Genomic DNA, 68959 nt, shown 5'->3' on the forward strand with positions numbered 1-68959 from the left:
CATCCATTCATGTAAATTAAATAGGTCAAAAAACTTAAGTCCTGCCTTGGTGGAGACTGGGGGTAGGATCAAGTGTATCTCTAATGACTCTAGCAGGAGCAAGAGGAATACTCAACCCTCCTTCTTCCTCATCTTGTCCCACACCTCCCCTGTAGGTATCAGAAAATTAAGCTTTGCTTGAATATTATATTGTCTGTACCATCAAAACACATAATTCAAACTTGGGGTGAGCCTCTTGTATGAGGCTTTAGGTTTAATTATAAGCAGAGAGAGAGAGAGAGAGAGAGAGAGAGAGAGAGAGAGAGAGAGAGAGAGGAGAAAGGGGGGGGCAAAGCAAGCATGTTCAGGCACATCCCACCAACAGCACAGGCAGCACTATGCCAAAGTGCAATTTAGTTTACCTCCAGAAGGTGGCGCTGCAGCCAGTCTTCCAGTAAGTGATGACATTCAACTGAGGTCTCAATTTCAGCACTACGAGACTTGAGAAGTGAGGGATCATGGGTAGTGAATGACAACACTGAAAAGGACACAGGCTTGCTTCTGTGTGAGGAAACCTGACCTGTCTCACCCAGTGGGAGTACTCAGCTGAGAGCAAACTCAGTCTTCCACAAACAGTGTTTTTGTTTTTGGTTTTTTTTCAAAGAATGAAAAAGGATAGCTGTGGCCATCTCTGTGCAGACTCCTAATGTATAGAGGTTCCAATACACAAGGCTAGAGCCTATGGAAGAGTCCAGGAGTCATCTCATGACAGGAACACAGGCTTATGCAGAACAGAGAGGTTGGTGTTTACCATTCTGGTCTCATATGCATCTTTATCCAAAGGCTAGTCTTGGCTACTTGAAAGTCAACAAAAGACAGAGCCAGAGCAAGGGGCTGTCCTGTGACCCTTCCACTGTTATTTGGCACAGTCCTTCAGCCACTTCTTCAGCTGCAAGGCTGAAGGGAAGCACAGGCCTCACTGGACATCTCTGAGTCTGGGGGAAGTGCTTTTGAGCCAGCATATGGAGAACTTACCTGGCTACTCTCTGTCAAAAGCAGGTGTGCACTGAAAGCTTGCTCATGATCTCAGTGGGAGGATGCAGGACACACACACACACAGACACACACACACAGACACACACACACGCACACACAGACACACACACACACATGCACACACACACGCACACACATACACGCACACACACGCACACACACACACACACACATGCACACGCACACACACACACACACATGCACACACACGCACTGCTGGCAACACTTTTTTGAGGGCCAGCTTCTGCATTTTCTTCCTAGGACACCTTCAGAGCCACCTCCGAGTGACACTTCTCAAGACCATTGAAAAGGGCAGAGAAATGTATTGGCAGCAACAGCAGAAATCTGCCAAGCTGGATGTTCCCAAAGCTCCCCAACTGAGGGAAGGAATATCACAGAAAAACAATAAGCATATAACCAAGATTGGAGGCAGGGGCTCCCTCGGAGTATGTGGTACTTCTGAACACTGGGGTACTAATACATCCTCCCAGAAGGCTGCATATGCAGGGTGCTATATATGCCACCCTCCATGGGACCAGGTCTCCCTATCAATAAAGACAAGAAGCAAGGGGTGTTGTGCTAATGGGGACCTGTGCCATCTTCCATGGAAGCAAGGTGGGACACCCTCAGGTGCTAATGTTTAGGAGACTTGCAGGGTGTTAGCTGGTCCAGAGAGTGGTGGACTTCCTCTCCTGTCAGACTCAGAAGCTGCAGTGACACCAGGACACTACTGAAGGAGAATGAAGGAGAAGACCCTACTCGCAGTTCCGTCCCCCCCCTCCCCCCGCCCCGTCAGCATCCAGGTCTGGTGAGCTGGCAGATCCACTTGGGATCACACTTCTGTAATTCATGAGTGGGGCTTTTCATGTCCCCCTAAGTGGTTGCCAGCTTGCTAGATGATGATAGGCTAGGCACGGTGGGCTAGCCTCATCTCCTGACTTCCTACATGTGCTGGGGAGGCAGACCCTCACTCACCCCAACTCCACACGTATTAGCAGATCTTTAAGTACCCTGCTCTCCTCAGAGAATGTGGCACACCCACTTGAAGTTACAAGTTGAGAGGGGCCCATTCCCCCCACCTCGGTGAGATGTTGTTTACATATTTCTGTGGCCTTTACAACAGCTTGCTATTCTAAGGAATGTTTGTATGAGTAAATCAAGCATATTCAAAAGGCGAATCTCATGTGTTAGCCTAATTACTGAGCGCATCACAGCTCTCTGGCTGCCCTCGCAGCACTTACTCACTGTCGCCTGGAGATGGAGCTAGAGAGGTTTATAGAGGAACTGGACCTCATGGGCCCAGGGACAAGTCCAATGGTCAGGGCTTGGGGGTGTCCTGAGAAAGTAGCTGGGATAACATTCCCACCCAGCCCCAGGTACACAGGCATCTGGACACTGGTAATGATTAGTGTTGTGCCTTTCTGTCCATTGTTTTCCTAAAAGCCTTAACAGGCAGCAAGTAGTCCAGGCTAGCACACACTGAGCCTGCACTGTCCACAGTCACTTTGACAATGTTTGTTGAACACTGTCTACCTGACACACACTGTTCCACACCTAGGACCTCCTGGGATTTATGTAGTGGACATAAATTCGTTTCTGCCCTCTTGAGAGGCACTCAGGTGGAGCAGAGGATAAAAAGGAAGTGGGTTATCCTCTAACCTGACTGCCCCAAGAGCAGCTGGAGAAAGTCTCTGACCCCAAGGGTCCCTTCTGGAGCCCCCACCCCCTCCACTCTTAGGGCCGGACCTATGGGCTCCCGCCCCTAAGGACTCCCTGCACAAGCCCCAGCGCCTTAGATCCCAATAGGACTTTGCCCTTCTCGTTAGTACAACAAATGTTACATCCCAAAGACCCTCAAAAGAGGAGGGCAGCACATTCTCGGGTCACTGCTGGGCTAGAGAATTGTGCAGGGAGTCTTTTCCTAGCCTTGAGGGGGCCCCCGCCCCTTTAGCCATCGTGCTAGCGGGGCATAGCTACTAACCCAGCTGAACTCAGTTCGGTTGAACTCAACCAAGTAGAAAGGATTGGGAGAAAAGGAGGTGAAACAACTGTGGTGCTGAGCGGGGCGGGGCCCGGAGGGTGCCGCCTCCAAGGGGCAATTAGGGGGTAGAGGAGGGCGGGAGAAAAGAGGCGGAGGAGGGAGGATGAATGGGAGGCCATCAAGGGAAATGAAGGGGTAAAGGGGAGGAGAAGGGAAGGGAGATGGAGTGGGGGAATAAGTAGGAGAGGCGGGGAGACTCGGCCGGCTGGCGCGTTCCTCTCGAATTGCAGTTTGTCCCTCAAGCACGCGCGTGAGGGGCGGGGCGGTGGCCATTGAGTGGCGCTGCCATTGTGCCAGCGCTGCAAGTGGTGACACGCTCGAAGTCCGCTCCCTGGTGACGCCTGAAAGCTCCTTTGACCGGCAGCTCACCTGCAGAGCCGGCTCTATAGAGCCTCTGAACGCGCAGCAGCTGCCAGGGGCCGCGGGCCGGGCACCTAGGGGGACAAAGAATGGGGGCCGGGCCCTTTGAATGAGAGGCCACTTGGAAGCAGCAGGCATGTGCCAAGCCGAAGACTAGGGAAGAAAAGTGCCCTCCGTGTGTCTCAGCAGTGAAGGGGACCCTTTCTCAGCCGCTGAGCCCTCATGTGCATGACAAAAGCGCCCGTGCGAGAGCCAGGCAATGGCGAGCCCACAGGGCTCTACTGCAGGCGTCCCGTATCCTAGGCGTTCCCTCCCCTTCACCTCGGGCTGCCCATGCCCTGGTGGAACCTGGAAGAACCTGATCCGCCTTGCTGAGCAGTCCTAGGTCTGGCCCTCCAAGCAGCGTTAAAGTACCAGGATTTTCAGATGCAAAGATTCCAGGTCGTCTTTTGGGCCAGACCAGGGGTCATAAAGTTACTATAAACCAACTCCACTAGGCTTCTGCCATAGCCATCCAACGCTTCATGCCTCCATCATCCACTTCTGGACAAATGCTTCCTTTCACTGTCCATTGCTCTCCGCTCACTGGCCTTACCTACCCCCAGGCACTCAGTGAGCACGTTGGAATCTCTCTACCCCAGGTAATCCTTGTCCACATCAAACATCTTGCCTGCTTTTACTATTGTTGCCAAACCCTGTTGTTTCTTCCTTCTGACACTGCCCTCATTTCGTACAGTCCTTGAAATAAGGGAACTTACCACGAGGCCTCTGTACAGAGCAGATTGGCCTTATCTGGCCACACAATCCCTTTTCCCTTTAGCCTGGCTTCATGGACCGGCCAGGCTGGCACAGGCGTCAGCGGGATGACCTTTTATTTAGCTCTCATCCAAATGCCTTTAAGTTCCTAGAAGTAAAAGCTAGGACCTTAGTCGTCATGTTTGTGTCTTATTTTTGTTTGTTTCCTCCTCTTCCGCTTCCTCCCCACTTTCTTCTTCCTCCTCCTCCTTCTCCTCCTCCTCCAAAGCAGAGACAGGGCTTCTCTTTGTAGCACTATCTGTCCTGGAACGCATTCTGCAAGCGCTGAGACTAAAGGAGTATGTCGCCATGCCCAGTGATGCCCTTGTCTCCAAGACTCTGGTTCAGTTTGGTCATCCTGTTGTTGCTGACTGCTCTGCTAAGGATCGCAGGAGAAACTGCTGCTTTGTTATTTGGGTTCAGTGTTGCCTTTTGTATTCCACTTTACTCCAGATAAAGTAGGCAAGGCCCCATGTCTGCCTGTCAGCACACACACTCTGCATCAAACCTGTGTGCTGGAGCCCCAGGGTCTCATGGGGCCTAGTGTCTGCAGGGATCAGAAGTCTGGTTCTGATCAGCTAAATCCACTGCGTGTGGCCTCCTAGTGCCTGCAGAGATGGGGATGGACTGCTGACAGGATTAAGCCGGATTACATGTCCCCAGTGGGCTGAGGCCTCTCTGTATTGCCTGTGGGACTGACTGTGGTAACCCAGCCGCTCTTGCTTTTCTACACACTATATACCCCTGCCCAGGTCCAAAAAGGGGAGAGTTGTGCAGGGCCTTAATGTCCGCAACAGACAAAGCTGCTTGTATGTTTTCTTTATCCTTTCCACGTAGGGTCTCACACCATGCAGCTTAAGTTGGCCTACAACTCATGATCCCCCTAAGTGCTAGAAGCATTGGCAAGGATTGCATACAGCCCTCTTTGTAAGCTCTCTACTTATCAAGTGCATTCCTGGTGTGCCTGGTAGTGCATACCTGAAATGCTAGTACTTAGAAGACTGAGACAGGAGGATAACCTCAAGGTTAAGGCCAGAGTGGGCTATAAAGCAATTATCAGACCAGCCAGAGCTATATACCAAGACTTTCTCAGAACAGCAAATAAACAAACCAAGACGTGTTCCTCTCCATTACTTAGCCTCCACGGGTGCTAGTCTCCATGACCTTCACCCTACTCCTTAAATCCTGCTATAACTGACATTTGAATTGGACTTCAGCTGGTTCTGGGTCTGGGCTTGCCTTGTGACCAAGTCAGTGCAGGGCTTGTGACACAAAGGTGCAGGGGTCCAAAATAGATACTTCTTCCAACTCCAATTACAAACATAGGCTGGTCTGAACCTGCCCTGCCCTGAGCCAGGGGGCTTGTTTAGATGGACAGGCCATTCTGTGCAGAGCTCCTGGACAGCACCAATTCCAGGTTTTGTTTCTTGGCATATAATATCCACTTGAGGTGGTCGATTGGGAAGAATGAGCTCTTTCCTCAGGATGGAGAAGGAAAGGAAGCCCACTCTGCAGAAAATGAAAATAGCCGGAGTGAGGGCTGTTTTTGTTTCAACTATGGGTCTGCAGCATCAGTGTACCAGTGTGAGAATACTGGCAGGAAGGAATAGCTCACCAACAAGGACCAGAGAGAAGGCTGACCAGCTTTCCCAAGGCCTCTAGCTTCTCCCTCCTGAGGCTCTTCCCTGGGTTTGCAGGCCTCTTCCTAAACTGATCCCAGTTTCTTCGGGCTGTGGGAAACTCCAGGAATGAGACTCTAGTGGTTTAGCTCTGAGTTCCAAGTCCTTGGTGAAAACAACCAGACACCCTGTTCTGTGTGGAAACACCTCCACCCTTTTGGAAGCTCCTCTGTACCAAAGCCCTAAAGAGCTGCTGAGCACAGGTTTCCAATCTTCAAACTTGGGCAGGGATGAGATAGTGGGTTGGGAAAGTGGAGGTGAGGGGGAGAGGAGGCAGATGCCTTATTTATGGACACGGTACCCTCTGGTCACTTCCTCAATGACTGTTTGGGATTGGTGCTGACTGCTCTGGCCTCTGCAGAGCATTATTAGCATCTGTAGCCCGATGGCTCAACCTGAAAAAAAAATGTGAGAAAAATGGACGCGAAAACGTTGGACACCTTTTCCCTAGCAATCTATTAATCTGCCGATTCCTCTAACCTGGACGTAGTGGTTTGGAGACTTGCTGTTCTGGGTCTGAAAGCTGTAGGGTGCTTGCTGTATTTGTGCACGTAGAGTTAGAGTAGCCAGTGTCCTCCAGGGCTTTTGGTTAGGGTTGATCACGCAGAAGCGCTGCCTCTGGGTGTCTACACCCAGGAGCTAAATAAAGTAAGGCCACATCGAATGGGGCAGACCGGAGAACTGCACCGCTGCCTAGTTTGAGTTGCGAGCTTGGAATCCTGGGTCCCCTCATACTTGTCTGCTTGAGGGTTTTCTGCAAGAGGCAAAGCCTGGTCGCCGTCCCAGCAAGGATATGCTGGGGCCCTGGGGACAAAGAAGATCAATTCCGGGGTCTCCCAGCAGCCAAGTGACGCCGCGGTCCTTGAAACGATTTTCACAGCCAGGGAAGCCAATTGTATTTTCCAGCTCATTAAGCGGCGCACAAAGCGCCTGGCGGCCGGCGGCGCGGATTCCCCAGGTCCCGCCCCGCCGGAGACTGCCGCGCTTTGTCCGCGCAGTGTACCGCCTGTTTATCCAGGCCCTTTGAACAGTGCCCTGCGCGGCGGGGCCGCCTGGGAGAATCCTGCCGAACCCGGAACAAAGCGCCCGCAGCCGCCGGGCTGTGATTAAAGGAGCCCGAGGCTCACAACATCTGGAGGCCGCTGGGGGCGCGGCCGTCAGCGCAACACGATGAAAACATGAAAACTCGGATACAGACGCCAGAGAGGTGGCAGGGTGCGGCGGCCACAGGGACTCTCCCTACGTGGCTGGAAAGGGAGCCAAGGATCTTAGGGAGTGCTGGCTGATGGAGCTGCCTGTGGGAGGGACAAGCACTGTCCACACCCTCCCCCCTTAACGCTCCATAGTGTGTGTGTGTGGGGGGGGGGGGGGAGGAGCTGGGGAAAAGGCTCCTGAGGATCGGATGAGCTGGGGAGCTCGACAGTGAGAAGGCTGAATCAAAAGGGTGGCTTCTGACCTCTCCTTACCCCTGTTCTGCGCTGACCTAAGAGCATCTCTCACCCGTACTTTGGCGAGGAAGGGAAGAGCCTACAGTACCTAGAAAACCAGGAGCCTGAGATATCTCCAACTCAAGAGTCCTGCTTTCATTCCCACTTCTAACCACAAAAGCACCCTTACACTTAACCCACAGGACTAACCAACCTCTTCCAGGATGCTACAGAAATTTCTATGAACAGCACCACCGCCCCTGGCCTACAGCCTGTGAGCTCTCATGCTCATGTGACTCCAGGTTTTGATGCCCAGCACATCTGCATACTCACTACTGTGTCATGCACTGGTGGACGGTTTGAGGGAGTCCTTTGTAGTCCCCATGACTATGCTCTTGAGATTCAAGGAGTATGGAGAAGGATAGAGTTAAAACCAACCTTGGGGGGGGGGGAGCTATTGGTTATGGGAACTTTGGGGGGAGGTCCAGGAATGGTAGGATCTGTGCTGTCCATCACACTAGGGTTGCATGTTCCTCCTCTCCATCACTGGAAGAGCCAACACTGCCTCTCTCCAGGAGAGGGATCTCCTCTTGGGACCGCTCTCCAGGAGTGTTCTAACCTGTTACCCTGGCCCTAGCCCCAAGACCTCCTATTCATCAGAGGTTAGGGGTGGGACTGCTGTCATCTATTATGACCACAAATATGTCCTTGTTTCCATTTTCCAATGCTGATCACAATTTATTTATTTTGCAATGCCTCAAAAAAAAAAAAAAACACAGACAAACAACTTCACTTTGGGCTTACAGATCCTCATAATTTGATGATACCTGGAGTAGATGCTGGAGCCCAGATGGTCTCACAGGCCTGACCGCACAGAAGTACGAGTCACGGGGCACAAGAAAGGTCGCCTGATCTGTAACCATTAGCTGGTTCCAAGGACTAGATATCTGGGGAGATCAGCTCTCCCATCCTAAAGTCTTTGGGGACTTGTCACACCTGCTGAGCTGACATTGTGCAATCCACTCCTACTCCAATTAAACAGATGCTAGGGAGATGGGAACAAATGCCTATTCGCACCAAAAGGGGCATGGGCGGGGGTGGCACAGACACACCAAAGGAACTATTGCAGTTTAGAGTTATTAACACGAGGAAGAGGTCACTTCCAAGAGTATGGATGACTCAAAGGAAGCTGTATAGCTGAAAAGCCTACCCAGTATAGAAGAGAACTCACAAAATGCATTTTTTGGAGCTCTCTGCACAACTTGCAGACAGCTCTGACCCTTGAAGACTTTCCTCTCCCCAACAATTATTACTGTTAATATGACGTGAAGAATGTGGTCACCCTGGATGAATCCCCTTTCTTTACTTCTCAGTATCACTTGTCTCTCTGCATGCTGGAGATGAATGGTCAAGTCCAGTTTGCTGGGGCCTCCAGAGCCTAGGTTTTGACCCTAAAACTTCCATCACACTAAGGGTCCATTTACCAATCCTATGGCACTATGAGAAGGTTGTACACTCTCTGTCGGGTATGGTCAAGATGGAGGTGTCTTGAAGGAAGTGTCTTGGCTCTGACCACCTCACCCCTCTCCCTCTTTGCTCACCACATACTGCCCACCACAATGTTCTGGCAGGCCCAGAAACAACAGGGACAAGTGGCTATGGTTTGAAACTTTGGAAGCCCTAGCTTGGGTATTTGTCCTAGTGACAGAAAATCGAGCTAGACTGTAGGAAAGAGGTCTTCCCACAATGCTTCCTAAATCTAACTGGGTTCTAAGGGCTATAGACATACAGAGGGCCTGGCCTCGGTTGGAGGACAACTGGCTCTGGTCAAGCACTGTTGCAGCTCTGTATGAGAAATCTTAAAAGGAAGATCTGAAAGGACCAATGTGCTTCCAAATGATGTGACTGCCCAAAGACAGAACTCAAGAATATGAGCTGGCTGTGGTGGCACACACATTTGATTGTAGCACACATAGAAGTGGGGGGCCAGTAAGTTCCAGGTCAGCTAAAGTAGTTTGAATAAAAATCCCCCCACCCATCCAATAGGCTTTTTATTTGAATGCTTAGTCGTCAAGAAGTGGCACTATTTGAAAAGGATCAGGAGGTGTGGCCTTGTTGGAGGAAATGGATCACTGAGGGTGGGCTTTGAGGTTTCCAAAGCTTAGGCCAGGCCCCCCCCCTCTGTGTGTGTGTGTGTGTGTGTGTGTGTTAACCTCTCTGCCTACAATTCAGGATGTAGCTCTTTACTATTTCTCCAGCACCATGCCCGCCTGCTGCCACGCTCCCTGCCACAATGATAATGGCCTGAGCCCCTGACATTGCAACTCACTGTTCTCCTTCATGCTCAACTCAATGAGTCCCCTTGACCGGGGAGTCTCTTCACAGCAACAGAACAGTGACTAAGACACCAGCCAAGGCCACACACAGAGCTCTGTTACAAACAAAAAGAATGGAGACCAGACCTGAGAATAGAATGTGAAGGCCCACACTGCCAACTGTAAAATATATACTTTTTCCCCTATAGAATGTGTTTAAACCACAAAAAAGCAAAAGATTTAAAAAAAAATTATAAAATAAATTGAAAAAATTTTTCAGAGAAAATGAATGGGGGTGGGGGTAGCCTAACTTGGCAAGAAAGCTCAGTGGGCAGAGGCACTGACAGTCAAAGGTTGATCCCTGGAATACATAGAGAGGTAAGAAAGAACTGATTCCACAAAATCCTCCTCTGAACTCTATCTCTATGCCCTGGAAAATGCTAATTCCTAATCATACATACAATAACCATAAGCTAAGATTTCAAAAGAGTAAATGAGGAACTTGCCACTGTAGTTCATGCCTTTAATCTAAGAACTCATGAGGCAAAGGCAGACTTAATACTATGAATTAAGGTCATCATGGTCTATGTAGAGAGAACTTGTCTCAAAAGACCAAATATGCAATAGTGGCACAATTGCTATGGGAATAATGAAACACTTTGATTGAATTTAAGGCTTATTCCATAAGATGAAACCCACATATGACACTGCTAATGTGACCAAGAACCCGAGGCTGGGTAGGACGTTTGCCTAGGGGGAGACCTACTATTAATATTCTGCAAAAGGAACATAACAACAAAATGTCTCCTAATGACATATTGCTATACCCATAGAAAAGAACATCACTCAGCCCTCACCGGAGAAGCATCTTCTTCCAGTAGTTGTTAATTAACAAAGAGATCCACAATTAGACACTGTACAGAGAGGGATTTTGGAACACTAGCCTTAAATAGAACCCTTTTATCAAATCCCTCTCTTCAGGGCTTAGGGATATATACAGAAGAGGAGACAGAAAGACTGTAAGAGTCAGAAGTAGTGGATGCCTCCAAGGAAACTGTCTTCCAGACACAACCAGACTGATGCACATATGAACTCACAGAGGCTCTGACAGCATGCACAAGACTGGTACAGGTTCACACCAGACGAAAACCCCAGCACTGAAAAGGGAAAGTAGACTTAAAGTACCAGGTCTAACCAAGGAGCTATTGGCAATTCATACCTTTTGGGGATAGGAGTTCTCCAATGGAGTATAACTGGATATGTCTACCACACGCCAGGGCAGACCACATGCCCCAGAGCAGTTGGCCAACACAAGTGTTTTTGTGCTATTTTTGTTTGGTTTTGGCATTTTTCTCTCTTACTGATTTTCTTTGTTTAAGTTTGTTTTGAGTTTTGGGTTTTGGTGCTTTGTTAGTTTTCCTGATTTTGTTTTGTTTTGTTGAGAGAGAGAAAGAACATGAAGTTAGTGGAGTAAGAAGTTGCGATCTGGGAGGAACTGACAGAGGGAAAAGAATATGATCAAATGCATTCTATGAACAAATTATATAATTAATTAATTAATTAATTAATAGATAACAAGTCAATATAACCAATAAATGAATTTGATAGCATATCCTGAGGGGCTTTTGAGATGCTTGCTGCTAACTGAAGTTCCTCAACTTGGAGTTTTGTATGAAAGTATTGCTTGTGTCTGATGCCTTTGCAGACATGTTGCCATAGATCATCCTAGAGAGTAAATACCTTCCAGAACTATTGATTTCAAAATATCTTCTGAGTTAATGCTTGAGATGTGTTACTTCGACTTCTATTTAGAATGCATAACTCCTCTGAGCTGCTACTCCCTATAAGGAGTCAGGACAACAATGGATTTCTCACCTCTAAAACAACACAAGCCTTAATAAGTGCGTTGAATTAAAAAAAAAAACACTTATAGATATACCAAAATTTCCAGTACCCAACAATGTGATTCACTCATCATAGAACATTAAACAACAACAAAAAATCACAAGGGCCAGGAGGCAGAAGCAGGGAAATTTCCAAGTCTCAGGCCAGTCTGATCTACATAGAAGTTTCAGGACAACCAGAGATATGTAAAGAGACTGTGTCTCAAAACCAAACCAAACCACAAACTGCAAGTATGCAGAAGCCAGAAAACATATCCTTTAATAAAATTTGAATGAAATGGACTCAAAACTAAAGGTGCATCCCCAGGTCCACTTCTAACCCTTCAGGATGCATCAAGCGGGCCCTACCCTGAAGACCCACAGCTGTTATCAGTCTTTGCCACAGTGTAGTGACTGGAATGGACAGAGGCCCAGTACCTCTGTCTTCATGCTCACTCCTCCATGGCCATCCTTTGGGCCAGGGAGGAAGCTGTGGCCACCAGTGGCTCCATTGTGCTTTGCTCCTCTTTCCCTATCTCACTCCCAAGAGCTGTCTCCAGCTCTGTGATTTCGTTTGTTTTCTAATCTGATCACGGAAATCAATTCTTTTTTTTTCACACCATGAAGCTTTATTCATCCTCAACGACTAGAGAAAGCAAGCTCACAGCCTCACTTGAGAATGCCGTCATCTTGAGCTTCTGCCAGTTCTTTCTCAGCCAGTTTCAACTCTTGTCTCTTCTTTTCCTCCACTGCTATTCTTTTCTCCTCTTCTGCCCCCGGGTTTTAGGTAACTGTAGTGCTTGGCGCCGCTGCCATATGCCATGCTGAGAATCAGAGCAGAGTACCAGCCGAACTTGATGAGCGGAAAAGACCTGAACCCGGGGCACCATTTTGTCCGTGACCTTCACGCCGGAAGCTCAACTGGGCAAATCAACTCTTAACTACAGAATCAACTCAAAGCTGGGCCATTCTGACTTCAAGAGAATGTCATTCAAGGATTTGCTACCTTCAGTTAACACCAGACCAGTAGGCTTAGGGTCTGGGGAAAGGCTTACTGATCTTTGTTACTCCTGATTCATAAATATCTTCACTTCCCCAAGATCTGAAACGGTGACTCAAGTCATCTGTCTGCTCTTTCCCAGGTTTTTGGCATCTTTAATAAATTCTTCGCTCCCTAACACTTATTTCTTAGAAATCCATTTTTTATGTGATGATCTCGCAAACCCGAGTTCTTTGTTAGGATTCATCTGTGCATTTCAGATCCTGCTAATGTGCCTCATTTTCCAGAGTTCCTAATCACCTGCTGGTTGCCAGAGCTCCTCTGAGCTGATCTCTGTCTTTCCAGAGTTCTGGGTAAAATACTCCTTTGTGTTTGGAGCAAAATTTCAACAAGCTGTAAAGGAAATCTCCACCAGGTCTTCCCCTAGGGACTGCATGACCCTTGCTATGAGGAGGTACTGTCCAGGCCACAACCAACGACAATGACTTATTAGGTATAGACTGGTGGCTTCCCACTTGGATTTCCTTAGAGATTTGCAGGATCTGGTAACCAAGGCTTTTGGAAGAAGATGGAACAAATGACTCCACCCTGTAATGAAGCATCAGAGTCAGCTGCCTGAACAAGGGCTGACCAGCAGTGGTCCCATTGTCCACAAACTGACGACTACATATGACTGGCTGCAAGGTAGTAGGAAGGAAAAAAATTCAGGGTTGATCCCATCAAGGACTGGACAAGGGCGAGTCACTGATGTCAGAGGAGGGCTCAGTCTTCAGTGGTGTGATGTCACTTACTGCATCATCTCAGGTGGACCTAATGTGGGTGCTGGATCACAGCGTCAAGCTGTTATTTCTGTCTGAGGCATGAGGAAGGAAAACTTCTATAATCCTGTCAAATGCTAAAGGTGGCTGTACAGCCCTGCAGCAAGCTCTTCCTCAGAAATCTCACATCAGTAGAAAGCCCTTCTGATCCATGCTATCTAGATGGATCACTCTTTCTCTCCAAAGTCAGCATCCAAAGGAACCCCAACACAGGAAGGACACTGCACCCCTGAAATGATTGGTGTTTACCAAGGAGAAAAGAGGGGAGCCTAGAGGGCATGCCAACACTCCTGGGCACAGCTGGGATATGGCTGTTCTCAGGCACCCTATTATAAGTGATTATGTGTGCATACAAAACATACTTGCTGGAAAGTGTGGTGCCTACAGGCATTTCGATCCTTTCCACTGGCCAATGATGCCTCCCTGTGTAAATGGGACTTTAGTTCCCACATGAACTGAAATAGATCGTCCAACACCCACCATACTGGCAGAAAAGATCCCTTCACATCCCACCACTCCTACCCTGTAGCCCAAACTCTTTTCTAGTCAGGTCACTTGTATAGGGGATGAGAGAGAGAGAACTGCAGATATCCTGTGGGGGGACTAAGAGATCCCTCCTTGCCTTCTCTCCTTCCTGCTTCTGCTCTGATTCTCTCTTTCTGCCTCCCTCCTGCCTCCCCGGTGCTTTTACCAGTTGGGAGCCAATCTGGCTGGCACTGGGCAAAGCTGCTCAGAACTGATATGAGCATCCCTCTAGGAAGTGCGGGAGAGTAAGAATTTAAGATCAGACTGCACACTGGTTGGCAGGAAGGACCCTGGCCCACAACCCTGCCCTGGACCTAAGTACAGATTCCTGCTTCCTCCCATCAGAGGCCACCTCTGGGGACACAGCTCAGGCCCAGGCAAGTTGTCCTTTATTCCTTTTGTTTTTGTATATTTTTTGTGCATTCCTGCCAGTGTTTTGATGATGCAATTATCGTCAACCAACGCAGAACATCTTTGCTACATTAAAGAGCGGCAGGCAAGTGCTGGCAACATAATGGTGAGTATAGCTGCCTTCCAAGGCAGCAGCAGCCTGCTCAGTCTGGGAATCTAGGAAGAATTAAACAGACGCTAGGCTAGCCAGCCAGGAACCTTCTACTAGCCCCTTTGAGCACCTTCAAAATTTACACGAAGAACAACTTTTTAATTAATTTCTCTGGCTGAGCTCAACAATTAGACTGAGCCCAAAAGCCGTACTCCATTTAAGTACTTCTGACTGTCTAAAACAAATTTATAGAGAGATTTAGACTGCTGATTTTGTGCTCTAGGATATTAATCAGGCATTATTTCCTAAATCAATCTTCCATGATGTATTCTAGAATCAAAGCCCTGGTTTCTTCTTATGGCACTATGGTCTGTTTTACTACATAGAAAAACGTTTTTGTTTGTTTGCTTGGTTGATGGTGTGTGTGTGGTGGGGGGGGGGGTTGTGCACGCGCGCGCACACGTGTTTTCTTTTGTTTTGTTTTAAAACCAAAAGAGCAGTGAGACTTGGGGAAAGCATCACCAGGAGTTAGGACCTCTATCTGGCCTTAGATGCGCCCTTTCGAACCTAAAGAATCCTTAGCTGGTGTTTTTGTTGTTGTTATTGTTGTTGATGTTTTAAAAAAGCTCCTTCAAGAGGTTCCCACGCTGCTTGCCTGGTCAGGGGAAGACTGCATCACCGGAGATACTCTCTGGCGGCCCTTTGTGAATCTGCATTTGCGATTGGCCGGGCAAATACCAGGCACCAGAAGACACCCAGTATCCAGTTGTTTGAGCAGCCTGAGGTACCTGTATCGTGACCTAGTATCCTAACTTCCTCTAAGGCTCGTAAGAGGTCTGCCTCCACCATCTTCCCACCCACAACACGTCTTTCTAGCGCGTTCCTGACCCAAGCAAGTTCAGCCCCTCGATATTGCTAAAGGTTCCAGGAGGCCAAAGAGAGACCAAAGCGAAACTAAAGATGCCACAACTCGACCTCAAGAGATCAGTAGAGGAGACATGTTGATCCCATTCGAACCCCCAGGGTGCAGACTAAAAAACGCACGAGCCGAAACGCAGCAAGAACAGCCGATGAGCCTAATTAAACATCGCTGTAGTAACCCATAGTTGCGCTCTGCCTAAGCACTGAGGCTCAAGGTGCCAGTAAGATCAAGAACTGATGCCTGGACGTGGCTACACCAAGAGCGCTCAGCGCTCACACTCTGTCCATTCCTCCAAGCCAGAAGGCTGGAGCCATCCATCTCTTTACCCAAGACTGAGAGCCCCCCACCTCAGCCTTTCCCTCTGGAGGAACTCGATAAGCGCTCCCATAGACGGCAGTAAGTCTCGAAAGCCTGACATGGGCATGACAATGCTACCCCAGGTCTGGGGCACTCAGTTCCCAGGCAGAGGCCCCGCCCCTCTTTGTCGGTCCCGCCCCCGAAAACACTGAATCCAACCCGCACTGAGACCCGCAAATCGGCTGAAACAACCATTGGGTAGCGGCTCATGAAAGCGGTGCCACCTTTTTATAGGGTGCGGAGGGGCCCCGAGAGCCACGGAGCCCAGAGTCCTGGCAAAATAAACTGCCGCTGGGTCCCACGAGTCCCAGTCGGGCGGCTAGCCCCGCACCCGCCATCCCATGCTTGGCTCGGGCGACATTCGATATGAACGCGGCGGGACTCGAAGCTCGAGGCGGGGGCCACATAGAGCACGGACCACTCCCCTTCAGCGTCGAGTCACTGCTGGAGGCTGAGAGCGTTCGGGGCTCCGAGTCTGAGCAGCTGGGGGAGGAGGGGCCTCCCAGCGCCTCGAAGCCTGGAGCCTGGCCCCCACCGGTCGCGCACACGTGTCCCCCACGTAAGTGCTCAGTCTCCCGGTTCTAGGCCCTGAAAAGCGACCCCGCCGTCAAGGCTCGGAAGTCCAAGGTGGGTGGGGGGTATGCGCGCTGTTGCTCCGAACTTAATTACTAGCCACTAACCCGCTCAGTCCAAGAGCAAAGATAACTGGCGGTGGGCGCCCAACATTGTGCACAAGCGCAACCACCAGATCCAGGTCTCTTCTTGAGCGAGGTCCGCAGCCCATAACAAACACCACTAATGCTTTTCCGCTCCCGGTCGCTCCCGCTCCTGCACCCCTTGCCCACTTTGCGTATGTACGCGACAGCTAACTGGTCTGTTTGGAGCCCTGACCGCTACTCATCTTCAGTTATTGCACCGCCTCCAGCCCCAGCTTAGCTCTTTTTACAAATAGCCAGTATCCACTTTAGTTGGGGTGCAAGATCACGGGCTGGGAGAGCAGACCTAAGTCTAGCCCCCCCCCCCCCCCCACACACACACACATACACTTCCCTGCCTTCTTGGTTTGCCTATCCACGTGGCTTTGGGGACCTCGTTACTCTGAGCAGAGCGCTCGCGGAGCCACGGAGCACCAACCTTCCTTTGTAAGGGTGGAAGAACATCGGTCGAAATAGTGATGTGCAGCTAGAGTTTGAGAGCTCGCCCTGTACTTCTCTTTCCTTTCAGGTGCCCCCAGCCCTCCACCCTGCACCCTCCGCAAACACAAAACCAATCGCAAACCACGGACGCCCTTCACCACCTCGCAGCTGCTGGCGCTCGAGCGCAAGTTTCACCAGAAGCAATACTTGTCCATTGCGGAGCGCGCCGAGTTCTCCAGCACCTTGAGCCTCACTGAGACTCAGGTCAAGATCTGGTTTCAGAACCGCCGAGCCAAGGCCAAGCGGCTGCAGGAGGCTGAGCTGGAGAAGCTGAAGCTGGCAGCCAAGCCGCTACTGCCGGCGGCGGCGGCGGCGTTTGCCCTGCCCTTCCCGCTGGGCACCCAGCTGCACAGTTCCGCGGCTACTTTCGGCGGCAACGCGGTTCCCGGGATCCTCGCCGGGCCGGTCGCGGCTTATGGCATGTACTACTTGTCTTAGACCACGGAATCAAGTCCTAACCTCTTGGTTAGGCTCAGGGCCGCGCCACAGTTCTGCCCGCCGCTGATGCTCCTGGTAACTTTTGACCTTTCATTTTAGTTTTTTTGTTTTGTTTTGGTTTTGTTTGTTTTGGTTTTCCTCCTGCTCATACGATGTTATACTTGATGACTGGAGTCTATTTATAGACAACTTACAAATATTTTAAACCTTCCTAAAACCATGTCCACACCAATCTGCTTTTCTGAAAGGAAACACGACTTCATACAGTCCTTGAAACGGACAAAAGCAGATCTTTCTATTTCATACAAAGCAGTGGACAAAATACTCCTGGGGTGGGTGTGTGCCCTGTATTCACTCTGCCCCTACACCGAGGACTTCAGAGAGGCTCCACTGAGCTGGCATAAGAGAACAATTCCATAAGAAGAAGTTACAATAAAAATGGACCGCTAGGACGACACTTAGAAATTACTATCTCTCCAACTAAATGTATGTTGTGACCAAACAGAAACTTCTACATGTTTTAGGTTTTGCCCCATTATTATTCTTTAGAGTACAAGTCGTTCAAGGAGCCAGAGGCAAATGCTGAATGGACATGGAAGTAGGGGAGATGAGGTACTGCTGGCGCCTCCCCTCAAAGGGGGTGGCTACTGGGCAGTAGTGTCTGAGCTTCGAAAAGAGCCTGCTGGGGAGACTAGAGGGCTGTAGGCAGCAGGCAGGGACCAAACTCTAGCCTCTTGCCAGCAGGTGTCCAATCAATAAAGAGAAGAAAGTGAGGCTTGAGAGTCTCAGAACTCCGCTGTGGATGCAGTAGGAGGCGAGGCCTGGGAAGGCCCCCAAAAGAGTTACTCTGAGTGCCAGCTGCTCCTGCAATCCTGATGCGCCTTAGAAAACGGGTGGACTCGTTTAGGAATCCGGACTTGTACCTTTATTCAACCTTTATCTGAAGAAAGAAAACAGACCATCTGAGCTGTTCTGTCCCATTGCCGCTGATGGATTCTCAATCCTGTCATGCAAGATTGAGGCCCTTCGGGTACCCAACAATGGGCACTGATAAAACCTGTGGCTGTTTCTACAGTAAGCTTTTGCTACAATCTGGAGACTTTAGATGGAATGTGTTGAGGGTTCACCAAGGTCCCCTGGAGTCACAGCCCAGTACTATTGACAAATCCCTTCCTCCAGCCTTCAAGCTGGGGAGGAGGAATCTGGCAGCAGAGAGCTGCTGGCTGTGTGTTCATGAGGACCGGGAATTTCACAGTGATGGATGGCCCTGGGTTAGGATGTTCTGGTTGGGAGGAGGGGAAAGACTGGGCTATGCTCAGCAGTCCAAGCCAGCTCCAGGAAAACTGCTGTCCCGTGACCTTCACTGGTCCAACAGCTCCAAATAAAACTGAAAAGATAAGATTGTATGGAATTGCCTATTGATACATATTGACATTCTTCTGCCCTGTGTCTCTTGGAAAGATGGAAACCAGATAGGTTTTGTTTTGTTTTGAGACAAAATCTTCACTATGTAGCTCTAACTGACCTAGGATATTCTCCAAGGCAGCCTTAGACTCACAAAGGTCCACTTGCCTTTGCCTCCCAAGTGCTGGGATTAAAGATACACCACAATGCCCAGCTATGTGTTTTTTTTTTTTTTAAGTTAAATGGCTCAATTTTAGGAGTGTCACATGCAGAGAGTGAAGGACAGCTGCAAGGGAGAGCAGCAGCTGTCTCTCTCAGGTGCTTGTACAGAATCACTCAGCCTAGGCTGTTTAAACTTTAGCCCATGCCTACTGCCACTCTCAAGAGGTCAGACCCCTCGCTTGGTGTGCAAATGCTGAAGGGCAGAGGACCCAGTACATGGGTCCTGAGATCTCAACCACCAAGTCTGCTTCTTGCAGGCGTCAGTTGACCTAGAACTACTTGTGTAGTCCAGGTTAGCTCCAGACTCAAAGCAATTCTCTGACCTCAGCCTGCTGAGTCCTGGGATTACAGACATGAGCCACCACACCCAGTCACGCTGCTGCCTCTTAAGTCACAGCATTGCTTCAGTTCTGCTCTCAATGCTGAGGTACCTGATGGTGTTGGCCAAGCCACAAGCATGTATAATAATGGCCAGTGCATTGACAATCCTGAAACCACAGGAAAATGCACATTTCAGGAAAGCCGGGTGTGTACCATTGCTTCACAGTGGATCTATATCTCTGTGATAGGTCTATATCTGATGACCAAGAGTATGCGACAGTATGGGCCACCAAAGTCTGACCAGAAACTGCTTGGTCAGGTTGCTAGTTTGTCTCTCTGACCCCAAATAAGCAGATAGAAATATTCTTCCATTGAGCTAGTCCAATTATACAATTTGTTCCTAGAGTCCTGCCCCCAGGGTGGGCATGGCTCTGGTAGTCTAGCATGTAGGATGTAGCCATGCCTTCAAGTCACACCAATAGATGCTCTTCCTGTCAACAGTGTTTGCTTTTGGGACAAGGCTGAGGCACAGCTGTGAAGACTAACACTTTTCTGAAGGGAGCTGCCTACAAACCTTATTGAAGGACTCAGGCCCCTGATGGTCCCAGCTAGGACCTAAAGCTATGCATACCCATTGATGGAATCCTGTATTCAGATAGTATCTCTGTGATGGGGGTCTTCAATGGCCACTAATGGGCTAGAGCCAGTTGTGAAAGGATTTAATCATTGGCCAATACAGACCCCCAGGTCTCCGCCATTTAGCATCTTACAGATGGTCTTCTGAATCCCAGAGTCCTGGCTCCCAGTCTAAATCCTTTCAGCTGCCAATTCTGGACCATTGAGGGTGGACTTGGAAACCCTGTCCTGTGCTTGGAAACTTGTATCAGGGAGGCCACTAGACTAAGTAGCTTAAAATCTATTCAGGGTAGATCATGCCTTTCTGGGCATGAAATGAGCAGGACAAGAAATAGGCAACTAGTGAGATGGTGTAGACCACAGGTGTCCTCTGCAGAGCCTAGGTACAGAGGAGTGGACTTCGACTTACCCATCAAGCATAAGTATCTCATATGTCCCATTATGGAGACCTGACGGATACGTTGGGAGGGTATGGGTGGCCAGAGTATTGCCTGAGTTCTGGGAAACAGCCTTGAGGTTCTTAAGACTATGATCACATCCAGGGAGGGAGCTAGGACTCATGTACTCACTAAATTCTGAGCAGAGCTAGGGCTGGCTGCCCCTATCAGCTTTGTCCCCTCTGGGTATGAGTCTGGGGACTGGACTAAAACCTCCAACATGGTGACCTGAGGGCATGGGTACTGTGCTATGGCCCGCTCAGAAGGTGGAGTCTGGTCAGCGCTGTTGGTGTTTCTTGAAGGGACTCTTCAGATCTGATTACAATCCTGAATGGTGTAGGAGATCTGGGGGCAGCACCTTCTCAGAGGGATTTCTGCATAGATGCTACACAATAGACAAAGGTCATAGGGCAGGCATTTAAGGACAATGCCATCTTTTCCTTACTTGAGGAATGGTGAGCACACTTCAGATGACTAACATATGTCAGGTTCTGGGGAAGAGCGGCGGTCTGCTGACTCTTTGTGCTCCCAGTCCCCTCCAGCTCTCACTCCAGAGGTGTTCAGGGGAAGTCTTGACTAAGTGGGCCACCGTTTTCCTGAAATATTGTGAATGATGTTATTCAGTTGGCTGTAGGGTCTGATAATCTCATTTTCACTTTGAGGAAGTACTGTCTACATATATACAAGTCTTGCTGTCACATTGCATTCTACATTGTATTTAATTGTGTTATTAAGAAAAAAAATCAAGCTGGGTGGTGGTGGCGGAGGCGGCGCACGCCTTTACCAGCACTTGGGAGGCAGAGGCAGGCGGATTTCTGAATTTGAGGCCAGCCTGGTCTTCAGAGTGAGTTCCAAGACAGCTGGGGCTACACAGAGAAACCCTGTCTCCAAAAACAAAAACAAAAACAAAATCATGCATTAAACAGAGATGGTTGATAATAGAAACTAAGTTTCAGAGAGGGCCAAATGAGGGGGAAGAAATGTCCTCACATTTATAATATGTGTGCCTTTAGAAAGCTAAACCACACAGCTAAAACATTCCCCATAAACATTCAAGGGGTGTAATCTTTGAAACTTTATGAGAAGAGCCATAGGCTCATCTCTGTTCTGAACATACCTGGTTTTGTACAATGACAGGGACACCTGCTCTGGGAAGTGACTCTGGGTTTTATCTCTTGTTTACCTTATTAGCATTTTTGGGGGGGACAGATAGGTAGAATTGCACAATAGTTTCCTTCATCTCCTAGTTTGCTGGGCTGCTGGAGACTTACATATGAACACCAAGTTGCCTTGGCCCATTTTTGGCTTTTGAAGGAGATGCTTCCAACCTAAGATGTATTGGCAGTAAGTTTTCAGCCACCTTTCCCAGATTGTTAGGGATCCTCTCTGGAGGTAGTAACGAAGAACTTTTATGAAAGAATGAATATTGCCCTTATCATGTTCACAATAATCAAATGGATAGAAAACCATAAGCTTTTGTTAACATGGTTGTACATGCTTTTAATCCCAGAGCTCCAGAGGTGGAGGCAGGTAGATCTCTGTGAGTTCATGCCCCGGCTGGTCTAGGAAGAGAGTTCTAGGTCGGTCAAGGCTACATAGTGAGACCCTATCTCAAAACAAACAAAAACTAAACAAGAATGAGGTTTTCCTTTGTTAAATCAATTGTGAATTTCTAGAATAAGCCTGATTTGGGGAATGGAATGATGATGGAGGACTGTTCATCGTCAGAAAGATGAGCAATGGTTTTAAGCTTCGGGACAGCAAAACACGTCGGCAGTAAATAAAGGTCAGCCGCAATTGTTGGGAGTGTGACTTCTGTTGATAGAAGAGGAGGCCCAACCAGGAGCTGTGCAGCTGTGAGCCCACCTCCTTCATGAAGTCCCCACGAGCTTGCTGGTAAGCTCCAAGTTTGCAGGAAGTGTCATAGTGAAGTAGGCTCTTAGGTCTACTTAGGGTTCAGTAAGCATTGGCCTGTTTCCTGTTGCTATAGAAAACATCTGGTGGCATTAGGTCTCCTGGGCCACTTCAAGGAGAAAGACAGTAATGGCCCCCTGCTGGATGTTGTATGCCTGAGTCACAAGAAATACTGTGATGATAGAGTGGTGTGTCACCTGCCTCTTCTGTGCAGCCAGAAGACAAATTTTGGTTGAAAGTGAGCTTCCTATCTGGCCATCCATTCCTGTGTTCAAAGCAAGCCTGAGAGCATGATATCTTTCTTGTCCCAGAGGAGTCTAGCTCCTGTTGCTGGTCCCAGCCACTACACTGGCATTCAAATAGCTTTTCCGTCTACTATGGAAAATTCACGCTCATACAGAAAGAATCCCGTGGGCATACATGTGTTCATACACACTTGATATGTGATTGGGAACAGAGGGAGAGAAGGAGAGAAGTAGAATGGGTTATGAACATCCACAGCCCCACCTCCCAGTCCCAGCAGTTACCAGTGCAAGGCCCTTATCTTAGTAAGGGTTTTATTGCTGTGTAAAGACACCATGACCCCAGCAACTCACTAAAAAAATCATTTAATTAGGCATAGCTTACCATTTCAGAGGTTTAGTCCATTATCATCATGGCAGAAAGCATGGTGGCTTGCAGGTAGACATGGTGCTGGAGAAGGAGCTGAGAGTGCTACATCTTGCTCTGCAGGCAACAGGTGACTATGGGTCACACTGGGTATAACTTGAGCATATGAAACCACAAAGCACACTTTCACAGTGACATACTTCCTCCAACAAGGCCACATCTCTTAAGAGTATCACTCCCGCTGGGCGGTGGTGGCACACACCTGGAACCCAGCACTCTGGGAGGCAGAAACAGGCGGATTTCTGAGTTTGAGGGCAGCCTGGTCTACATAGTGAGTTCCAGGAGTTCCAGAGCTATACAGAGAAACCCTGTCTCAAAAAAAAAAAAAAAAAAAAAAAAAAAAAAAAAAAAAAGAGTATCACTCCCTATGGTACAAGCATTCAAACACATCTCAGAAGGGCCCTCCATAAGAGACTATGTACTATGGTACATAGTCTAAAAGGCATAAGATTTCCAGAATGTACCTTTTGAAAGGCAGCTTTTAAAAAGCAAGACCTGGGGCTGAAGAGATGACTCAATGGTTAAGAGCACTTGCTGCTGATCCTGACCACCTGAGTTTGGTTCCCAGCACCCACACCAGGCATCTCACAACCCCACCCACCCAGCACCCACACCAGGCTCCGGGGGATCCAGTGCCTTTAATGTCTACAGGTACTTGCACTCATGTGCACATACCCAAATGCACACATACATTTAGATATAATTAAAAATGTGTCTGTTTAAAGCTGGACTTGGGGTCTAGAGAGATAGATCAGTGATTAAGAGCATTGTCTGTTCTTCCAGAGAACCTATGTTCAATTCTTATTTAACTCTGGTCCTAGGAGACCCAATACCTTCTTCTGGCCTCCTCCAGCACCAGGCATACTCGTGATGCATAGATATACATTCAGGCAATAAGCACATAAAATCATAATGTTTTAAAAATTAAAATAGGGCTGGAAATGCGACTCTAGTGGAGAGCACTGGCCGTTCTTCCAGAGGCCCTAAGGTTTAATTCCTAGCACCCACATGGTGGCTCACTAACACCCACAACTCAGTACCAGGGGATCGAACATCTTCTTCTAGCCTCCTCAGGCACCAGACATGCATGTGGTACACAGGCATACACACAGGCAAAATATCTACACTCATTAAACAAAACAAAACAAAAAAGACACTGGGCTGTGGTATATACATTTAATCCCAGCACTTGGGAGGCAAAAGCAGGGGCATTTCTGTGAGTTCCAGGAGAGCCAGGGCTGTTACATAGAGAAATTCTGTTTTGGGGGAAACAAAACAAAACAACAGAAACAACAACAACAAAAGTGTGAGGCGTATGACTGCACCCCCGGGCTCATACCCTCTGGGGCTTGCCAGGTACAGGCCTGCCTGTCCTTGGACCCAGATGTCATAGCACTGTAGACAGAGTGCCCAGCCAAGTGACGGCATGTACACAGTGGTGGTAGGTGTGGTGGTGGGCGTGCTGCCCACCCAGTACATATTCACTTTGGAGAGAAAGACAGACCTCAGGACCAAGATCATGGAGATGATGCCAGAATTTCTGAAAAGCTTATTCATATCAAGAATCCTACAAGAGTAGAAGAAATTATCTGTGATCTCACTAAAGGAGAAACTGCCAAACTTTAGATACTAACAGATGTTGAAATGACACCAAGTAGTCTTCCTACAATGGGAAAAGATGCCCAAAGTACATAATATCATTGACAACTGTAAACTTGTTAGATGAATGTAGGAGAAAGTTGCTACCATTAAAGGAGCAGTATCACCCTGTTGAAGCTGATCCTGTTCAGTGTGGAAGAGAAGGTCCCTTACATGGTAGAGTGGTCTACCCAATCTCATGGTTTGCCTGTTGGCAAGGACATAACTAAAAACCAAACTTAAAGTGGCAGACTCTGATCGTATGCTCAAGGAAGGATATGAGAATTTCTTCAAACAGCACCGTATCTCTGTGTTCCTATTTCTGGCTGGTATCAGCACTATGCTTGAGGAAGGTATCTGTCAGGCTGGAGTTTATTGCTCAGATGTCAAATAGCATCCAATTTCATGGAAGCTGATGAAAATGGAGTGCTGATAGGAGTCAAAGGAGAACTAACTTACATAATCAACAAACATGGTGGTGCCTTGAGGAATACAGGCTATTTCAGCCCAACAGAAAGGCAACAGTAACATCACTGTGCCAGGAGATCCCCCAAGGGGATCTAAGGATGGCAGGTGGTATAGACAAACATTGAACACATTCTGAAAATCAGATATCTGAATGACAGAGTGGATGAGCTTTTAGAAAACTACATGGGGGGCTGGAGAGATGTCTCAGGGGTTAAGAGCACCGACTGCTCTTCCAGAGATCCTGAGTTCAAGTCCCAGCAACCACATGGTGGTTCGCAACCATCTGTAATGGGTTCTAATGCCCTCTCCTGGTGTGTCTGAAGACAGTGACAGCGTACTCACATATATAAAATAAATGTTTTTTTTTAAAAAAGAAAACTACATGTGCTCTTATGATATTGTTTTAGTAAAAGAAGAGTCATCAGAGGTTGTCAACTCTATTTTACAAAAGACATTATAAACAAGACATTTAAGAGACGACTTCTCCAGCAGGTGCAATTGAAACAAGCACTGTCCATCTTGAGGAAAGAGCCTTAGTTAGAATACAGTCTTGCTCTTGGCATTTCCCCCTTTCTAGTTCTGCATACCTGAGGGATCTTCAGATGTGCTGAACATGTAACTGCAACCTCTTCACCTGCCTACCATCACACAGTGCAGCCCAGAGGAGAAAGACCTAGACTGGCCAAGCAGTACTAGCAGAGAAAGATAACCACAAATACACCCCCATCCCCAGACTGTAGACACGCAGAGCCCTGCCTGCTACCATGCAACATGTGCAGGAGGGGTATGTTCCTCAGGTAGGCTGTAGAAATCTAGAGACTCACCACCTGCCACACCACACAAATGGAGGAGATCACCCAGAGGCCTGCCAGCCAGATGGGAGAGAAAGAGAAGCGGAACAGTTTGAGCATTATGAAGAGAGATGGAATTGGATACAAAAGAATGGAAAGGAACAGCCAGCCCCACCAGCTGAGGCTATGGTGAAGTCCCAGCCTGTGCTACCTCTGAGGGCCGTGTCTGGGTCTGTGGCTATGGAGCAGCAGAGGTCAGTGTTGATGTCTGTGGCATTCCTGGGAGGTCCCTAGTCTGAGCAGCTGTTAGAGACCATGTATATGTCTAGGGGCTGAACAGAACTGGCCCTATCTCTCATTGGCTGTGATGCTCTGGAGAGCCTGCCCTACCTCTCACAGGAGGTAGCACTTGGGAGAAGTGACCCTATACCTTTCCTTGGACAGCACAGCAGATCTGGCCCTGGTGGTTGGGGTGTTGGTGAGCAGGCCTTGAGGGCAAGAGCACTAGGGTGCCAGCCCTGGCACTCCTCTGCCGTGAGCGATGCACCCACTTTCCCCCTTGCCACATGTGACTGTCTGGAGAGCTGACTACGAGGTCATGAGAGCAGGAGAGTTCGCTCGTTGGCTGCAGCATCCTGGAGAGTGGGCCCTGTACCTCCTCTGAGCAACACAGTAAAACTGGCCTCAGTGGCTGGGTGCTGGTGAGTAGCCCTGAAGGTATATACGGGGAAGAGCTGTCCTGGCCACTCATCTGCCACGAGGTAGAGAAGGTATGGGGGTAATGTCTCCCGCCCCCCTACGACCTCCTCAGTATCTGTGGTAGTTGGGAGAGCAGGCCCCAAACTCATGAGAGTTGGAGAACTAGTCCTGCCTCTCACCAGCTGTAGCACCAGAGAGAATGAGCCCTGTGCCTTGCCTAGGCAACACAGCGGAGCTGGTCCTGATGGTGGTACAGAGAGGTACGGGAGAGCCAGACTGACCAGCTCAGCTGCCACCCAGGCCCAGATCCAGGGTATTCAATTGGCCCACCCCAAAACCTACATCATCTGTGAACTGTTGGGGTACATGAAAGGCCCAGTGCTGCTGATCCAAAGCTGCAGGATCTCCATGACACAGGGTACCAGCAGGAAAACTGGGACAAGTCCTGGTGAAGACACAATATTGATAGTGTCACAGAAGTCAGAGACCTTGAACCAAACCACTCACGGCAATGAACATTTGCAAGTGAAAATGTGCAGACAGAGGGGTAGACTGTGGGACACACTGAGACACATTACAGCTTCCATGACAAGATGTTTTATTTTGGGGGTTGTTGGGCTTTTTGTTTGTTTGTTTGTTTTTTGTTTGTTTGTGTGTTTTTTATTTGATAGGGAGAGGTTGCAAGAGCATAGGGCAGATATAAGGGGAGATCTGTGGTACTGGGTTGCATGATGTGAAATACAAAGAATCAGTAAAAAGTTAAGAAAAAAAGGAAAAATTATCTTTTTTTTTGAGACAGGGCTTCTATCATTTCTGCTTTTTGTTTTGTTTTGTTTTGTTCTTTTTGTTTGTTTGTTTTTTCCAAGACAGGGTTAAAGGCGTGTGCCACCACTGCCCAGAAGGAAAAATTATCTTAAGGCCAAAATTAGCAGAAAGAGAGAGAGAGAGAGAGAGAGAGAGAGAGAGAGAGAGAGAGAGAGAGAGAGAAGAGAAGAGAAAAAAAAGAAAGGAAAAGGAAAAGAAGAGAAGAGAAGAGAAGAGAAGAGAAGAGAAGAGAAGAGAAGAGAAACGGGACCAGGTACAATTCTCCACTCTCATCCAGTATTCAAGGCCCATTCTTTGGTTAAAGACAGCGGCAGCCCAGGGATTCCAGACTCCCATGGTTTCAGTGTGTTTGTTCTTTGAAAGCTATGCTGAGAAATGACTCCCAAGCCTTCTGGTCCCCCATTCTGTCTGTTCTTCAATATCACCACAGTCAATGTTAAAGCATTTTTATCACCTCCAAAAGAAACTCACTCCTTTAGCCACCTTCCACAGCCCCCGCCCCCACTGCCCAGCCCCACCCTAACACAAACCAACATTCTTTCTGTGTTGCCTTTACTATTCAGGACTTTCACTAGAAACGGAATCGTTCGGTAAGGTGTGTGTCCATGTTCTCATTTATTTAGTTTCTGGTGTTCATTCTTAGCATGTCACTATCAGTTATTCATTTTTTTCTGGCTGAAAAATATTCCAGTTATATGCATATAACCCACTTGTCTACCCTTTTGGTAGTTGATGACTGTATGAATATCCATGTACATGGTTTTTTAGGTGAATGTGTCTTAATTTCTCATTGGGTATGGACATGAGGAGTTGCTGGGTCAGACAGTGACTGTGTCTAAGATACTGCAACATTGTTTCACAATCATCTGTCCCCTTCCTCACTCTGTGTGCCTCTGGGTCCTGAGGAGTGAGATGTAGCTTATGCTGTTAGTTTTTGAGTCACCACCATTTTGATTTCTGTACTATACTTTACCTTGCTCCAACAGTGTTGAAAGTTCCTTTTCCCCATATCTTCTCCAGACATTGCTTCCATTTTTTTGAGACTTTATTTTTCCCCATATCTTCTCCAGACATTGCTTCCATAATTTTTGAGACTTTATTTTTCTTTTACATGTAGGTATATTTTGTGTACTATGTAAGCATAGTATGGTCAGAAGAGGATGGTGGGATGCTTGTAACGTCACCATGTGGACAATGGGAACTGGATGGGGGACCAGAAGCCCCTGTGTAAGAACAGCCAGTGCTCTTAACCCCTGAGCTGTCTCACTTGACGATCATTTATTTTATTTTTAAGTTATTTTATTTCCAGGTATGATAATGCATGCCTTTAATCACACAACTCAGGAGGCAGAGCCAGGAAAATTTCTGTGAGCTCAAGGCTGGTTTGGCCTCCATAGCAAGCTCCAGTCAGATTACATAGTGAGACCCGGTTCAAAATATTACTTTTTAAATTTATGTGTGTGTGCCTATATGTGGTCATATGCATATGAGTGTGAGTGCATATGGAGACCAGAAGAATGCACTGGATATTCTGGAGCTAGAGTTACAGGCAGTATGAGCAGCCTGATATCTGCTGGGGACTAAATTCTGGTCCTCTCCAAGTGCAATACTTGATCTCGAGTACTAAGCCACCCCCTCAGCCTTTGCCCTCATTTTATTGATGAGTATAATCCTGACAGGTCAAGTGGAATCTCTCATTTTCATATATTTATTGGCCACTTCTAATAACTTCAATTCAGTTATATACTTATTGATAATTGTCTTAGGGTTTTATTGCTGTGAACAGACACCATGACCAAGGCAATCCTTATAAAAACATTTAGTTGGGGCTGGCTTATAGGTTCAAAGATTCAGTCTGGTGCAGGCTGATCTGAGAGTTCTCTATCTTCATCTGAAGGCTGCTAGCAGGAGACTGACTTTCAGGCAGCTAGGACTAGGGTATTAAAGCCCACACCCACAGTGACACACCTACTCCAACAAGGCCTTGGACTCTAATAGTGCCACTCCCTGAGGCAAGCACAAACAAACCATCACAATAGTATTATTATTCTTTTGGTGTTTAATGTTTGAGTTCTTTCTAGACTCTAGATCAGTGGCTCTCAACCTTCCTAACACTGCAGCCGTTTAATACAGTTCTTTATGTTGTGGTGACCTCTAACCATAAAATTACTTTTGTTGCTACTTCATGACTATATCTTTGCTACTGCTATGAGTTGTGATATAAACATCTGTCACTGCTCTAGCTAGCTAGTAATACCTTATTAGACAGCTGGCAAGGAGCTTCTTCCATTCTGCAGGCTGTTTTCTTCATGGTACAGTCTTTATTTATTGTAAAGCTTGCATGTCAGTTCTTGGATTTCCTGAGATTCTTAGGTTCTTAACTGAAAGCTCTTGCCCATGTCTTTATCTTGACATGTTTTTCCTAACAGTTTCAGAGTTCCAGGTCTTATATTAAGACCTTTGATTCAGCTTGAGTTTTGTGCAGATAAAGCCAAGGGCCTGGTTTCATTCTTCTGCAATGTTTGCCACTCACTCTTTCCCTGCACTGTACACGAAAGAGTTTATTTTTCTCTCATGTATTTAACCCCTTTTCCAGATTAGGTGACTCTAGCTGCATCAGCTTATTTCTGGTAATGTTACCCTCATTCCTCTCTATCTCATTTTTTTATCATCGTCGTTGTCATCATCATTTTATTTCTGGTTACTTTATCCCCATTAATCTACATACCTGTTTTTGTGCCTTTATCATGCTGGCTTTCTTTTGTGTTTAGATTTTTCAAGAAAAGGTTTCTCTGGGTAGCTACCGGGTTGTTTTCATTATAGCTCTGTATCCGAATTTGTAATCTGGTACGTTGATATCTCTAGCATTACTCTTTTGGGCATCCATATAAATTTTAAGATCATCTTGTCTAGTTTTGTAAAAAGTTTCTTTCTCTCTATTCCTTGTCCCTCATCCAATCTGGGATTTACTCTGTTGCCCTGGCTAGCCTTGAACTCTCAGCCTTCCCAGTGTTGGAATTCCAGATGACAGCCAGATAGCCTAGTCTTTTCCCTTTTCTCAGTTCCGTGCCTTGTATTATCCAATCTTTCCCTGGGAGTCCTTCAGTGAATCTTCAAAGTTTCAAGTACTGTACTTCCGCCTCCAGAATTCCCATGTGGCTCTTCTAACAGCGATCTCTCTTGGACTGGAGAGATGGCTAAGTGGTTAAGAGCATACACCACTCCTCTAGAAGATCCAAGTTTGATTCCCATCAACCACATCAGAAGTCTGTAACTCTAGCTCCAGGCCAGAGCCTCTGCAGGCACCTGCCCTCATGTGTGCCTACACATAATGAAACTAAATCTCAAAACAAACAACTACAAAAGAGAAATGAATGGCATCTCTCTTTGTTGAAGGTCTCTGTGAGATGCTGTGTTCCTGCCTTCCTTGGATTTGTGACCATGTGACAGCAATAGAAGCCTCCCCTCATGGCCCTGGCATTCTGCCACCGGAGAGGCAGTTTCTGCTGCCTTCGCTTTCAGGAGGTAGGCTGTACATTGTGTTTCTTCTCAGACTTCTCATTGGTGTTGTTTAGATTTGACTTTAATAACAACTAATTGATAGTAGAACAACCTCTGGTCTCGTGTATTTCTGGGTAGATGGGTCATGCTTTTGTGAAGATGGCTCTCCTGTTTGCCTTTCCCAAGCTTCTGGTATCTTAGGAAAGAAAGGGTTTCCTGGGAACACACCTGGGATGGTTGGGCTTATAGTAGAGCCTGCATCCCTGTGAGCTCTCTCAACATCTGCTCCACAGCTGCCCCAACATTCCTGTAATGTGTGTCCAATGTCCCTCCTGCACCTTTCCAGATACCACGTCCTAGTGGGGTTTAACTGGCTGGGTAGGGTACAGAGGCGACAAGAATGTCTTGTAGAGAATGAGGACCCTGTGGCTGTGCTCGAACCTTCCGTCGAGGCTCCTATGGGATGCAGAGACTGTACAAATCTCCCTAACACTTGGTGTGCAAAGCAAAATACTCATGGTTCACAATCCTTCCCTCTTCTGTCTGGTCCAAGAACACATGAAGAAGAACAGAGGCCATCAGTGAAAAAGAATTTATTACAGATGCTTAATCGTGACATTCTTACAGTAGCCACTGCAGAGCAGGTAGGTGGCCTCTCCATCTCTCGCCCTCAGTGTGTCCTGGTTGTTTCTGGAATCTGCAGATTCTGAGTTTCTACACACTGGTTGCTTCAAGTGACCAGAGATGGAAATAAGGAGGTGGCAAGGGCCCAGCTCAGGGCATTGATCCAGAAGCAAGAGAAAGGCCCTGGCACACCACTCCCCGAAAGTCTGTTGGGCTTTCCTAGCCAGAATCCATCAGTGGTGTTTGTTTTTTTTCTTGGTGCTTTTAAACCCTCTGGCTGCACCCTGGCCAAAACAGACAGTAGAAGGTATTCTGGAACAGAAAAGCGGTCATATTAGACCATGGCATTATTTTTGACAACAGGCAGCCCAATTTATAACAGCAGCTTGTCTGTACTTCCTTCACATTTGTATTCTGGAATGTTCTCCTTTTGCTCTGTGGAACACTCAGGAAGTAGAGTCAGCCCTCTTGGGTCCTAGGATCAGCTCCCGATCTCAGACCTGCTTCCTGTGGGATATCTTCCTGGTACCACAGTACTTTTGCTTAGAAGAACTTAGCCAGCAAGGCCCGCTCCTGCTGAGGCTCCTGTGGCTTTGGTTTCCTGTTATCTGCATTGCTGAAAGCTAATCACCACAGGCAGGCAGGATACTCACAGGCCACAGTCCAAAAAGACTGAGGGAAGACTGAGGGATGCTGGAAGGACCTGAGGGACATACATGTCCATCTTCTTGCCAGTTTGGATTCCTGGACCATCCCACCACACCCACTGCTCAAAAATTTCTCCAACATAATAGTTGATGTTAGGCTCGATCTAAGAAAGCCTGTTTGGCAGGCAAGTGCAGAAGAAGGAAGGTCTGTCCGTTTCACCCAGCGGAGAAATGACAGTTGTGTGTGTATGTGTGTGTGTGTGTGTGTGTGTGTCTACATGCTGAGCTCCAGGATCCAAAGCATAGGAAAGGAGGGAAACTAGAACATTCAGGGTGTCACCTGCAGTGAAGCCTCTCTTCTTGCCCAGTGCCACCCACTTTCAAGCCTGGGGTCATAGCACATACTAGAAGATGCACACACAGACCTGTGACTGTAGGTCCGCCGGCAGGGAGGTGGGGCAGCAGGCTCAGAGCAGATCTCCATGGCGTCACTGTCATCTCTCAGGGCTCTGGCTGCTGTGTCTGCTGCAGCAGGCCTGGCTGGGCTGTAGAGACAGAGCAGTGAGCAACACTTCTACCTGGCTCCCCAGTATGAAGCTTTCAAGGGAGACACTATTTTTTTCCCTGCAAAATATATATATATATATATATATATATATATATTTTTTTTTTTTTTTTTTTTTTTTTACTATTTTGTCACCATCTACTGTTAAAATGGAATATTCAGACTAGTGGAAGAGATGAATGCTTCATGGTTCATGACAATGGTTGTGTTTATATAACTAAGTCTGATAATTTTTAAATAAATATAACGATCCTCATTCCTCCTCTTTTTAAGACAGCTGGGGCCAGGTGCAGCAGAGCATGCCTTTATCCCAACCATTAGCAAGGGAGAGACAGGTGATCTCTGTGAGTTCTACAGGCTAGCCAGGTCTACAAAGTGAGTTCCGGGCGAGGCAGGACTACATAGTATTTACAGAGTGATACCCTCAACCCCCCTCCCCCAGCCAAAAGGAGAGGAACTTGGTATGTAGCCCAGGTTGGCCTCTAAACTGAGATCCCCCTGCCTCTGCTTTCTGAGTCCTGGGATTAAAGGCGTGCACCACCACACTGAGCCCCCCACTGGGATTTTTCTTTAAGATTTTTAAAATTTTTTTATTTATGCATATGTGTGTGTGCTTCTGGGTGCCACACGTGTGGATGCCTAGTAGTGAGAAAAAGGTGGATCCCTTGAAGGGATACAACTGAAATTACAAGCAGTTATAACCCACTTGAGGTAGATATTGGGAACCAAGCTCTACTACTGAGTTATATCCCAGCCCCGGATGTCTTTCCATGAGAGAGATTTACTAAAATAAATTAGATAACATCATTCCTGCCACAACTACCCATGAGTTATCCAGCTCTGTAGCAATTGAGAAGTACTGAAGATTCTGACTCTCCTGAAGCATTCCACAATGCAATGGGCCCTGCAATTATCTTATACAGAAAGGTACGTTGTTTGTTGAAAATAGACGCCAACTCATGCAAATTTTATTTATTTATTTTTTGTGTGTGCGTAGGTGTATAATCTTATGTTACGGTGTATGCTCATATGTATAGGACAGAAGCCAGCCTCGGGTGTCAATTCCTAGCAGCCATCTACCTTGTGCACACCATACTTGGCTTTTTCTTTCTGTTTTTTTTTTTTTTTTTTTTTTTTTTTTTTTAAGATTTATTTATTATTATATATAAGTACACTGTAGCTGTCTTCAGACACTCCAGAAGAGGGCGTCAGATCTCATTATGGATGGTTGTGAGCCACCATGTAGTTGCTGGGATTTGAACTTAGGACCTTTGGAAGAACAGTCTGTGCTCTTAACTGCTAAGCCATCTCTCCAGCCCCCATTCTTGGCTTTTTAAGGTAGGTGCTAGGGATTGAACCTCAAACTTTGCACTTCACAGAATGAGCTGTCACCCAACCCCAATCAATGCAATGTCTAACGATTATGGGAGTTCATGGAAAAGAATCACTTTTTAAAGGAAAGACGCGGGCTGGATTGATGGCTTAGTGGTAAAGACCACTGATTGCTCTTCCAGAGGTCCTGAGTTCAATTCCCAGCAACCACATGGTGGCTTACAGCCATCTGTAATGGGATCTGATGCCCTCTTCTGGAGTGTCTGAAGAGAGTGACAGTGTACTCACATAAAAAAAAAAAAAATCTTTTTAAAAAAAAAATTAAGAGAAGCAAAGAAGCATTACTCTAAAAGTTATTCCTGGAGTTATTTTCCTCAGGGAAGTCTAAACAATCATGCTAACAGACAGCTTTGTTGATAGGTTTACAAAAGTAAGCAGAGAGGAAAAAACACTCCTAGGGGGTTTCATGGGAGAAGTGTGAAGAGCACACACACTTGGGACAGTCCCAGTGCCCTGCTGGTAGCATCAGAGGGGCAGAAAGACAAGAGACCCACATAAGCACCTTCTAGCACCTCAGCCTCTGCTCTCAGTCAGTGTCCTCCTGAGTGTCCTCCTGACTCCACCAATGTACAACCCAAGCATACTAACTCACTGTCCTCAGAGTTTCAGCTACCTGTATATAAAAACTAAGGTTTGACTACAGTGTCTGTTCCCAGGCTTAAGACTGGGGACAGTCACAACTGGGTCCCTCACGTACCCTCTGTTTGTCTTGGGCTTATCAAATCGGAAATCCGCAGGGTACAGGTGTAGCCTCACCATGTGATCCTTCCGGTCTTGGCTGGTCTTGAACTTCTCTGGGCAGCTTTCAACCAAGCACTGGTACTACAAAGAATAAAGTGTCATCTCCATTCTCACCCTGCCCTAAGCCCTGATCCCAGTCACCACTGCAGATATGCCCACTGTAGTCAACACCCACCATGTCTTGCCTCTGGGCTAGGATCTGAAACAGAGAGTCATGCCATTCCAGGATGTGGACATCCAGCAAATGCCCAGAGGGGAAGGCACGGTTGCAGAAGGAGCAGGTGTTTCCATGCATCATGTGGTAGTGGTGCTGGTAGTCTTCTAAGGCGGCAAACACTTGGCAACAGCCAGCCACCTGACAGGTGAACTCAGGCACCCTGGGAAAGGAGGTGTGTCTCTTGGAAGAATGTCTCTCCCTCCCCCCAACTATCCCAAGGCAGGAATTCTAGCGGGACTTCCTACCCATATTCCAGCTGAGCCTGAAACAAGTACAGCGTTTCTTGTGCCACCCCAAACCTTACTAATAGACTAGGGGAGGGAAGACCCAGTCAAGCAATGCTCGTGTGAGGGCAGTGGATGCTACTCGGGTATCATCTGGAAGAGGTCGGAGTCCCAGGGTGTAAGCGGACGAGAGAGGAGGAATCAGGATAGCGCTAGCAAGCCGAGTAAGGCCTTGAAGCCAAGCTGCTTACATGGATTTTTCCGGCGTTTCGGACACTTGCGTGAGCATGTCCTGCAAGTACAGGTGCCGCTGCACATCCCCATCCTACAGAAGACACGTGCCAAGAGCCATGGGTGGACTTGTGCGGCGAAGCCCCGCCCTACAGCTTTGAGCCACGCCCCAACCCACTGAGCTGTGTCCAGCTCCTCTTTCCTGTCCACAGGTCCCGCCCCCACAAGCCCCGCCCACAGCTAAGTCCTGCTTCTAGGTCCCGCCCTGTGGGGGGGTTCAGGACGTCTTCCGCCCGGGTTCTCACGCACCTCGAAGAATTCATGATCCCGCGGGAAGCGCACGGTACGTGGCGCGAATCGGAAGGGTGCTTTCCCAGCCGCAGGGTTCCGCTCCACGGGCAGTGGTTCGGCTGCCCCTGGCTCCCCGGCCAGGCGGGAATATAGTGCAGGGGGAAGCAACATCACCACGGCCGCCGCAGCCCTTCGGCCACCGTCGGAGGGGGTGGTGACGGACGTGACGTCTATTAACTTCCTGTGGTGACCCTGCGGGGCGGAACGCGACGAGCGGCGGTGAGTCGATGCTGGGGCTGTGTTGTGGCGGGAACCAGTCGGAGAAGGGCGGGGCTGGAGCAGGTCGCGGGATCGGGTATGGGAACCAGGCTGCCCTGCAGCCGCGAAGAGCCTGATTCTCCTGGGCCTCTGCCACCGGCGGTCCTGTCAGCCAGCCCGGGCTTGTCTCGCAGCTCCACGGTGCGAAATCCTCTCTGACTCTTTCTGTCCTCTCCGGGAGTCCAGTTGGGGGCAGTGGCCTTGGGAAGTTCGCGGTTAGTGTGACCGCGGTGACTGCGGTGCTGGCCTGCGGGTCTGCTGCATCTGCTGCAGATGCTCAGGGTGAAGGGGTTAGGGCTCGCTGCTGGTATGAGACAGGTATGGGAAGAAACCCTAACCTAAATAAAAAGACGATTGAAATGTGCAGCAGACACTTTGAGGGCTATAACTTTGCTCCTCTCCCAAAATAGGTCACAGAGAGCAGGGCTTCCCAGTATGAATGTAACGTCAAGAAAGAAGGGACACTACTGTTTAATGGATACAAATGAAAACCTTTTGGGGCTATACACCTTTCTCTCTCAGCCCAGGCCTTGCCCAGTCTGTTTCTCTTTCTCTCTGTTCTAGACACTTTCAGATGTCTCTGGATATTTTCTCTCTTATTTACAGTAAAACCTTCCTCTTAAGGAGAGGGGGCTGGGAAGGGGGAAGAGGCGCGGGGTTGGGGGAGGAAGGAGAAGCAGAGAAGAGAGGAAGAAGAGGGAAGGAAGAAAGAAAATCTTTTTGTAATTAAGCCCTGGGAATGAAAGTTTCTTTGTCTCTAGACAGCTGCTTATGGACTGGCGGTGATATCATCTCTCTCACCTCTGTCTCTGTAAAAGCATTTGGATTCTTGACATTTTGCAAATTATAAAATATTTTTGACAGGCTATGTCTTGGTTAGGTGTTTTGTTTGGGGGCTTTTGTTTGTTTTTCTTTTTTTTCAAAGATTTATTATATTTATATAAGTACACTGTAGCTGTTTTTAGACATACCAGAAGAGGGCATCGGATCCTATTACAAATGGTTTTGTGCCACCATGTGGTTGCTGGGAATTGAACTTAGGACCTTTGGATAAGCAGTCTGTGCTCTCACCGCTAAGCCATCTCTCCGGCCCTTGTTTGTTTTTCGAGACAGGATTTCAATGTGTAGCCCTCGCTGTCCTGGAACTTGCTTTTGTAGACCAGACTGGCCTTGAACTAGAAGATCTATTTACCTGTCAGTGCCTCTTAAGTGCTGGGGATTAAAGGTTGAGTGTCACCACCCCAGGCCAGCCTGCTTTCTCGATCAGGGGGTGACACCACCCCAACACAGTGATCCAGGTTCTCTCCAATTAGTCATCAAAGAGCTGTCTCATCAGCTTGTGTACAGGCTAATCGGATAGAGACAGTTTCTCAGTTGAAATTCCATCTTCCAAGATATGTCTAGGTTTGTGTCAAGTGTACAGAAACTGACCACCAGCACAGGGTGGTTTGTACTGTTACCCAGGAGTACTTAGTGGTTCTCAACCTTCCTAATGCAGCTCTTCCCTTTGTACTGACCCCAACCATAAAATTATTTCATTGTACTGTTAGGAATCGTGCTGTAAGCGTAAGATATCTGACACATGATGCCTGTGGAAGAGTCGTGGGGTCTTGACCCACAGGTTGGGAACCTCTGCTCCAGAATCTTTCCCTTTTCACACCTCTCTCCCTCCACCCCAACTTTGTTTTAATCATTGACCATTGAAAGTATGTACCTGACTTGCTCACAATTAGTTGTGCCGGACTTGCTAAATAAGTTGTGCTTACTCTAGAACTCCTGTGGCGATTAATAGAGAGAGAAAAACCCGAGCATGTCGGCAGGTCAGGCAGGCTGTTCAGAGTCCATCACGCTTCTTCACAGTTGCACCTTTCAGCTGTAACTTTGTCCCCCATGTGTAGGACAGTTGTGTTGACATTACTGTCCCTGTCCCTTGCCAGGTGACTGCCAAGAATGTCTCTCCTGAGACATATGTAAAGGCTTAAAGGAAGCTATTTAGAGATGAGAGAAGCCCCCTTTTCATGGTTATCCACAAATCATGAAGCTTGGCAGGCTCCAGTAATAATACATGGGAAGAGTGATACCTGAGGATTTGCACATTTTCTTGGATATGATTTTAAAACAAGTATCTGTGTAGAAGGTCTTTACATGGAGTAGCTCTGCCCTGTGTCTGGCGGGCAGGGTTTGGTGTTGGTAGTTCATACCTTCTTTGCCATCTGGTATGTTGCCTTGAGGCCTTGAGCAGGCTCATGGTTACTGCTGGATTTGAAGAGATCATATGTGGGGGGATGTTTGGGGTTTTGCGTTTTGCTTGCCGGGTAGCTGAAAGTACCTCTCTTGGGACCTACCAACATATTAATAAAAATATCTCTCGAACATTTTACTTATTAGTTTTGTATGTCTGGGTGCTTTTCTCTGCGGTTTTGTCTGCACACCGTGTGCATACCGTTTCCATGGAGACTAGAAAAGGGTATCAGATGCCCTGGGATTGGAGTTTATAGATGGTTTTGAGGTACCACTTGGGAGCTAGGAACTAAATCCAGGTCCTCTGCAAGAGCAGCCACATGCTTTTAGCTGCTGAGCCATGTATCCAGCCCCAAGGTAACTGCCATTTGAGATACTGACAGTGCCTTAAGTTTCTAAAACTAAGCAATTTCCGCATTACTTAGTGAACATGACCAGTTCCCAGAAGACAGAGGGAGCATACGGAGGCAGCATTTGTTTTGTTTAATCTTCAAAGCAACTCTGGGTAGCCCCACTACTTACTCCCTCTTTTCATGAGAAGCATATGAGGAGCTAGCTAGCATTTGCCTGGTGTTCAGTGTTCACCCCTCTTACCACTCATGGGTGGCAGAATCCTGTCCCTACTGTGTGAGACTCCACAGCCCACACTCCGCTGTTTGGTGCTCTTTATTGGAATGCAGGGTATTTGACATTGTTTTAGGCTTGCCATTTTTTCATTCTTGAAGGCACCTGTTTTGACCATTGGTGGAGGCTGATAAACTAAGAAACTGCTTTCCATTACATGGGCTTACAGTGTGGAACTCTGAAGATAGAGGTCCAAGATGGTACTACTTTGTACATTAGTATACTGTGGGGGTACATGCTGAGTCTCCTCTCCTTGAGACTGTTTAACTCAGGGCTTGTCTCAGTTGGAGATGTTAGCACAACAGTTCTTAACTTTGAGTTGCAAAGTCTTTGAGAATTTACAAGAATGCTCAGAAAATTTACTGATACTAATGGTAAGACCTCACCTCCAGGCATAACTTCACTAGTGTTTGTGGATCCCAAATTTAAAATCCCAGTAGAGGTTTATTACCATGTTCCTATCACACCCATAACGTTTATTAGGCTTAATTTTGAATCTATAGCTAGTGTTTGTTTTCCTTAATGTTCTTTATTAGCATTTCTGGTACTGACTAGCTCAGCCATCAATGGAAGAGTAGAAGATCCCTTGTTGTCAGCTATTAGCACAAGGATGTTGGTACACTGTTTCCCACTAGGACATTATACAGTCTCCACATGGTCAGCCACTTTCCACTGGGATGGTGGGATAGAAGTCACCATGCCTTTCCTAACCAGCAGAACACTGGTTTAGAAATTCTCATGCTGACTTCTGCTGTTGCTCTATGACATTGAATACAGTTCTGTTTGATTTTTGGACAGGTTTTGCTGTGTGTCCCAGACTGGTCTTGACTGTGATCTTCCTGCCTTAGCCCCTGTCTTAGGGCTTTAGTGCTGTGAACAGACACCATGACCAAGGCAACTCTTATAAGGACACCATTTAATCGAGGCTGGCTTACAGGTTCAGAGGTTCAGTCCATTATCATCAAGGCGGGAACATGGCAACATCCATCTAGGCAGACATGGTGCATGAGGAGCTGAGAGTTCTACTTCTTCATCTGAAGACTGGCTTCCAGGCAGCTAGGATGAGGGTCTTTAGCCTATACCCACAGTGATACACCTACCCCAGCAGGGCCACACCTTCTAATAGTACCACTCCCTGGGCCAAACATATACAAACCATCACAGCCCCTCAAGGTCTGGGGTTACAGGCTCAGAAGCTGTTTTGATCTCCACTATTTGTGGCCAGTGTCTAGACCATAGTATAATTGGTCCTGGTCAGAGCATCAGTAAAAGCTGGAATATTTAGAAATCTTACCTACCTAAAATATGTTTGTATGTAGAGCCAGGCCTGGACCAGAAAAGAAAACATTGCAGGTTTTAGAGTACAAAAAGAGTGCCATACAGTGTGTGGACTGAGATGCCACCTGACAGCTTATGGTTTAAGAACTGGGTGTGGCCTTAGAAGTGGGAAGTTTTAATTTGTCAGGACAGAGACAGTAGTAGCCTTGGCCTGTGCAAGCTCCCCCAAGGGCACGATCACTGTGTCAGCCCAGCAAGGGCCAGAAAAAGCTCAGATAAAATAGCAGATCTGCCCCTTGGTCACGTGACGATGGACAGAAGCAGGAGTGAGAACCAGGCTTGTGGGGTCCGTTTGAGTGATTTACCTGGTACCACTGGCTCCTTAAGTGGTGGTGTGAGCTGGGAAACAATTGGGAGCTCTGTGGACACAGGGACAAGATCTCAGCAGAGTTTTGATAGATCAGCCTGCCAGGGAAGGGAAGAGGCTGGTGGTTGACATAATCTTGGCAATGGTCTTTTTGACAAAGGCTTGAATTAGTCAACAGAATTTTAGGGTTAATTTTATAAACAGCTTTCCTTCTTCCTTCAGGAAAACTGTTATGTTGGTGTCTCAGAGCTAAACTATGAGTGAATTTCGGATTCACCATGATGTCAATGAGCTGCTCAGCCTGCTACACATCCACGGTGGGGATGGGGCTGAGGTCTACATTGACCTGCTGCAGAAGAACCGGACGCCATATGTCACAACCACAGTCTCTGCCCACAGTGCCAAGGTAAGCACCTACTTTTGATATGGGACCATAGCGGCCTAGAGGTACAGGGCTATGGGTGTGGGTGCGTATCCTAGGACTGTGGGGATGGGAGCCTGTCCCTGATAGCCTCAGCAAGGCTAGTGCTGGGCCAGCAGCGCCTGGAGGATGCCTCCTTTGAACCTGGCATTCACTGTGCTCTGCTAGTCTTCTGGTTCCTGGCAATAGCTCCTGTTATTTACCCTGACATATAGATGAACCAGTGGATGTCCAAAGAGAGAGGTGGAGTAGCCTCAAACTCTGACTTACATGGTCCTCCCCTCTTCCCTGTGGAGGAGACTTAGTATATGCAAAAATCACTGGGTGGGAAAAGGGAAGCTACTGGTATTAATCACATTGGAAATTCAGAATTTTTTTTCTCCTTTCTTTCTTCCCTTTTCTCTGGTTTGAAACTCACTATGTAGATATGTAGACCAGGCTGACCTTGAACTCCCAAAGATCTGTCTCCTGAATGCTGAGTGCCTCATCACACCTGGCTCAAGTATTAATTATTTCTTAAAAGAGTCATAATTCAAAATTACACATCTTTAACAAAAGATATCTTTGAATTTGAAATCTACTAAAAATATAGGTGCTAGAGAGATGGCTCGGTGGTTAAGATCCCTTTCTGCAGCTTGTGCAGAGGACTTGGGTCAGTTTCCAATTCCTCTCATGGTGGCTCACAACCATCTGCAGCTCTAGTTCTAGGGAATCTGATGCCCTTTTCTGGTCTCCATGGGCACTACATGCACATACATATAAGCAGAACACTCATACATACATAAAATCAATCTTTTTTTATTTTGAAATTATTTTAATTTAGAAATAGAAAACCTCATAGGAAGGAGGAAAAAAACAAAAACCACAGTGCATCCAGGCAGTGTTTTACTTCATGAGCTTATCATCCCCTCATTGGTTCACTCGTTCCATGAAAAGAAAGGACTCAGCCACCCACAATAATGTTATTAATAGGGATGTGGATCCGTTTCATGAAGAAGCCGATGCGTCCCATGATAGCACATCCTATCACTGTGGCCATGGTGATCTTCTGGAATTCTTTTCTGTCGAGTTTGGTACATCTTTTAACCAGCCGAATTGAGTCCTTTACAAACTTAGCTCAACAAACTGCATTACCTGGTCCATGTTTGTTTACAGGATGACGGTTTGAGAGCGAAGAGACACATAGCTTAGAAGAGGATGAGCTCAACGGAACAGGAAGCTGGCAATCCAAAATAAATCTTTTAAAAGTTAAAATAAAACAGGCGTTGTGACGCTTCAGTTGCTTAGAGAGCAATGATGGTGCTAGTACAGTAGGTGAATTGGAAGGAGCGGCTCAGGAGGTGCACACTCGGTTCGTAGCCCGATCGGCGGGAATTGCTGAGTGAAGCCCCCTGAGCTGGTGCAGGCAGTGAGCTCAAGCTGTGGAAGGGTGCATGAGCGTGGAAGGGAGCTGTCTGTGCTCCTCTGTCAGTGCTCCTAGGCCTGTGGGCATACACTGAGAAAGTCCAGGGGAAGAGAGGCTGTCTTGGGTAGACCATAGACATTAACTTGCTGTTTATTATGGAGATGTGATTGTTTAACTCACCTAATCCAAATTTGGTTTTTTTTTTTTTTTTTTTTGTGTTTCATTTTCATGAAGATATTTTTTAATATCTGATTTGTTACCGTTATTAAATTACTTACATGTTTGTGATTTGAGGTCAAAATTGCAGAATTTTCTCGAACGCCTGAGGACTTTTTAAAGAAATATGATGAACTGAAATCTAAAAATACAAGGAACCTTGACCCACTGGTGTACCTGTTATCAAAACTCACAGAAGACAAAGAGGTAAGCGTCTGCCTCATCTGCATCGCTGCACCAGCTCTGGGGACACGGAAAAGACCCTCCAGAGTCTCCACTGAGAGCTGGCTCGTCCTCTTCAGGGAGCCTGGGGTGCAGGTGGTGCCTTACCTGCACTGACTTCTGCTCTCACTGATGGGCAGCTGTGCCTCCTGAGAGCAACACTCTGAAGGCATGTGTTTGGGGAATGTTAGCCTTTCCATACTGGAAGAACACCTGGAAACTTAAAGGGAAATCGTTGTATTGGTTTATGGTTTCCGTCTGCTCACTTTGGGGCCTGGCAGAGAGGGGAGAGAACGCTGACCTCATGGCAACTGGAAAGAAAACAGAGAGAGGTGGACCAGCAGCCGTGAAGAATTTGCTTTGTGTGATTGATGAGTTAATCTGTTGATAAGGTTAAAGTCTTCTTGATCCAGTCCTCTCTCCATAACATCCCCAGCTGAGGACTGAGCCTTGAAGACGTGGATCTTTTGGGAAGGCGTTTCATATCTAAACCGTAGATTGCACTGAGTCATAACAAGCTGTGACGCAGAATGGGCATAGACCGGGAAACATGGATGTAGTCTCATGAGGTGGGCACATCTGCATGTGTCGTATGTCAGGGTGGAGCCAGTGAGTAGTCACTGAGCCCTACTCTCTATCAATGTAGAGGTGTTTGCTCGACACTAGGACAGAAAAGGGAAGAGGTACTGCAGCCTGGGTGCTGTAGGCAGAATGCAGAGGAACGTGTCCACTGGGGATGAAATTAAGGATTGACTATCACAGAAGGCCGTGGGTGCTCCTTCCCCTGGTGTTTTGGTGCTATGACAGGTGGTAGAGCACAGTGAACTGAACTTTTGTGACTTAGTGTGAATGCATGGTTTTGTGTGTTTTCAGACACTTCAATATTTGCAACAGAATGCAAGGGAAAGAGCTGAGCTTACAGCTAGTGCAGCAGCCAACAGCCCGGCCAGCTTCAGCATCCCTGTGGCAGCCTCTAAGATGTCCACACAAGAGCTAGAGGAACTGAGGAAGCAACTTGGCAGTGTGGCCACAGGCTCCACACTGCAGCAGGTACCAGTTCTACCATGGCCCACAGATAGTTTGCGAGCTAAGCAGATGTGTCTACTCTTAGTCAAAACTAATCTGACATAGTGAGGCTAAGGCTGGATTGTGTTCTTTAGTCATAACTGTGACCTGTAAGGGTAAGCAGTGCAGTGAGGGTCTGGCCCAGTCCACATGCAGTGCTTCTAAGCCAGCACACATCATGGTTCCCTACTGGAATTTGTGACCATCTCCAACAAGGTAGTATTTTTTAAATTACCAGTTTATTTCCTCAAGGTTATTTTTTCCACTGGGCTTGCTGCTGCTTAGATTTATTCCGCCTCACGCTGGTGGTTTTGTAAGTTTTGAGTGTTCTCTTATAGCCACTATGTGCCTGCTTTTGAGACCCTTGGACCGCTTTCCACAGCCCCAGCTCTGTGACGTGCCCCAGCCTCTCCTGTGTACTGAGCACAAGCACAGTCCTTTAGGTCTATCCCTGTGCCGGTTTCTCATTGCCCTTACACCACCTATCCTGTGTGACCTGCAGGCATACAGAGCTAAGTCAGTTCTTCCAGAAGTGGCCAACTTTGTCAGCCTCTGGTTGTTAATCTCCCAGGAAGGGCAGTACTCTGTGCATGGCCTAGCATATAGCCTGTAACCTTGTGGTTGGCCTTCTCCATAGGGTAAGGACATATGTCAGTGACTAACCCCTGTCTTACTCAGCCAGTGGTATTATACATAGTCACAGCTAAGAAAATTGATTCAGGTTCTTCCTGCTTTGTGTCCTAATCTGAAAACTTTGGTAAAATGCAGGTACTTTCCCATGGCCCCCATAGCTGGTACTTTCCCATGGCCCCCATAGCTGGTACTGTGGGTTGTTCCTTATTGGGCAGAGATCTGGAGAGGGCCTGGCTCTCTTGTTCTTAGGCCCAGATGTTGTAATGGGTAGATAGAACCATGTCTCCTTTTTAAATAAGATTGAATGTACTAAAATGATGGACTTTTTCTATGCCAAAGATATGTTAATTTCCATAGATATCGTGGTTTTATTTGCACTATAGTATATTTTGTTTTTGTTTTTAAAAATACCCTTACTAGTCTCTGGAACTTACAAGAAAGATGCTTCGAGACAAACAGAACAAAAAAAATTCAGGCCAACCCCTCCCAGTCTTCCCAGCCTGGGTATATGAGAGACCAACACTGGCTGGAGATTTCCTGATTGGCTCGGGTTTGAGCTCAGACACAACTTTGCCTATAGGTATGTGATGGCTTTCCTTCTGACACCTAGGAGCTCCTCTCCTTGCTTGCATGTGCCTCAGTGGGCTATGGAACCATGGGTCACACACTGAATGACGCCCAGGGGACTTGAAGTGCTTGTTCTTGCATTCCTCCTGCCAGAGCCGACACAAGGACCAGGAGGACACACTTCCTGAAAAGTGATTTGTCATTATCACAGACTATATCAAGTATTAGTACTGTGCTCACAAAGGCCTTAAAACTTATGTCTATTTAACAGCAACCGTTAACCTGTTTCAGGGCAGGTTCTCGGGAATCTAAAATGTGTGTGTTGGCATACCACAGACTACATGCAACCCTATAGAGTCATTGCAGATCAAAATATGAAAATTTATATTGGCATAGCTTATGTGTGGTTTCCAGCCTGTTTGATGACAGCCCCAGTTTGAGAGACTTGTGAAGTAGTGAGCCTTGCCACAGCTCATAAGCTCTGTATGGTGTTAGCACAGAGGTCTATGGTCACTTTTAGAAATATATATATTTTTTTTATTTTATGTATATGAGTACACTGTAGCTGTCTTCAGACACACCAGAAGAGGGCATCAGATCCTATTACAAATGGTTTCGAGTCACCATGTGGTTGTTGAGAATTGAACTCAGGACCTCTGGAAGAGCAGTCAGTGCTCTTAATCACTGAGCCATCTTTCCAGCTCCAGTGATGTCTTTTTAAAAGAAACCTTTTTCATTGGAGAACTACATAGACTTATTCAGTTGTGTTGATAAATGCTGCATACTTAGCCTGGGTTAGCTTTCTCGCCACTCTGATCTAATACCTGACATATATGACTTATGGGGGGAAAGATATTTTGGGCTTATGGCTTCGGATGTGTCAATCCATGGTCATTGGCTCTATTGGGTCTGGTGAGACAGAGAATGATGGCACATAGACCATGTGGAAGGATCCTGTTTACCTTATTGTGAACAGGAAGCAGAGAGCAAGAGTAGAGCTAAGGACCTTGAAAGGCACACCACCTACTAACCTACTCCGTCTAACTATATCTTATATCTTAAGGTTTCCAGGATCTCCCAAAATGGTGGCACCAAGTGGGGACCAAGTAATTGTGAAGGAAAACCTTTTATATACAAGTCATTATGTTTCTCCTTAGCTTTCAGAGGTCTGTGGCCATCTCATAAAAATCATATCTAGTTCCTCTCCAAAGTACCTAAGTCTTAACATTTCCACCATTTCTCAAAGTCCAGAATGTCTCTGAAACTCAAGATACATTCCTAGCTGTGAACCTCTATAAAGCAAAAGTTCTATAATTCCAAGATACAATGATACAGAGTAAACACTCCCATTCCCAAAGGGACTCATAGGAGAATAGCCAGGCAGGAGCCTGGGTGTCGGGGTCGTGCCAGTTCTTAAGATATCCATAAGGCATCCTTCCTGTTGTTCAGATACAAAGTGGTTGGCTTTATTCCAGTACCAACGTCTGAGCCTAGGATCTCCTGAGTATCAGGTAAACACTCTCCCAATCAGGCAAATATACCTCCAATAACTGACTGCTCCTACTTTTTGGTTTTTGTTTTTGTTTTATGGTAATTTTTTTCATGCAATATATTTTGATTATGTTTTTTCTTCTCAAACTCCTTCCAGACCCTCTTACCTCCCTGCCTACCCAACTTTATCCTTTCTCTTGTGTTTAAGACAAAATTCAAAGCAAACAATCAAAATACTAATAAGATGAAATAAATACGTAAATAAATATCTAAAACAAAAAACCCACCAAAAAAATTCTTGAAGCTAGTTTTGGGTTGGCCACTTAGTCCTAGGTATGGGAAGTGCCCTATGATTAATAAATCTAGTGACAGTCCATTGGAAAAAACAGATTTCCCTTCTCCCAGCAAGTATCAGTTGAAATTTTGATTAGGGTGGGACTTTGTGCCTCTCAGTGCTGGGACCATGACTTGTTTGAATATGTGCAGGTCGTGTGCCTGCTGCCACTGCCTCTGAGTTCATCTGTGGGCGTGGGTCAGTCCTGCTGTGTCTTAGAGACACTGTTTAATCGGGTTCTTTTCAATGGTGCTGATTTCTTCAGAAACCATGCCTGCCTTAGCCCCAGTTTTCCATGGGCTTTTCTAATCACACTGACATTCCTAAAGTCTTCATGCTCTCCTTTAACCCCTCCCAATTCTCACTGTGAAACCCATCTAAAGGAGCCTAGAATAATCTGCCAGAGCTTGAATGAATGACTGCTTCAGAATTACCTCACTAAGGCCGGGCAGTGGTGGTGCACGACTGTAATCCCAGCACTCTGGGAGACAGAGGCAGGCAGATTTCTGAGTTCGAGGCCAGCCTGGTCTACAGAATGAGTTCCAGGACAGCCAGAGCTATACAGAGAAACCCTGTCTCGGAAAAAAAAAAAAAAAAAAACAAATCAAAAAAAAAAAAAACAAATTTTCAGGACACAAATAGTATAAAGAAAAATTCTTTGCTAAAATGTGACACAGTGGCTTCTATTCCTATCTGAAGCCTGATTAGCCTGCCGTTCATTCACTCTCTATTTCTACTGGCATTCTGATCATCTGAGCTCACAAGAATTGCCCCTAGGCTTTGCTTAAATTCTAGGCTTCTTCAGCCTGTATTTCTAAACATTTCCACTTTCCTCCCACAAGCCAGTTCCTAAGAACCACTTGGTCAGGTTTAGTCACAGCAACAATGTAACTTATTGCTACCAACTTTCTGTAATGCTTAGCTGTGACCTGAATAACTCAGAACAACTTAGAAGTATGAAGGGGTTTTGTGGGGGCCCACACTTTCAGATTTTAGCTAAAATTCCTTGATCCTTTGGTTCTGGGCCTACACCATGAGGCAGGACATCAACGCATCAGGACAGTGTGATGGAAAGGTTGTATGCTGCGGACAGGAAAGAGCTGGGGATTCTGTATAACCTTCCAAGGTATATCCCAGTGACCTCCTTCCTATACCGCATCCTATGTCCTGAGCTTTCTAGAACCTACCAACTAGTGCCACCAACTGAGGATCAAACAGATTCTATGGAATCTGTTTCATATTCAAATCATAAAAGGAAATAACTTCCTCTTTCCATCCTTGTGTGTGGAAGAGGTTACAGAGAAGGTTGGTAAGCCAGGGGCGTTGGAGTCTAGTGTTGCCTGTGCCTTGCAGGTACATTGCCCTTGGCCTCCCAGGAGTCAGCAGTGGTGGAAGATCTGCTCTATGTGCTTGTGGGTGTGGACGGCAGGTATATCACTGCTCAGCCTTTGGCTGGGAGGCAGAACCGTACCTTCCTTGTGGACCCCAACCTGGACCTGTCCATCCGGGAGCTAGTAAACAGAATCCTCCCTGTGGCTGCCAGCTACTCTACTGTGACCAGGTGAGTCTCCGGTGTGACTAGCCACCTCTCTGATAAAGTCCTTTCCTGGTTTGTGATTCTCCCTTCTTCCCTAACAAATTTTGAAGAACCTGTGAGTCCTCAATCCCTATCTTGACTCAGCTTAATTCTTAATACCACAGAGTCCCATTGGCTCTAAGTACTGGAGTGAGTAATTTGCTCCTTGGGTAACAAGGGGACTTGGAATAGTTCAACTTTGGTTTGGAAATTTATCTCTTCCCCCACAGTGTCCCATGTATCTTTGCTGTAGGTTCATTGAGGAGAAGTCTTCATTTGAATATGGGCAGGTGAACCATGCCCTGGCTGCTGCCATGAGAACCCTGGTAAAGGAATACCTGATTCTGGTCACACAACTGGAACAGCTACACAGGCAGGGCCTCCTCTCATTGCAGAAGCTCTGGTTCTACATCCAGCCAGCCATGCGCACCATCGACATCCTTGCCTCCCTTGGTGCGGACCTGCTGGTGGAGGGGCTGCAGGTGGAGGGCTCCCTAAGGCATCGCAGGGTCATTCTGTCTGTGGCTGGCCATTCATATGACTCTGGTGGCATGGTGGCAAGGCAGAGTTCTTGTCACATCTTGTTTTTTGAAACAGACTCTTATTATGTATTCTATACTACTTAGCAAACTTAATTGTATAGTATGCACTGGCCTCTAACTTGAAATCATCTTGCTTCAGCCTCCCAAGTGCTGAGATTTGGGTATATGCCACCACCATGCTAGGCCTGGAGGCTTTTCTTGAATGGTCTTATTAGTCACTGTACCTTTAGCATCTGAGCTTGACACCTGTCTTGGTAGGGGCTCTATCTGCCAGGGGTGCTTGGATGTCTGGGTAGTAAGCCATCCCTTTCTGCCCACAGCCACCTCAGTGGATAAAGGCGAGTGTGTGGGCGGGTCGACACTGAGCCTTCTCCATGACAGGAGCTTCAACTACACGGGGGACAGCCAAGCGCAGGAGCTGTGCCTCTATCTGACCAAGGCAGCCAGTGCACCTTACTTTGAGATTCTGGAGAAGTGGATCTATAGGGGCATCATTCATGACCCATACAGGTAAGACCTATGGGTGCCACATACCTTTCACTTGCACTTTCCACTGTGCAATAGCCTTTGAGAAGGGATACGCCAGGCACAAGTCCTCAGCACAACAGCTATGTGCTGAGGAGTCTGTGTCACTCACTCATTGTCAGCAGCTTTATCCTGTTGAATGAGGAACATTGGTGTCTAAATCTGGAGCCCGTGTCCTTACTACTTCCATGTGGTTGAGTAGTGTGCCGCTTGAGCATGATGCCTTTGACTATGTAGAGCAAATGACCAGTTCATAGAAAACTCTGTTCTCCTGTGCCGGATGTGCTCTGCCATAGGGTGGGCTTTGGGTTTCTTTATGGAGAAGCCAAACAAAAGAATTTGGTGTGATCAGCCTAATAAGGAATTCAACTTCCTTTGGGTCACAGGTAAATGGTTCTTGGACCTCTGGGAGGGGTCTGATTCTGTTGTTGATAGGCCCATGTATCTGGGACAAGTTACTATGTGTCCATCCTGTGGCTATAATGGAAGAATAGGGAAGAAGCCACCCAGCTTTGCCTCAAATTAGACACCTGCTCCCAAGTAAGGCTGCAATTACTCAACTCACAGTTGAGTGGCTGTGCAGGATGTTTCTGGAAATATGTGGCCACCCCAAGGTTGTCCAGGCTTGTCCTGTAGTGGCCTGAAACACTGTGTGACTTCCAGTGAGTTCATGGTGGAGGAGCACGAGCTGCGGAAGGAGAAGATACAGGAGGACTACAACGACAAGTACTGGGACCAGCGCTACACTGTGCTGCCGCAGCAGATCCCATCCTTCCTGCAGAAGGTAGCAGGCAAGATCCTCAGCACAGGTGACTACTGCGTGGACCTCTCCAGGGAGGTCAGTGCCTGCCATGCTGCATCGTGGGGCCCATGGCTCATCACAGCCTGGCAGCCCCTCTGCCCTGGAGATGACTTAGCTGGGAATGGCTACTACTGGTTGTTCCCAGTTCTCCATCACTTTATTCTGCCCCCTAATCAGGGAGCTGTCTGCCTCAGACATAGCTTGGGTTTCTACATCTAAAACTCTGTCATTTAGCAACAAAAGCTGTGAGGAACCCACACCTTCTAGGCCAGCTGCATCTTGTAGTTTCATTGCACAGGTTAGAGCCTGATATAGAGATTAGGAAAATCCTCAGGGCCTTGACATACGTGCTCTGCTCTGAAAGCTGAACAGAATCAGAAAGGACTAGGAGATTATTTAGCAGTCTAGATCTCAAGGCTTTTCAAAAATCCTTCCTATAAAATACAGACCTAAGGAAGCATTGCACAATCTTTTCAGGAAACAAACTGTACCTCTGTCTGGCCTACTGCCTCATGTCTGATTGGTGTTGTAAAGGACCAGGCCTGAGACTCAACGTGTACAATGATACTGAATCCACCTTCCTTTTTTTTTTTTCAGGAAAATACCTAAATGTGGTCAGAGAATGTGGTCATGATGTTACCTGTCCCGTAGCCAAAGAGATTATCTATACCCTCAAAGAGCGGGCATATGTGGAGCAGATTGAGAAAGCGTTCAATTATGCCAGCAAAGTGCTGCTGGACTTTCTCATGGAGGAGAAGGAGCTGGTGGCCCACCTGAGGTTGGACTTCACTTTGTATCCATGGGGCTAAAAGTAGACTGTTCCTCTTAGCAACTATATTTTTATCTCTATACAGGCTTTCCGCGGCCTCAGGGTGAGGGGGCAGGGTCTCAGTTCTCTAGTTCTCAGGCCATGCAAACCAACAGGTCTCTCAGCTCCTTGCTGTCAGTCCCTTCCCTGCTGTGCCTGAGCAGAGCAGCTCCATGTGCTCCGAGAGCTGCCAAGCCTCTCCCTTGTCTGTTGAAGGCAGGGGTCAGGCTATATGTTCAACAACCCTGGCACAGGTCCATCAAGCGCTACTTCCTGATGGACCAGGGGGACTTCTTCGTGCATTTCATGGACCTGACTGAGGAGGAGCTCAGGAAGCCAGTAGAGGACATTACACCCACACGCCTGAAGGCTCTGTTGGAGCTGGCCCTGCGAATGAGCACTGCCAACACCGACCCCTTCAAAGACGACCTCAAGGTGAGTGCAGTGTGTGCCATCATGGTACCCTGCTTGTGCAACATTGCAGCGAACACACAGCAGGGTCCGGTCAAGGTGTCCTACTGAATGTTCTTCCTAGTTCAGTCAATGCTGCCTTACAAGCATTTTGTTAAGGAGTTTGTGTCTGGTCTCACAGGAGACACCGCTCTGTACTTTGCCTGTGAGTTTGGTCCATGTCGGTGTCAGATTAGGCCGACCTCACCCAGAGTGTGGATGGACGGAGGCTCTTTCTGTTCTCAGGTTTGGGGAGTGGTGTGAGTTATTCAGGTTCTGTCCCTGGGCTCTTTTCTCGGGACATACTGCATCAAGGCTCCATTTCATGCAGGTTGAGGTCTTCCATAACTTCTGCTTCCAGAGTACATCCTGGCCACCAGTATGTTTCCGATGCCATCAACAGGGTGCATGCTTGCTGTATGCAGCACAGAGAGCTATTGTGTTTCCTAAGGCTGGCAGGAAGAGCTCCACTTTTATCTCTGAGTTCCGTGGGTTGTCTTCTTTTCTTCCTCGTGTATCTGAAAGCTGGTCAGTTCCCCTGATGTTTTTCAACTTGTTACTGTTAGCTTTGGGCTTAGATTCTGTTCATAGTTTCTTGAATTTTGAAGTTAGGCTATTTTAGTATGCTTTATTTTCTTTTGTTTCAAAAGATTCTATGAGGGCTGGAGAGATGGCTCAGTAATTAACAGCACTGACTGCTCTTCTAGAGGTCCTAAATTCAATTCCCAGCAACTACATGGTGACTCAAGGGATTCTATGATTTCTTCTTTAGTGATCTGTTTCCATTTAGTTTTAAGTTTTCAGGGTTTTCTTCTGTTGCTTTGGGTTTTTTGTTTTAAGTTTATTTTATTTTATATGTGTGTATCTGTGCAGTACATGTGTGCAGTGCCTGTGGAGGGCAGAGAACATGGCTCCCTGGGAGCCGCAGTGACAAGCAGTTGTGGGCCAGTGCGCGGGTGCTGGGATTTGAACCTGGGCTCCCTGGAAGAGCATATCTCCAGCACGGTTACTTAGCTCTAGCTTCACTGTTTAATATAAGTTGTATACTGGATCATGATGGTCCTGGGATTCTGCATGGGTTCTTCCTCTGCTCGGCAGGTTTGGATGTTCTTAGTGCTGTGCACACAGCTTCCGTCTATTGCTGAGAGTAAGGCTGGGGCTCCGCTGTCCATGTAGAACTTTGTCTTCTTTGCAGTTCTGTTCCTCTTCACTTCATATATTTCTGGATCTCTTATAAGCTCAGGAGTAATTCTGTAGGGTTCGTTATTCCTAGTGGCAGTCTGTGGACTGACCATCCAGGTAGAACACACAAGAGCCATCTCAGGTGTGGGGCAAATGAGAGTCATGGCCACCCACCTGACGGCCCCATTGTGCTTTTCTTTCTTTATTCTTTTTTGTTTGTTTGTTTGTTTTGGTTTTTTTGAGACAGGGTTTCTCTGTGTAGCCCTTGCTGTCCTGGAACTCACTCTGTAGACCAGGCTGGCTTCCAACTCAGAAATCACCTGCCTCTGCCTTCCAAGTGCTGGGATTAAAGGCGTGCGCCACCACCGCCCGGCTTTCTTCCTTTATTCTTTATGCTTTGTTTTTTTGTTCCAGTCTTTGTGTCTTTTTTGGACATATATTTCAGTCTTATAGGAACCCTTATCAAACTGACATGTGATTGACTCTAATAAGTATTTAATGGTTAATGTTGTAGACAGTACTGTTTGTCCATAATAATTACTGTCATGTGTCTCACCAAGTATGCGTCAACCTCACAGGTAAAATAAAAGGTCTTCACTCTCAAGATTTATTCAGTTTCTCCTATGGTTCCTCACTCATAACAGCAACAACAGAAACATTGAAAATGTTATTTTAAGGCCTGGAAAGAAGGGTTAGTCATTCAGAGTTATCTTGGGTTTCTATTGCTATGATAAACACCATGACCAAAACCAGCTTGGGATGGGTTCATTTCAGTTTACAGTTCTACATCACACTCCATCACTAGGGCGGGACCTCAGACAAGTCAGGAGGCAGGAGCTGATGGGCAGGGATGCCACAGAGGGATGCTGCTTACCACCTTGGCCCTCACACTTGCTCGCTCAGCATGCTCTCTCATAAAACCTAAGACCAGCAGCCCGAGGGTGTCATCACCACTAGCCTGGCTAACCCCATGACAACCACTAATTAAGAAAATGCACCACAGACCTGCGGTGGGCAAGTAAAGGCATTTTCTCGAGATTCTCTTTTTCCAACTGACTCTAGTTTGTGTCAGTTTGACAAAATTAGCCAGCACAAATGTTTGCTGTTTTTGCAGAGGAACCTAGGTTTGGTTCCCAGCTCCCAAACTGAATAGCTTGTGTCTTTAGTTCCAGTAGCTGATGCTCTCTTCTTACCGCTACAGGCACCAGATACACACATTTTACATACATACATATATACATACATACATACATACATACATACATACATACGAACATATAGATAGTCACAGATACACAATATAAAAATAATTCTTTAAAAACCAAGTTTCCTTTATGTTCTCTTCCACTTTAATGGACGATGCTTTGATGTAGTTTTTTTCCTGTGTGGTGCTGTGGCTAGAACCTAGGACCTTACCATGGCAGGCAAGTGGTCACCCATGCACAGCACACATCCCAGCCTAACTTTTTCTTTTAGAGCAGGGTTTCTGCATAGCCCCGGCTGTCTTGGAACTCACTATATACACCAGACTGGCCCTGAACTCACATAGGTGTTCCTGCCAAGTGCTGGGATTAAAGGTGTGGGCCTCTGTTCCTGGCTCCGACCTAATCTGCTAATTAAGGGTTATCAGTGGGTGATTAGCCTGTACTAGTATTTAAGAAGCTTTCTTTTTTCCCAGCTCCACTCGCGGGTAGGTAAGGTCTAAGACAGTTTTGTGTGCATCTTTTCTTTCACTTCCCCAGATTGACCTGATGCCTCACGACCTTATTACTCAACTTTTGCGGGTTCTGGCCATCGAGACCAAGCAGGAGAAGGCAATGACCCATGCTGACCCCACGGAACTCACACTGAGTGGTCTGGAGGCCTTCTCCTTTGACTACATGGTCAAATGGCCCCTGTCACTGATTATTAACAGGTGAGTCCTATGTGACCCAGGCTATTTATGGTCAGGCAAGTGCTCACCACTGAGCTATATCCTGACCTTTCAGATAAGGCTTTTCAGTTGGTATTTAACCTCTACTAGTATTAAGAAACTTGGTTCCTTTTCCGGCTCAGTGCAGGGATGGATGGGAGTCAGAGCTGCCTGCTTGGGCAGCCTCACACTGCAGGATGCTGGGTTGTTCTTACTGTCTGCTGGTACAGCATAGTCAGAAGCACAGGCTGCCTTGCCCGGGTTCCTGACATACCCCTCTTTGCAGGAAAGCACTCACCCGCTACCAGATGCTCTTCCGACATATGTTCTACTGCAAGCATGTGGAGCGGCAGCTCTGCAGTGTCTGGATCAGCAACAAGACAGCCAAGCAGCATGCGCTGCACTCTGCAAAATGGTGTGTCTGTTTTACCCTCTATCATTCAAAGAGAAGCGGCTCTGCTTTTTGGGTCTTTGAAAGCATTGTTTGAAAGTCACTTCTAGCTTATCCACTTTCATGCCTTTCCCACTAGCTACACACTCACTGTTCAGATCCTCAGACTTCTAGGCTCTATCTATAGCACGGAGCCCTCTCTGTAGTCCCTCTTCCTGAGTACGGGGCGGTAAGTGCTCTGGTGACGTACATGAGTCAGGTGTGGGGCTGGCTCATGTTTAAAGGAAAGTTTAAGGGTAAAGTTTCTTAGGAATTTGTCTCAGGACACTGGAGAGGTGGCTCAGGGGTTAGCAGGTTAGGGGTGTGGTCTCTTGGAGATGACCAAAGTTCTACTCACTGAACAGCTCACTGGTGCCTATAACTCCAGCTCCAAGGAGTCCTCTTCTGGCCTCTGGGAATTTGCATTCATGTGGGGATACCACACACACACCACACATACATATAATTAAAAAGAAAATAGATCTGGGAAAAAATTGTCGCAGTAGAACACAAGTGCGTAGAGCCAGCCATAGTGGTAGTTTTGGCATTACCTACCTGACATCTTAGCTACTTTTCTACTGCTGTGATGAAACATAAAGCCAAGACAAGGTATGAAAGAAAGTGGTTCCAGAGGGATGAGAGTCCATCACCACCATGGCAAGGAACATGGCAGCGAGCAGGCAGAAACGGAAGTGAAGCAGGAGAGAGGGAGGTCGCAAATGTTGCTAGTCTTTTGAAACATCAAAGTCTTCCCCCAGTAACATACTTCTTACAACAAAGCCGCACATCTTAAGCCTCCCCAAACAGCCACCAACTGGGTACAAGTCATTCAAACCTTCACGTCTGCTCTGGTGGTGTAGTTAGCTACAGATCCTGCTCTATGTCTCCATGGTACGCTATTTGGCACTCCCTTTTCAGGATGCAGGGGAATAAGAGTTGTACTGGGTAGGACATCAGTGACACTCTGATGAAGCCAGAGGTGGGAGTGGGTGTCTTCAGATCTCAGCACTTCGACATCTTGTTAATGTCATTTGTCCCTGTGTTCTAGCTGTCAGCACAGGAGAACTAGGGTCATGAGAGTCCACTCTGCTGTGGGGTTGGAGGTGGAAGCCATCACCATGCGCTGCATTGCTCCATGCTGAATCTGCATGACCTCCTCCTACCTGTTCCTATGCATGCAGGTTTGCTGGTGCTTTCACTTTGCGGCAGCGAATGCTCAACTTTGTCCAGAATATTCAGTACTACATGATGTTTGAAGTGATGGAACCGACCTGGCACATCCTTGAGAAAAACCTGAAATCTGTGAGTTTCTGCTCTATAAATGATAGCATCTGAGAGGCTCTTTCCCAGCCAGAGTGCATTTCATAACACCATCATGTGCTAGCCAGGTCTCATGGCAGCCACAAAAATGTCCACTGCCTCCCCTCTGCCTGTTTGCTGCCCATGTTCATGAGAGAAGTGAGAGGAGACAGAAAGAAGGGAGAGATGAGTAGTCTTAAGAGATCACAGGCCATTGAGACAGCGGCAGTGGACAGGCAGCAGAGTACCAAGCCAGAACTGAAAACCACATGCCCAGTATCTTCGGTGCAGTCTCAGGCCTTTGTTTGCAGGCCTCCAACATTGACGATGTCCTTGGCCACCACACAAGTTTCCTTGACAACTGCCTGAAGGACTGCATGCTGACCAACCCTGAGCTGTTGAAGGTTTTCTCCAAGCTCATGTCTGTGTGTGTCATGTTCACCAATTGTATGCAGGTGAGGACAAGGAGGCATCAAGAGCATGTATGCTGTGTCCAGGTTGTTGCCACATGCTGTTCTGTCCCTCAACTTCTGCCCTTGCAGAGCTCCTGGTCTTTGGGGCCAGTCCATCCCATTCTGGCTGTGAAGCTTTCTAGGGCCCGCCTTATTTCTCGTAGCATCCCTTGTGCTGGTCTCTGTCTTAGGCCTCTTCCGGATGCCTTTGCATTTATTTGTCAAAACTGAATATTAAACATGATTAAACTTAAGCAGTTGTCCCTATAATGCAGAAAATGTCAGTGACAGAAGGGTAGTCCGGGGTCTCTAGGCTGGGGGATGCTGGGAGCCAGGTACTCTTTAGGCAGCACTTTAGAGCAGTCAGGAGGTAGAAGATGTCGGTGGTTCTAGGTTATAGAGGGAACAGGGCTGTGAAGCTCATTCCTTAGATGGTTAGAGGCCATGTTAACTCCCACATAGGGAAAAACAAGACAACTATGTTCTTAGGAAACTCAGTTGGTAGTCACTGAAAAATGTAGACCTGGGAATGCTAAGAACTAACATCCTGTCTACAACTTTGTGTTCCTGTGTCTCTGGGTTGGTACTGTGCACCTGTCGGTACTTGCTGTCTTTTGTGGAACACTATATGTGGAACTAACCATAACCTTTCCTCATGGCTCACCTTTAGAAATTTACACAGAGTATGAAACTGGACAGTGAGCTAGGCCGTCTGACGCTGGATCAGGGTAGTGCGCAGGGGCCACCCACAGAGACTGAGCGGATTGAAGATCGCCCCCGGAAGGAGCCTACCAGGAAGGTATGTGGCCATGGGGCTTATCCAGAAAGATCTTCTTCCTACTCAGGTACGACAGTATTAGCATTGCAAACTTAAGAAAATAAAATCTTAAACAAGACAGACATTATAAAGCCAGGTATGGTGGCTTATACCTAGAATCCCAGCACTTGGAAAGTGGAAGCAAGAGATCAGTTGTTCAGAGCCAGGTCCAGTTTCATAATAAGTTCGATTAACACAGAGACCTTCTGTTCCTTTCCCTGGCTTTTACGTCTCCGATGGGGAAAACACAGGTCCTGAAGTTAGGTTCCAAACACAGCCACTAGAGTCTTCCTTCTCAACACTGAGCCTCCAGACATCTGGCCTCCAGAGTGGTGGAAGCCATCTATACAACAGTAGTGTGCGGGGTAGGCCAGGCTGCCCTAGAGCACAGAGCTTTACCTGGCTAAAGTGCTTTTTCCTGCTTAGTCAGTTGAGCCAGATGACCCGTGAAGCCTTTAGGATTCATAATCAGGAGCTGGTAAATGGGAGATAGTGTGAGAGCATGAGGGCGCTAAGCAAGAGCAGTAGGAGAGAGGTCTCTCCTTGCTGTTAGAGGCAGAGAGGAAAACAGCAGTAGCCCTGGAATCAGACCACAGCCTGGAGAAGCCCTAGGGTGCTGGGCCTCCTGCATTTGCCGTGCTCTGTGCCCATCATCTATACCCTGGGGACAAGGCAAAACTAATTCATTAAAAAACTAGGGAGGCTAGGTATGGTCACATGTACCAGCAGTCCAGCACTTCGAATTAGAAGGTGGAGGCAGGAGGATCCATCATTCAAAATAAGTTCAAGGCCAGCCTGGACAACGTGAGACTCTGTCTCCAAACAGAGAGCCAGAAGTGGGAGCACTCAGGAGGCTGTGGTAGGAGAATACAAGCCAGCCTGAAGTATGGTAGCAACGGTCTGTCTTAAAACTGAAACCCCAAAATAACAAGAGGGGAAGAGCATCCTTATAGTTCTCTGGTAACCATACTGAGCTCCCTGGGCTTTATTTCCAGCATCTGTCTGAGCATATGGACACTCCTCAGCTGTCCTCTGGTTTTGAGGCCACCATCAACAACTTTGACAAAAACTTCTCTGCCCATCTTCTTGACTTGCTGGCCCGACTGAGTGTCTACAGCACCAGTGACTGTGAACATGGCATGGCCAGTGTCATCTCCAGGTAAGTGACACTTCCTAATTGGAAAGCCTTGCCCTGCCATCCGCTTTCACCACTTCCCCTGTTCGCCATGGCTCCAGCATCAGGTGCCTGCAACTGGGCAAAGGCTGTGAATACTCAGGCTGAGGGGCTGTTTGCTTACCACTGGGATAGGAAGGGGCTCTGGCTTCATCCAGGAACTGGATACTATAACTGAATTGTCCTTTGGAAAGTACTAGTTTGTACATTGGGACTATCTAGTGTCCTGTGCCACCCTGTAATGCCCTCATTTCTGAGATCTCTAGCACAGAAAATCACAGCCAGGCTTCGCAAGCCTGGGGCACCCTCAGACTCCCATTGGCAGGAGATGCTGGGTACTGCAAGCCCTAACCAGTGGCACACAATAAGGCCCCCTGGGATCGAGGCCTGCTAGTGTACCCACGCACTGGCAGGTGGAGCATGCCCCTCCCTGTGCCTGGAAGAAGCCCTGGGTTGTATCTGTCACTGACCTTTACATGATTGGAAGCGGGGTTGCCACATGGATAACCACGGCAGATCCGTGTATTATCTTCTCAGCTGGGCTAGCTTCTGCCTGGAGTTTTTCTAACCCCCCTTTCCCCCCTCTAAAGGCTAGATTTCAATGGTTTCTATGCTGAACGTCTGGAACGTCTGTCTGCAGAAAGGAGTCAGAAGGCTGCCCCCCAAGTGCCTGTCCCAAGGGGACCTTCAGCACCAGCACCCAGGGTGGCCATTCCTGCGCAATGAACTTGCTTGTTAAATATCATTATTTCTGGAACATGGGTGTTATGCATTATTACTGCTTAAACATGGTTTTGAGTTTCTATCTTGGCTCAATGATTTCCTTTCTCAAGGTGTTAGATTTCCTTTTAGAAGCTTTCCAGAGGGCTGCAGAGATGGTCCAGTCAGTAAAATGTTTTCTGTGCAAATATGAGGACCTAAATTCAGATCCTTACTGTTTATCTTAAGTAGGGCTTCTGTTGCTATGATGAAACACCATAAGCAAAAGCAGCATGGAGAAGACAGGGTTTGTTTCAGCTTCCACCTTGTAGTCTAGTTCATCATCCAGGAAAGTCAGAGCAGGAACCTAGAGACGGGAACTGATCCAGAGGCCATGGAGAAATGCTGCTTACTGCCTTTCTCTGAGGTTTCCTCAGCCTGCTTTCCCATTCATCGTACCCAGGATCAGGACCAGCTGGGAAGCACCACCGCCCACAATGAGCTGGCCCCTCCTGCAGCAAGCATCAATCAAGGAAATGCACCGCAGACCATATATGAAACTGACATAAGTCTAGCTAGCACACCACCTACATTAAATGTTGGGTGTAGTGGCCACTTCTCTATTTCCAGTGCTGTGGGCACAGGTAGGTGGATTCCTAGGGCTTGCTGACCAGCCAGTCTAGATGAGTCATGAGTTCCGTGTCAGTGAGAGGCCTGTCTCAAACAAATTAAAAAAGGTGGAGAGTAATAGAGGAACAGTCTGGTGTCAGTCTCTCAGCTCCACATGCATAAGCACAGTACGCATACACTGTACATGTACTCAACAAGAAGAATAAACATGCAAACTGCCTGTACCACAGCAAGGTCTCCCCAGACTTAACTGTTTGCCTTTAAAACCTGGTGAGAATGTACATGTTTTTTGTGATGTGTGCGTGCCTGCGTGCGTGCGTGCGTGTGTGTGTGTGTGTGCGTGCGCGTGCGTGCGCGTGCGTGCGTGCGCGTGCGTGCGCGTGCGTGCGTGTGTGTGTGTGTGTGTGTGTGTGTGTGTGTGTGTGTGTATGCCGGGGATCTTTTTTGCCTCAAAGACACAAGGTATTTGTGGGAGGACCACTGTAATTGGAAGATTCTGCATAGAGCCTGGGGTTGGGAATTGTACGGACTTAGGGGCTGCCTTTGGGTCCAGCACTAGGGGGCAGCATTGTTCCTAACTGAAAATACCCTCCCTCAACCAGCGTATACCCAGCTCTTCATGAAGAACCCTTAGGGTTTACCCTCTGAGGAGTATCCTTGAAGACAGGCTAAGCTTCAAGCCAAAAGCTGTTCTTGCCAGAACCAGGGTCTGGATGCCCTTGGTCTGTGGGTAACTGGCCTTACCTTTTGGAAATTCTTTAGCAAAGTGGCGTGGCTAACAAGTTCCCTAGTTACCTTGTCACAGTAGCTTTTTGCTTCAGTCCTGGAGTGGACACTGTCTATCCTTGACATGACACTGCCCTGCTCCAGGTGATCTAGTCTAGCTAAGCTATATAATAGATACATGTGTCCTTTACAGAATCCAGTTTTAAAGCCCTGCCCTCTGAGGGTTTGGGGAGTGGGGAAGCAGGAAGAAGGACAGCTAGAGGCAGCTCTCTCAGCTGTTGGCCCTGTGTAGATGTAGAGACTGGTGGAAGCCTGGACAGGACTGGCCAGCTAAGCAGAGCCCCCAGCCCCTTTCCTGGGGTGCTTGGTTCTTCAGCCACGCAGTTTCTTCTGTTCTGCAGCATGTCCAGACTTGCCTTAGTAAACATCTGTGACAACGCAGTGTTGTCAGAATGAATGCTAGACTGAGCAGAGGAGCTTACTGGCCTGTCTCCAGGAGCCCAGAAAGGCATGTCCCTGGACGATGACCTGCAGCTCCCAGGTTGGCATAGGGCACAACTCCAAACCCTCCAGAGCCCCTGCTGGGTGAAGTTAGGAGTACATTGAGTCTGCCTTGCCTGGTGGAGTGTGTACCCATCATTTCCAATGTATTTCTGCCAATGCGAGACAAAATAGGCCCTACTTGGTCCTGATTTTTTATTATACACTGTTCCTCCATCTTCACTATGGACAGTTGGACTTACAACACAATGGTTGCTACTGGCAACAGGTTTTGATTTTGCCTTTGATTTGATTAAGAACACATTTCCTTGAACTTTCACTGTCAGATCTAACTTGGAATGTAAGAGTATGTATGTGGAAGTCAGCCTTACCCACGTAGCTCTGACTGCTGCCTATTACAGTCTGGCATCTGTTCCAGCCCTGAACACCACTGGTGCCTCAGGCAGCGGTTTGCTGGTGAGATTCCTACATTTCCTGCCTTATCCACAAGGGCAGAGGTGTGGCTGTAGCATGTATACCCCAGCTTAAATTCTTAGGTACAGACCATAAGATATGGTCCAAGACTCCAATGGCCAAGCTGCCAGGCCCTGTTAGTAGTTTGGGTGTCTCCCTTTTCTCTTAGGTTACTTACGCCTCATGGGGTGGGACTGTAAAGTCTGTGAGGTCTGACCACATCTGTGCCCGCAAGGATGTATAGAGAATATTGCCACAAATAATAAACAGGCTTGACTACATTCCCAAGCGTTCTGGGTTCCTAAAGTAACAGACCCACCTGGAGAAGCTGGAAATCAGCCCATGGTGGGGGCACTGAGAGCTCTGGCTGAGTCGGCTCTACCCTTGGGATATGAAAGACAGAATCCAGGCCTGTAGGAGGAACCCTGTGCATCCGGAACCCCTAACCGTGAGGTTAGGTAGGACCTCAAAGAATCAGTCAGGTTCATCCCTCCATGTGCCTCTCCTGGGCAGGAGCCTCGGGAGTGTCAGCTCCCACAGGCTGGTCCCAGTCCACACTGCCCTTGCTTGTGCCTGTCTGCATCTTCCAGATGCCCAGGAAGTCAAAGGGTCCCCTTCTGAAATTTCAGGCTCATAAGTCACTTCCCCTCCAAAAGTCATCTTCCTCCAGCTAGACTCCACCCAGTTGGCACTCCCCAAGCTCTGTCAGGGCTGGGAGGCAGTCCCACAATCTCCCCACCAGGACTGGGAGCTGGTAGAAATGCCGAGTTGCTCAAGTTGGTCCATTTACCATCTCCAGCTCCCATTAATTTTGTCCAAAATCATGGGATATCAATATGAGCTACCCAGAAGTAACTTGGGAGGTGCCACCGTAACTCCTGACTGCCCTGGAGGCTGGTTGCTGCCAGCAGGGTATAGAGGTGTGCACTGCTTGCCCCGCCTTGCTCCACCCCACCCCGCCCCACAGCCCAGTGATTGGCCAATTCTGATCAGTGGGAAGGACTCTCAGAAAGAAGAACCAGATCAGTGATCTAGAGAGAGTACTTTGTGAAACCTCTAGAGTTAGTGTGCCCCAGATACCATCATGCTTGGCCTCTGGCTACTCAGCGTCTTATGGGCACCAGGTGAGTGATGATTATTTGATTTCAAGGAGCCCTATTCAGGGCTTGGTGGTCTGCCTAGTGGCTGCTTAGCATGGTCAGGTCACCCTCCCTGGAGTTGGTCTCTAGATATGGAGAAAGTAAGTAGATACAGAAAATGTCAGAATAGAAATTTTTTTTTAAAGTGAAATGTATGAGAAATTGGTTCCTGGGATCTTTTTCATTGAGCTAGTTACAGGAACAGCTAGGCGTGGCACCTACAGGACAGCTTCCCTTGCTGCTGTGGGAGTCCCAGGCAGCAAGGTTCACCAGTGGGATCATGGGGGATACATAACTCTCTAGCTAGGCAGGGACAGAAGCTAGAGATGCAGTGGTCCCAGCTCCCTACCAACATGGGGTCCCACCTTCCACTGGGAGGCTTGGTTTCCCTATTCTGGGAGGACCCTGGCTCTGATCTCTTCTCTTACCTCTCAGTCCTGGAACCCTGGGGTTAAGTAGCTGTGCCCCTTGTCTATGCAAGAGATCAAGAGATGGTCTCTAAAACTGGACCTGCCTACAGATAGGTGGTCTCTAAACTGGTTCCTCATCAGTTGTTGAGCTGGAAGCTTTCTGTTGGGAGAGAGAAGCCCGAGGGAGGTGTGCTTTCATCAACTAGATATGATCATGTAGCTAAGGACGAGATGGGGTCAACTCTGGATGTTTGTCAGGTAGACCAAAAGGCTTATATGTGTTCTCCCTGTGTCAGTCCAGACAGGCACTGGGGAAGGGTGGGGTGTGCGGATGAGGTTCATCTGGGCACTGTGCAGAGGTGTGCTAGGCTCAGACAGCTCGCCCCTGGTGTGATGGACCTGGCAGTGTATTAAGCACAAAGCTCTTATCTGGCCCATGGGGCCAGATCCCATTTCTGGCACTGAGCCTTGTGGCGATTCCCCAGATAAAAGAGATAACACTGGCTAGACACTGCTTGAGGCAGGACAGCCCTCACTGGACCTCTGACCCCCTCTCTTCTGTAGCAGTAGCCCCTGGACCTCCTTTGCCCCATGTGAAACAGTATGAGGTGGTTTGGCCCCGGCGCCTAGCTACATCCCGCTCGCGCAGAGCCCTGCCCTCCCGCTGGGTGAGTCTACCCTCAACCTGTTTCTGCTAAAGGACTGGCAGACTCTGGGGGCTTCCCTGAGCAGCTCCAGAACTTCAATGTCTGCTTCTGGGCATGACCTGTGTTTACCACTTCCTTCTTCCTGCCTCCTGCTGCCCTCCCCCCACACACACACAAATCAGAGTCTAGGGCCCTCAAGGTAGGCACTAGGACCCACTCACCTCCTTGGTCCTTTTGAGACCATCCGCCCAGCCCGGAGCGGCCTCTACCCCAGGAAAGGTACAGCAGCTTGTGCTGCCCCGGGCCACACCTCAGTTTCAGTTGGCAATGGTTTGTTAGATTAGCAAGCAGCTGCTCGCCCTAAAGCTATGTGCATGCATTGAGAACCTCTCAGCTTGGGATTTCCTGGAGCTGGAGACTGGGAACAGCCTCTAGACCCCCAGGAAGATTGCTGGCCCTGTCCTTGTTTGGATCTTCAGGAAACATCTCACTGCCTGGGCTTTCCTCTTTCCTGGTGTATGCTGTCCCTAGGGCGAGCTGATTGTACACATGGCGTGTGAGTGAAAGGTCATAGAGTATGTAGCACACACCTGCTCTGAATCTCAGGCTGGACACCATAGCTAGCTGAGGAATAGTGGTGAGGAGGTGTCTGTGTACCTTGCCCACCCCCATGTTGCCCTGGATTTAGTGGCTGGCTGGCCATGGTTGCCTCTCCTACCCTGCTTTCTCTGGGAAGGAATGTCATCATATCATCATCATCATCATCATCATCATCATCATCCTTGTGAACAGATTGGGGAAATGGTCAAGGGGCCATGGAGCTCTGTTTTTTCTGCTTCATCTGGGAGACTTGCTTTCTCTGTCCCTCCCAAACAGCTCAGCCTGGTCCCAGCCATCTACTTCCCTGCCTGAAACTAATGAATTCTCACAGTCTAGGGAGGCTCTGCTTGGGGCTTTCTGCTATGCAAATCCCTGGCCTTAAGCTGAGACCACTCACCCGGAATCCCCATCCAGGGCCTGTACCCAGAGAGTCTGAGCTATGCTCTTGGGACCAGTGGGCATGTTTTCACCCTGCACCTTCGAAAGAACAGGTAAGACCTTGGGCCCATCTCCAAGTCCCGTGGGAAGTGCAGGCTCCTGTGTGCCTGAATCCTGGCCCAGGAGCCTTATAGTGGCTGCTCTGTGTGAGGCGGGACCAGGGAACTTCAGTTGTTGTCTTCCAGGGACCTTCTTGGCTCTAGCTACACAGAGACCTACTCAGCTGCCAATGGGTCTGAGGTGACAGAGCAGCTGCACGAGCAGGTATGGTGACAGGCCGGCCTTCCCTGGGCCAGCGGAATCAAGATAGTGAGACTTACGATCCTCCCTCACTTCTTCAGGACCATTGCCTCTACCAGGGCCACGTGGAAGGGTACAAGGGCTCAGCTGCCAGTATTAGCACCTGCGCTGGCCTCAGGTATGAACTGTAGACCCAGGCAAGAAGTCCCATTCTATAGAAGGGTAAACCAAGGCAGTGAAAAGGAGGCCTTGGCATGGGAATTCTTTCCTGCTGTGTTTGTGCTTTCTTGCCTCCTGTGTTTACAAGCCTGGTCATCTCCCACAAGGAGCAAGCCGACCATACCCTCTCTCACCTGGCTTTCCCCTCAGGGGCTTTTTCCGTGTTGGGTCCACCGTCCACTTGATCGAGCCTCTGGGTGCAGATGAAGAGGGGCAGCACGCAATGTACCAGGCACAGCATCTGCAACAGAAGGCTGGGACCTGTGGGGTCAGCGACACCAGCCTGGATGACCTAGGGCCTCGGGCCTTAGAAATCTACAGGGCTCAGCCCCGGGTGAGCGGCAGCACCCCCTGTTGGCTGGTCCAGTCCCAGACCCTATGCTTGGGCATGGGCATGGCTCTCTGTGGCCCTGAGGCAAGCCCTCTATGCCCAGTGGGTGGGCCCAGCTCAGCCTTGCAGCACCAGAGAAAGCCCACCACACTGGAGATGCCTAGACTGTGCCTCCCAACAGAAAGTTGGGCTCTGGGGTAGGTTGGGGTCAAGGCCAAAATGACTGATTGGCTTCTTTCCGTAGAACTGGCTCATACCCAGAGAAACCCGCTATGTGGAGTTGTATGTGGTTGCAGACAGCCAAGAGGTATGGGATGCAGGGGCTGAGAGGGCTGAATACATTGGAGTGAGATTGCCAAAGCCCCAGGCTGAAGGTCTTATACTTGCAGTTCCAGAAGTTGGGCAGCAGAGCCGCCGTGCGCCAGCGAGTGCTGGAGGTTGTAAACCATGTGGACAAGGTGGGTTTCCCCAGGGGTGCTGCTGGTAAAGACAGGGGGCAGCTGTTTAGGATAGGAGGGGCAAGGTAGGCAGTCAAGAGGTGGGGCTAGGTCAGAGCTCTCTACCGAGCACAGGCCCTCCCCGTGGTGAAAAGATGCAGGGCCCCTGTCCATCCCCCTGCCGCCTCTGGCTCCAAGGGCTTGCTCATCCTCCGCAGCTTTATCAAGAACTCAGTTTCCGAGTTGTCCTGGTGGGCCTGGAGATCTGGAACAAGGACAAATTCTACATCAGCCGTTATGCCAACGTCACGCTGGAGAACTTCTTGTCCTGGAGGGAACAGAACTTGCTGGGGCGGCACCCACATGACAATGTGCAACTTATCACGTGAGTGGGTGGGCACGCCCATACATCACAGTGAGGTAGAACCAAGTTCCAGAGCGGTGTCCAACCTGGCTTCCAGGGTAGGACACCCGTGCAGAGCTGTGCAGGGATGAAGAAAGGCCAGGAACCATGTCAAGGGCATACCTGTCTTGTCTGTTTCTAGGGGGGTTGACTTCATTGGGACCACTGTTGGACTGGCTAAGGTGTCTGCCCTGTGTTCCCGTCACTCAGGAGCTGTGAATCAGGTAAAAGGAACTCTTACCCAAGCTCAACAAGCTGTCTGGTGGCGGTACGGTCAAACATAGCTCCTGAACTGTGGCGTAGAAGTGTCAGCCTGGGTCCTTAAGATACCATGAAGCAGTCACTTGCTCTGGGGACAGATTTGAAACCTGGTTTTATGCTAGGGTGTTAGCAGGTGGCAGTCTTGTGCCTATGGGCGCCTAGGGCCAAGGACATGTGGGTAGCCGGGGTAGCAAGACAGTACTAATGAACCTGTCCTCACAGGACCACACCAAGAGCTCCATTGGTGTGGCCTCTACCATGGCCCATGAGCTGGGCCACAATCTGGGCATGAGCCACGATGAGACCATTCCGGGATGCTACTGTCCTATACCACGTGAGGGTGGTGGCTGCATCATGACCGAAAGCATTGGGTAAGGTCCTGTGGGGCATGCTGGGTGGGAAGGGACAGCCTGGCATGTGGCTCTTCCTAACGCTGACACCCCTTACCCTTAGCTCCAAGTTCCCCAGGACATTCAGCAGGTGTAGCCAGACTGACCTCGAGTCATTCGTGACAAAACCCCAGACAGGCTGCCTGACCAATGTCCCAGATGTCAACCGGTTCGTGGGTGACCCTGTGTGTGGAAACCTGTTTGTGGAGCATGGAGAGCAGTGTGACTGTGGGACACCTCAGGTCTGTCTCACCCCATCCCTGCCCCCTGCTGGTCAGCTCCGGCATTAGTGCAGGGACCTCAGTCTGAGGTCCTTTTGGTTAAGCTAGCCTCCTCGGCCTGGCCACATCACTACATCTCTCTTTAAGCCCTTAATAACCTATAAGGGAGTTGGAGATTAAATTGGCTGTAGTCCCTTCCCCAGTGATCACCAAAAGCCTGTCCACCTTACGGCCAGGTCTGGCTAGGGTGTAGCTGCTCAAACCATTTTCCTCCTAGGATTGTCAAAACCCCTGCTGCAATGCCACCACTTGCCAGCTGGCCAAGGGGGCAGAATGTGCTGATGGTGCCTGTTGTCATGACTGCAGGGTAAGTTGGACTTCATCCAGGATCTGCTCCAGTCAGACATGGGGGGGTTGGGATTCTTGTGAAGGCATCACGTGGACCTGGCCTACAGTAAGCCTCTCTGTGGGACCAGGTAAAGCCAGCTGGGGAGGTGTGTCGTCCCAAGAAGGACAACTGTGACCTGGAGGAGTTCTGTGATGGCCAGAAGCCAACATGTCCTGAAGATGCCTTCCAACAAAATGGCACTCCCTGCCCAGGGGGCTATTGCTTTGATGGGAACTGCCCCACACTGGCACAGCAGTGCCAGGATCTGTGGGGGCCAGGTGAGGCAGACGTGACCATAGGATGGGGGCCAGCTTGTGGAGCGTCTATAACCGAAGCCAGACTAACTTCTCCTGGCCCCACAGGTGCCCGGGCAGCAGTCGACTCCTGCTTTGCCTTTAGCATCCCTCCGGGCTGCAATGGCAGGCTGTACCCTGGCAGGTAAGCATCAAGGCCAAACTGTTAGGAGCTGGGTGAGGTATGTCTTCAATAGCAAGGCTGGTCCACAGAGATGTCCCACAGAGGAGGCCTGCTCTGTGAGGCAGGTGGCTCTCCTGGGGTCTGCCCTGCTTCTAGTCATCAACCTGAGCCCGACATTCTTGAGAGAGGAGAGGTCCTAGGGGCTGTCTCCTGCACCACCCAGGGCCCTGAGCCACTCAGAGTCCCCAGGACACCCATGACCACAGCCTGTCCCCTTTCTGCAGGGTCAACCGGTGTGGGGTGCTGTACTGTGAGGGAGGCCAGAAGCCCCCTGAACGTTCCTCCTGCACTTTCTCCTCCAACAATGGAATCTGCCACGCTCTTCACACAGATAGCAACACCCACGACACCTATGAGCTGGTACTCCAGGGCACCAAGTGTGAGGAGGGAAAGGTGAGCTGAGGAGCACTGGAAAGCCGTCCAGGGCTGATGAAGATCAAACGCGCCCA

The 68959-nt window shown here is 48.2% G+C and overlaps 4 protein-coding genes and 2 pseudogenes across 9 annotated transcripts in view; 4 read left to right on the top strand and 2 right to left on the bottom strand.

The window, feature by feature from the left end:
* Positions 1-15768: 15768 nt before the first annotated feature.
* Positions 15769-22114, top strand: Ventx (VENT homeobox). Its single transcript, XM_052196161.1, has 2 exons — positions 15769-16218; positions 16884-22114. The coding sequence occupies exons 1-2, from the start codon at positions 16026-16028 to the stop codon at positions 17291-17293; spliced, it is 603 nt and encodes a 200-aa protein (XP_052052121.1). The 5' UTR covers positions 15769-16025; the 3' UTR covers positions 17294-22114.
* A 2208-nt stretch (positions 22115-24322) lies between these two features.
* Positions 24323-25462, top strand: LOC127678493 (cytosolic 5'-nucleotidase 3A-like; annotated as a pseudogene).
* A 5934-nt stretch (positions 25463-31396) lies between these two features.
* Positions 31397-36021, bottom strand: Znf511 (zinc finger protein 511). Its single transcript, XM_052196135.1, has 6 exons — positions 35769-36021; positions 35480-35553; positions 34963-35164; positions 34744-34868; positions 32515-32634; positions 31397-31754 (listed from the first exon to the last, which is right to left on the bottom strand). The coding sequence occupies exons 1-6, from the start codon at positions 35919-35921 to the stop codon at positions 31676-31678; spliced, it is 753 nt and encodes a 250-aa protein (XP_052052095.1). The 5' UTR covers positions 35922-36021; the 3' UTR covers positions 31397-31675.
* On the top strand, positions 35939-60459 carry Tubgcp2 (tubulin gamma complex associated protein 2). 2 transcript variants are annotated; one of them, XM_052196123.1, is made up of 18 exons: positions 35939-36029; positions 40801-40984; positions 42699-42827; positions 43716-43892; positions 44961-45120; positions 48286-48493; positions 48762-48961; positions 49371-49560; positions 50239-50384; positions 50975-51155; positions 51440-51620; positions 54560-54732; positions 55016-55144; positions 56341-56461; positions 56770-56913; positions 57581-57709; positions 58723-58886; positions 59492-60459. In XM_052196123.1, the coding sequence occupies exons 2-18, from the start codon at positions 40835-40837 to the stop codon at positions 59625-59627; spliced, it is 2718 nt and encodes a 905-aa protein (XP_052052083.1). In that variant the 5' UTR covers positions 35939-36029; positions 40801-40834; the 3' UTR covers positions 59628-60459. The 2 variants fall into 2 exon arrangements, with proteins under 2 accessions (XP_052052083.1, XP_052052075.1); XM_052196115.1 differs by lacking the exon at positions 35939-36029 and adding an exon at positions 36044-36209.
* LOC127694639 (protein transport protein Sec61 subunit gamma-like) lies at positions 41804-42365 on the bottom strand (annotated as a pseudogene).
* Positions 60460-62935: 2476 nt separating the features above from the next.
* Adam8 (ADAM metallopeptidase domain 8) overlaps positions 62936-68959 on the top strand; it is a 13584-nt gene continuing 7560 nt past the window's right edge. For 4 of the 5 annotated variants that reach the window (XR_007979834.1, XM_052196202.1, XM_052196224.1 and 1 more), the window contains exons 1-16: positions 62936-63034; positions 64024-64127; positions 65121-65197; positions 65330-65408; positions 65486-65562; positions 65754-65937; positions 66179-66241; positions 66324-66392; positions 66590-66756; positions 66917-66998; positions 67258-67406; positions 67489-67666; positions 67923-68012; positions 68122-68311; positions 68396-68471; positions 68735-68903. Coding sequence is in view for 4 of the 5 variants with exons in the window: in XM_052196202.1 (XP_052052162.1) it covers positions 62995-63034; positions 64024-64127; positions 65121-65197; positions 65330-65408; positions 65486-65562; positions 65754-65937; positions 66179-66241; positions 66324-66392; positions 66590-66756; positions 66917-66998; positions 67258-67406; positions 67489-67666; positions 67923-68012; positions 68122-68311; positions 68396-68471; positions 68735-68903 (1794 nt within the window). In the remaining variant the exon portion in view is untranslated. The remainder of the gene's footprint in view (positions 63035-64023; positions 64128-65120; positions 65198-65329; positions 65409-65485; positions 65563-65753; positions 65938-66178; positions 66242-66323; positions 66393-66589; positions 66757-66916; positions 66999-67257; positions 67407-67488; positions 67667-67922; positions 68013-68121; positions 68312-68395; positions 68472-68734; positions 68904-68959) is intronic. The other variant, XM_052196211.1, reaches the window with a different exon arrangement.

Source organism: Apodemus sylvaticus, chromosome 1, assembly GCF_947179515.1.
Source record: "Apodemus sylvaticus chromosome 1, mApoSyl1.1, whole genome shotgun sequence".
Classification (NCBI taxonomy): Eukaryota; Metazoa; Chordata; class Mammalia; order Rodentia; family Muridae; genus Apodemus; species Apodemus sylvaticus.

Excerpts from the sequence above, each read along its gene's own strand:
- Ventx (XM_052196161.1), top strand. The coding sequence starts at position 16,026 with ATGAACGCGGCGGGACTCGAAGCTCGAGGCGGGGGCCACATAGAGCAC. Across the intron at positions 16,219-16,883 it reads CGCGCACACGTGTCCCCCAC|GTGCCCCCAGCCCTCCACCC; the intron begins GTAAGTGCTCAG and ends CTTTCCTTTCAG.
- Znf511 (XM_052196135.1), bottom strand. The coding sequence starts at position 35,921 with ATGTTGCTTCCCCCTGCACTATATTCCCGCCTGGCCGGGGAGCCAGGG. Across the intron at positions 32,635-34,743 it reads AAGCCCAAGACAAACAGAGG|CCCAGCCAGGCCTGCTGCAG; the intron begins GTACGTGAGGGA and ends CTGTCTCTACAG. Across the intron at positions 31,755-32,514 it reads CGGCGGACCTACAGTCACAG|AATACCTTCTACTGTCTGTT; the intron begins GTCTGTGTGTGC and ends TTTCTGTTCCAG.
- Tubgcp2 (XM_052196123.1), top strand. The coding sequence starts at position 40,835 with ATGAGTGAATTTCGGATTCACCATGATGTCAATGAGCTGCTCAGCCTG. Across the intron at positions 43,893-44,960 it reads CAGGCTCCACACTGCAGCAG|TCTCTGGAACTTACAAGAAA; the intron begins GTACCAGTTCTA and ends TACCCTTACTAG. Across the intron at positions 51,156-51,439 it reads GAGCTGGTGGCCCACCTGAG|GTCCATCAAGCGCTACTTCC; the intron begins GTTGGACTTCAC and ends ACCCTGGCACAG.